Source organism: Electrophorus electricus, chromosome 3, assembly GCF_013358815.1.
Source record: "Electrophorus electricus isolate fEleEle1 chromosome 3, fEleEle1.pri, whole genome shotgun sequence".
NCBI lineage: Eukaryota > Metazoa > Chordata > Actinopteri > Gymnotiformes > Gymnotidae > Electrophorus > Electrophorus electricus.
Window position 1 is genome coordinate 26,219,750 of NC_049537.1, and position 71,290 is coordinate 26,291,039.

Below are 71,290 nucleotides of genomic sequence, written 5' to 3' on the forward strand. Positions count from 1 at the left end.
TAAAGGGGCTTGATATTTGCTAACGATACGTCTAATGACAGGACGCCACCTAACCCACTACCCAACAGGCAACATTACCCTACTAGGTCTATCATTTTTAAATTACCCAGGTCATAAAGTTCTTACTGGCTCGGATAAAACCTGCGACGGTACTGAAAACACGGACAAGCTCCAGCCCCATTATCAAAGACTTGGAAGTCGACACCAGCGCTCCAGCAGAGGACCAGCCCATTAGCAGCAGTCCCTCCTGGGACAAAACCATAACAAAACTTCCAGCATCACCGTACGCATCCTCATGAAACATTCACAATGCATGAAGCCACAAGAAACCGACGCATCCCATTGGTAGGCACACAGTCAGCCGAGCCGCAGTGGGCCACCGCCATTGGCTGCTTCCTCCCGGGCCCATCTTGACTGGAAGGGAGGGGTTCCTGTATCGATCTGCCAGTTCCTCACCTCTGGCAGCATGAAGGTTAAGCGGGTCTGCTTACACGGCCTGATTGTTTGAAAAAATGAAGCCCGGGACAGGTTGTTCCCCCTACACGTACGAGCGTTTTCTTTTTCTTGATGCAGCAGCAAATAAGGGATTCCGTGCCCAAACGGCTAGAAGGTTCTCTTCCCATTCAGATCACTGGTGAGGTTGAGATGATAGCGGAGAGAGCTGGAGCAAGACTCCAGAGCACCCAGTGTAGTGACTAACCAGCGGTGAGATGGCGGTGTCTTAATACCACTAAATACCAGAGCACAATAGTTTTCTTGAGCATATTGTTATAAAATGCTTTAATAAATAGTTTGATTTATTTCTAAGAACAAACATAAATTCCACTAAATGAACCAAAACTTGCAGAGCAATTCTTCTGTACAAAAAAAGAAAAAAAAAAAGAAAAAAAAGAAATTACATTTTTTTTTTTTTTTTTTAAGTTTCTCTGACCCCATTCCTTCCCCACAATGCACATCCAGCTTTAGGTATTATTTTGTTTTACCAACTGTTCAGATTAATTCAGGATAATATTCAAATTCTTTTATTTTTGCATCCTCTCCGATATGGAGGTCAGGAGCCATCCATGAAAACCAAAAATGATAGTTGAGCCACTTCTGAGGTAATCCATTTATGTTCAGAGTTGGTACCTCGAAAACAAATGCTTTACAACTAAAATTGTTCCCTTCATGAAGCCTTGACCAGAAAAGCAGGACAGAGCAGCTAGAACATGGTTTCACGTCACGAGACCCATGTCCTAACCAGTGAGGCACGTGTGGCCCAGTGGGCGGAGACGCACCTCGGGAGCTTCCACAGGTTTCCAGAACATTCTATGACAGTAAGGAAGGACAGACGTCGTAAAGGGGCAATTTCTCTCCTTTTTATGGAGGCAAAACACACGCCATGATGCACCACACAATCTTAAAGAACTACTCGCCTTTTAAAGTGAAAAGCAAACAAAAATAGGATGACCGTTGATTACTGTTCTGTCTGCGGGACGCTGTATACTTATAAAACCTGCCCATGTCAACTGGCATAAATAAAAGGAATGGCGTTGTAAACAAAAAAAAGAAAAATATATTTCAGTCATAATTATAATAGTAATAAAAAAGTGACTTGTCTTAATTTACTAAATTCACATATACACAGCGACTCCTTTACTATATACATATATTTACAGACTTCTTGTCTTTCTTTGATCAAATACCTCGGTGGAGAAGCGGGAGTTGCTCGGATTCGAACCCTCCCTTGTTTGTAGTGATCTATCGTGATCGACCTCGGCAGCGAGACAGAAACATACGGCTCGTCAGAAGGCACTTGCTACCAACTCAAAATACTGCAATCCTTTTTCCACCCCCCGTGTCATTTTTTTCGTTTTGCTTTTTAAAGAGCGTTCAGCCAAGACAACAGACACGGCAGGAAACACTCCGTGGACCCTGACCCGCGAGCTCGGTAAGGCAGATATGGAGGGAGAAACGCGGAGACATTTCCGACTTGTGCCCACGGTGCCAGGGCACCTCGCTGGCTGCCCCATCCGACGTCTGGACCAAACGCAGGCCACTCGCCACAAAACAAAACCACAATCTGTAAACAAACATCTTTATACAGTTTAGATTTTTCTTCTACTGAGTGTTTCTTCCCCGCCATTAAAAATAAAAGAAAACAACATGGGCCATCTTTGCCTTTTCTTAAAAACTAAAACAAATCTGCTTCATATGTACATAAAAAAATAATGCATCATTAGGGGGGAAAACAAAAATTGTCCACTTTACTGTCCAGATTTGCAACATCTCTGCATGGGAAATACAAAGCGATGAAACAAAAACAAAAACAAATACAAAAACAGAGTGGGGACCAAATGAACGTTGTCAGTCTCTCTCTCGAACTCGAAAGCCTGTGTGTCTTCGACAGAGCCTGTCTCTGCGCGCCCCGGCCTGGCAGCGTCTATACACACAGCTCTTTGGGGTCTTGGCCAGCAGGGGTGCTGTTGATGTTCTTACAGCGGTTGTCCTTGGGACTGGTGGGCGTCCGGTGGGGCGCTTTGAGCGGCACGCCGCTGCGCGTGGTGCAGACGCGCTCGCTGCTCACCCGCACCGTCGCCTTCGAGTACTTCTGCACGGGCCGCTTGCCGCCCTCGGCCAGCTCCAGCTCCTCTTCCTCCTCCTCCTCCTCCTCACCGTCGGCGGCATCGCGGGCACGCTCGGCCGGGCCCATGAGCTTGGCGCGCTCGTACTCTGCGTGGCGGTTGTTCTTGTGCTGCGGCCGCGCGACGATGCGGAGGGGCTCCCACTGGTTGTTGACGCTCTCTTCCGCCGACACGCGCTCCTGCCTCTCCCGCTCTTTTCGCCGCTTGCGCGTCCACCACACGCAGACGATCACGCAGAAGAACCAGAGGGCGGAGAAGAGCACGCAGAGCAGCGTCACCAGGTAACCTAAGCAGCCAACACAGCGAAAGCTCCCGTTAGACCTCCGACCACGTGCGCGTTGGGAAGGTTTTTACTGCTGTTTCACAGCGCGGCCGTTTAGCGGAAACATGCCAGGAAGTGACACACGCCACAGTAAATGAAGGCGTGTCATTTCCAGGACACCCAGTTTCCAAGACAAGGTCTCCATGTGAGGAAATGACCACCAGAAGGCCATGAGACCTTGCCATTTAGGGCTCTTTAGGAGTCATAAATGACTGGAAGGGTGCAGACAGTTTAGTCATGCTCTTCTCATTCAGTACCATTTCGAGTGAACAAAAAAGATGATGAGTCACGCTGGGCCTCAGGGCCCCCCAAGCTGCTCGGATAAGCACGGCGGGGATTGGGGGGGGGGGTCTGACGTGTCGCCGTACTCACCGACGGACTGGGGCATGACCCGCGTCTCCACTTTGACCTCGATGACGGCCAGCAGGACTGTGCTGTTGTGGCGCTTGGACAGCGCGCCGACGATGGTGCTCGCCGCCTCCTGGATGCGGCTGTGGTCCGGCTGCTCGTGCTGTTGGAGCGACTGTGGAGAGCCAACGGCAGCCATGTTACGAGAGTGTGTGCGTGTGGGAGAGAGAGAGAGAGAGAGAGAGAGAGAGAGAGAGAGAGAGAGAGAGAGAGAGAGAGAGAGAGAGAGAGAGAGAGAGAGAGAGAGAGAGAGAGAGAGAGAGAGAGAGAGAGAGAGAGAGAGAGAGAGAGAGAGAGAGAGAGAGAGAGAGGACACTGAGGGAAAGCATGTCTAGCAACCACTCGCTGCGTTACTAGCAAACAGGCACCTTCGCGCGGGGGAAGCCGGTGAAATGGAGCAGGGCAACAGAGCTGGCTAACGGACCTTCCACTGTTTCTACCCCCATCATGAAAACCATCCCACCGGATACAGTCGCACTCTGACACGCGAGAGCCTGCGGCCGGGCGTGTCGGGGCTTACAGCAGTCGGGAAGCTCGTTCCGATGCCGGCTAAGGATTTGCGTCACATTGTAAAAGTGGCTGTACTTACAATCTAACATAAGCCACAGTGACTCACACAAGCTGAAAATCTACTGCCAACAAGGCAAAGCGGATTACATCTCGCAAATGTAAACTTGTCCGACATAAGCTTACTGTTAGGAGCTGGGACTGAACGGGAACGGTCACACACTCTCCTCTCTGCCGCACGACGGGACATGACCTGGTTGGGCGCTAGCACAGCGGTGAGGGGTGTGAACAGCGTGACGAAGGATGCAGGACAGGTCGGGCGGGACTAGCACTCGGCCATTCAACAGACTTCTTTAATAGCACAGCTCGGAAGCCCGGAAAAAGCTGACGGACGGACTTACGATGGCCACCTCGACCGCGTCCTGGCTGGTGTAGGAGAGGTCACACAGGACCAGCAGGGCGTCGTCTCTGGCGAGGTTGCGCATGGCGGACAGGTACCTCAGCTCGGAGCAGACGACCTGGACCGTCGTGCCCTGGGAGGAGAAACGAGGGTACTGAACTTAAAAGCCCGCTCACCTCACGGCCCAGGGCCCCGCAGGCCTGGAATGCGCGTGACGTTTATCTGAAGACGAGAGAAGGGCTAAAGTACAGGGCCGCGGTCCGGATCCGGCCCGAGGGCCGGCTGCAACGGCTCCCAATCAACCTGACCTACCGTGGGCAGCTTCTCCCGGCTGAAGATGAGAGTGATGCGGGCACAGCTGTTGTCTAGGTAACCCGTGTTGGGCTCGCACTTGGTGTGGACGGCCGGGACGGTTTCGGGGCTCGAGCAGAAGCCCCAGTGGTGGCAGGGTGGGGAGAGGCATGTGAGGAAGTCGTGGCTCAGACACTCGCGACCCCCGGGGCAGGGGTAGTGCTCTCGCCCCGGGGCTCCCGGCAGCAGGCACGGCCGCCGACCACACACCACCTGTGCGAGAGAGAGAGAGAGAGAGAGGGGGGGGGTCAGAGGTCACATGCATGCACTCCCACTCCTACAGTGCGTGTATGGTCGTAGAGGCAGGCGTAGCCGTGCAACACGGCACCGGATCGCGAGACCTCACCTTGGTGCACTCCACTTTGCCGTTGGCGCACTGGCAGCTGTTGCAGTCCTCATCCCAACGGCTGCCGTGAGGGAACTGCAGGCCGTTGTAGTGACACACCTTCCCGATGCCTATGACTGCAGACGGAGAGGGAGACCGTCAGTTAGGCGCATCGCTTGGCGGGCGTACGGCCGGGCACGGGCCCGCGGGAGCCGAGGGTTACTCACACTCCTGGCATCGAGGTCCGGAGCGGCCGAGCGGACAGATGCAGCGGAAGCCGTTGATCTCATCCACGCACGTGGCGCCGTACGCGCAGGGCGACGACTGGCACTCGTCGATGTCTGCGGGGGAGAGAGAAAACTCATTTTTCATCTAAAAAACAAACAAACAGCGTTTGGGACGCTGGGGCGGGGCTGGGACGCAGTTCCTCCGATAACCATGCTGAGGAGATGCACGGAATCCCTAAAGCCTGGAAGAGGCATCAGCAGTCAGACTAGACAAAGAATCGGCTCCTGTAGAGGGGCGAGGAATTTAAGGTTTTTGTTTTTTTTTTTGCTGCCGCCTGAATAATTCATCTGTAAGCAAGTCCTGACCCCTGTCCCCCGAAGAGGTCAAAGGGCACGGGACGCTAAGCAACCTGGCATTTCAAATGCCCTATCGGGGCAGCCGCCAGTCCCGCTAGTCCCAGGGATACTCACTGATGCGGCAGTCGGGCCCGGCGAAGCCTGGGGCGCACTCACACCGGAACCAGTTCACGCCGTCCACGCAGATCCCGCCGTTGTAGCTGCAGAGAGGAAGACGAGTGAACTCAAAAGTTTAAAAGGGGGGGGGGGGGGGGGTCAAGCCGCCCTTCCCGCGGAGGATGGAGAGATGAAAGGGCGCCGGGAAGAAAGAAAGGGAGACGGAGACACAGAGAGGGCTACAAAGGCCTCGTCCCGTTCAGCAACGCCACACTTTTCAGATGCTAATCCCTGCTGCCCCTCACCACTCCCCCTGTTCGCAGGTCAGCGGGACAGAATGGCGGGAGGGCGGCGAGAGAAAGGAGTGGCCTGGACCCCCTTCCCACTCCCTCTACCCCTCACCGCTGGGGGCACCCTTTAAGGACCGTCGGCTCCATTGTGCACCCCATTAAAACCGGCCCGGGGTCTCCCAGCCTGTCGGATTCAGGGGGTGATTTAAGGACATCTTCCCCTGTCCTTAACAACTCCCCACGTCCCGCTTCGCCACCGACCCAGCAGCCCCCCCCCCCCCCCCCAATACCCGAGGCCTCGTATCCGCTCGGAGAGAAAGGAGGGGTGGAACTGGGCAGAAAGCCGGCGTGAGGGGGGGCTATTCACAGCCGGCGGTGTTGTACAGGGAAGGAGAGGAACAGACAGTAGGAACAACAGCCACCAGCAGGAGACCAACACAGACTCACTTACCAAGGGTGAGGGTTGCAGTCGTTGATGTCTGCAAGGAACAAAACGAGAGAGAGAGAGAGAGAGGGAGGGAGAGAGAGGGAGAGAGGGAGAGAGAGGGAGAGAGGGAGAGAGAGAGAGAGGGAGAGAGAGGGAGAGAGAGAGAGGGAGAGAGAGGGAGAGAGAGAGAGAGAGAGGGAGAGAGAGAGAGAGAGAGGGAGAGAGAGAGAGAGAGAGGGAGAGAGGGGGAGGGAGGGAGAGAGGGAGGGAGAGAGGGAGGGAGGAGATGAACCGCTCAGTCACAGCACTGCTAATGAACGCAAGTTCAGTTTGAAGACTTGGGAGTACTGAGAACGAATGAAGGACTGCCAGCAGGTACTCACTCTGGGCACAGACGGGTCCCTCCCAGCCGTCTTTACAGATGCAGGTGAACGCGTCCCCGCCGCCCACGCACGTCCCCCCGTTAGCGCAGGGGCCGGAGGCGCAGGTGCTGTTCCGCGCTGCGACACAGAAAGACAGAGGCGGCGTCAACATTAGGCTCTGCTCCGATCCCAGAGCACCGGCCCACGCGGGCCCCCAAGGGCCCTCTGTTGCGCGTGGGAGACCTCACCCGTGTTGCAGGTGTTGCCGGCCCAGCCGGGCGGGCAGGCGCAGCGGAAGGCGTCGCCGTGGTCGTAGCAGGTGCCGCCGTTGGCGCACGTGCCGGCGTCACACTGGCTTTCACGCGAGTGGCACGTCTTTCCTTTCCAGCCGTCGGTGCACTCGCAGTAGAAGTCGTTGACCAGGTCGTGGCAGTGGCCGCCGTTCTTGCAGGGGTTCCTGCTGCACTCGTTAACGTCTGGGGGGGGGGCGAGATGGGAGAGGGATGAGTGTGTACACAGTGAGGAGGAGGAGGAGGAGTTAGAGGAAGGAGGCAGGACTCACTGAGATCACAGAGGTTGCCCTCCCAGCCGTCGGGACAGAAGCACTGGAAGGAGGTGACGCCGTCGATGCAGGTGCCGGCGTTCCGACACGGGCTGCTCACGCAATCGTTCACGTCTGGGGGAGGGAAAGGGGAACAGGGGGAGGGGTAAGGCCAGCGGGGTGCGAGCGCGGGGACGCTGCCCGGATCGGCGGGGCACTCACTCTCGTGGCAGTAGGCGCCCGTGTAGCCGGCGTCGCAGGTGCAGGTGAAGTTGCCGGTGGGCTGGCTGACGCAGTGACCGTGGGGGCCGCACACGTTGGACGAGATGCGCCTCACCGCGCCGTCCGAGTCGTTAGTCGCCACGGCAATTGTGCAGCTGTCAATCACTGTCAGAGGGAGGGAGGATAAAACAAATCCGTTCTTTAGATGTCCTGGTACATCAGTGCAGTGTCTAGAGAGATGTCAGTAAGCAGATCAGCTTTACCAGAAACTGAAACCCGAGTAAAGGAGGGTAGAGCTGGTGAAACCAGGCGCGGCTGGCGCCTCTTACCTTGGCACGGGGCCGTCCTGCAGTGGTCCTTGCGGTCGGCGCAGGTCTTGCCCTCAAAGTCTTCAGGACAGGCACAGTAGAAGTCGCCCAGCAGGCTGTGACAGGACGCCTCGTTCTTGCACGGGTTGGGTTCACAAGGGTTCGACTTTGAGACACTTTGCACCTGTATACACACATATGAGAGCGAGAAACAAAGATGGTAGAAGTTTTAAAAAGGGAAACAGCGAAGACAAAGGGGAAACAGAGGAGAAGTACAGAAAAGGAGCCAGCAAGCGAGGCTTTCATTAACTCGTTGCGTCAGTTCTTTAAGCCCGATCTTAAACCGTGGAGATAAACAGAGCAGCGTGCGCTGTGGAAGTCTGCCAGGAGCCGAACGGCCACAACCAAACGCCGGGATAAACCTGGCCTTCCTTCCTCTCCTCTCGGGCACATTCAGCAGGGACGTGAAACACTTTCACACACTCAAAGATTCCCCTTCTTCAGCCGCGACTTTGGTCTCGCCAACGTTCTAGGCCGCAGAGGCGCAGGCCGGGAGATCGTGCGCGTCCCATAATATTTCCGTATTCGAAGCAGCCAAGTGTTGCGGGTATAAATCAGCCCCTCGTGCTGTCTGGTGCGCACGGGGGCCGCGACAGGCCTCTCAACGCCAGCCGTGTCTGGCCCCACCGTTCCGTCGCACGGCCTCCGGGAGAGCCCGGCTTGCCGGGAATTTAAACAAGGCTCCGAGGGGAAGACGCCTCGCGGCGGGTCGCCATTTACGGTGTTTCGCCGGGTCGCGGAGCTGGACGGGGGCCCTACGTCCACACCGCTCTGCTCACGCGCTCTGTTTATTTTACGAGGAACGTGCAGTGTATACAGTGGAGGGCTGCGGAACCACTCGCACGGCTCCTCCGCAGCGTGGCGTCGTGTGTCCAGACGGGCCTCCGGTCACCGGGGGCCCCCGCTCGTACCGGAAACGTGCGGGTCCAGGGCCGGGCTGTCGTCAGCCTTGGCTTCTGGGCTCTAAAAGTAGGCTCACGTACACGAGCGCTCGCGAATCAAAACGTTCGCCCTGTAAGGCCTGCGAGGCCTGACACCGTGCCAGGCGTGAATCGAACGTTGCTTTTAAAAATAAACAAACAAACAAATGCAAAAGAAACCCCAAGGACTTCTCGCTCATGGGCTACGGCGCAGGCAGCTTGCCAGGCAGCCCTAATAAGAGTTGCCTCATTCACTACGGCCTTTATTTTTAGCCTGTACAGTGAGCCAGGGTTGGCCGCAGACCAGCTCCGCGCACCTCTGTAAAGATCCGCTTCAGGCCCTCTGCAGGGTGGTGACTGGCCCCAAACCAGACTATTCTGCCAGGCCGTCCAACAACGAGGGCAGAGTGGCGGGCCTGAGGGGTCTGCTCCGGTTCCCCGGGTCACACTTGCGCGGGACCGGCAGTGGCGGTCTGCCAGGAGGCCTCCCGATTTAGCCCGGCGGCACAGGACGGGAGGGGGCGGGGCCGAGGAGAGCGCAGCACGCGAGAACGGCGCAAAGGCGGCAGGATGATGCAACGGCGACCGCGGCCAGCTTCTCTCCATCGTAACGGATTGCAAACGTCTCACCGCACGATCCACAGATGCGCCCATTGCATCATCCAGCAAGATCGCCGAGAGGAGTGTAGGGTGACCTTCAGGAGACCAGGTAGCCACTCACCTCGCAAAGCAGCCCGGCGTAGATGGACGGGCACTCGCACACAAAGCCGTCCAGCACCGTGTGGCACCGGCCGCCGTTCCGGCACGGGCTGCTGGCGCATTTGTCCCTCTGCATCTCGCAGTGGGCGCCGACGAAGCCTGGCGCGCACTGGCAGTGGTACGCTCCCCGTGGCCCTTCCTACGGAGGAATAACCGTGTCATTAGCGGCAGCGTGCTGAACTCTAACCTACCGTGCTGGCTGAGGGTGCATTCTATGAGAACATGACGAAGCGCTTTTGTAGGTCACTATGGATACGAGCATCTGCTAAATGCCGTAAATGTAATGAAACGGTCAGGACCTTCAGGAGCCAGCTGACCTGTAACGAGACGGGTCGTACCTTGCACGTTGCGCCGTTCTGGCACTGTCCGTGGCAGCCATTTACGTCTGTGAGGATGGGGGAGGAGAGGAGAATGAGGAGAGTCAACGAAACAGCGAGAAAAGCTCTCGTGGCAAAACAAAATGAGGTAAAGGTCATTAATAATGAGCATGTAGTTCGGAGGAAGGAGGTGGAGCTTGGGGGTTAGTAAGTCAGACACGGGAACGTTAGCGCAAGCCAATCGGCGCAGGCCAACGGGCCAGTCAAGAGGAAGCTCCCACCCAGCATGCAACAGGAGCCGAAGCCCACGATGCCCTGTGTGGTGTGCGTGTCCCCGCGGAGTATCAGGTGCCTAGAGAGGAAACCCTTGGAGAGGACACCAGGACAGCCTACTCCACAGCACGTAGGGTCGTGCGGACGTGCGTGCGCGAGCGTGTGTGTATTCCGTGACAGACGGAAGGAAAAAAAGGAGTCGCCAGTAAAAGAGTGAGACCCGAGGGCCCGCAGCAGGGTTAGGGAAAGGAACACGGTGTGGAGATACTGACTGATGTCACAGTTTTGTCCGGCCCATCCTTCAAAGCAGTCACAGTGATATCCACCAATCATGTTTTTGCAAGAGTAAGCATTTATGCAAGGCTTCCCCAAACACTCATTCACATCTGTGGATTAAGGGAGAGAGAGAGAGAGAGCGACGGATGAGGAACACGTGTCCGAAATAACCAGGAAACAGAGGGAGAAGGTGGGTGGGGGGGATGAGAGAGAGAGAGAGAGAAAAATCAAAAGGTCTCCTTTTTTAGCCCCACCACCATTAAGCACTCTGCAGCATCTCTTAGTCTGTAACCCTGCACCAGCTTGCAGACTGGCATGACTCCGGCTATTAGACTCCACGCTGACATTAGGTCCATCCATCTACTGCTCCTAATTTTATCCTCTTCCTCTCCAGTCTCCTGCCTAAGCCAATGCTCTCCGCTGCTTTCAGAATGGAACCGAGGAAGATCTGGCGCCGTGACCCACACAGCCGTGCCGTGAAAGAGCTCGGGCGTATCGGGCAGTTAAATATTCAGCAGGATCAGCTGGCGAGGCGCGCGCCGCTCCCTTGGGCTCCTGTCCCGCGGGACACCTGAGCCGGGGAGGCGACTCGGGCCGTGCCTTTTTGGAGGCGAAACGCGAGCCACGAGCTAAGGTTCAGCCCGTAAAGCAAGCATGCCGGCTCAGGTGTCCCCCTGTGTGCTTGTTTACAGGTCATAATCCGTTTCCTCCCTCACTTCCTGTGCTTCCTCCGACGGAGGACAAAAAGTATCCAGTCGCCGCAGGGCCCGTGCGGAGCTACTTCAGAGCTGAGCTTGCAGTGGCGGGCGCCCCAGGTCCACCCCCAGTTTCCCCCCCACCCCAAAAAAAAACACAAACCAACCTCCAGCAAAACAGTGATGCTGCACTGCTCATCACACACCATGCACGCAACTCAAACAGTTGACCATGCTCATGTTCGCCAAGGCCAGATCAACACTCGCATGCGTCGACGGCCATGTTTGTCAACAGAGGTACAGCGATGGAATTGTAATTAATGCGATTAATGGGATGCATCACAGATCTAGATGCAAAATTGATTTCCTTTTTCAGTTCAGTCTTAAACACATCTCAGAGTGCCATTTAATATTTATTTTCACAGACATATTCTGATGTAACAGAAAAGAACCAAAGAAAACGGGCCAGCACTTTCACAAACTTGAATATAGGGACCGCAGCCCGGCGCTTTTTCAAGGTCGATTTTGTCAGGAGTGGCCAACACATTCTAACGATTAAGCTAGTTTTACTATTCTATTAACTTTACGTTCCCAACATCCCTACAAGACCTTTTATTATTCAGATTTTAAGTAGGTCGGATCCTTCCGTACTAAGCAGTCTGAGACCAACCTCTATTCAATTAATGGCCAAGCAATACAGTGTGAAGGACAAAAAAAAAAAAAAAAAAAAAGACTTCTAAGGTTATCTTCTGTATGCGGACACATGAGAGGATCAAAACGTTTAAAAGCAACCGCATGGCCCCATCTTACCGATTTTGCAGGTCTTCCCCGCCCACTGTGGAGGGCAGAGGCACTCGAAACCATTCTCCAGGTCTATACACGTCCCACCCTGGGCACAAGGGCTCGAGGCACATTCGTCCAGGTCTGCAACACAAAAAACGAGCGTGGTCAGGGGGCAGGGGCTGACCAGCGAACGGCTACGGAGATGGGAGGGAGAATGACAGAATGTGTGTGCGTGTCCTGCGTTCAGTCTAATCCAGAGGAGAATTAGCCACTTCTGACAGTGGCACAAAAGCACAGGGCCCAGGTGCAGGGTGCTTAAGACCTGAACAAGCGTGCGTCTTCCTCTGAGCTGCCCTCACGTTCCCTTACCACACGTTTACTCTCCAGCATAAATAAGGGCCTGTATAGGGGTGCAACGGGGCTAAGCGTTAGCGTGGCCGCGAGGGCCGGATAGGGGGTGGGGCTGGTAGCATGGGCTGCAAAGAGGGAGAATGCCAAATTCCAGTAGGCAACCTCTTGTTGCTACGGTAATGGCAACAGAGGCCTGCACGTGACTTGGGGGATATGGCAGTCACTGGGGAAGGGAAGATCACCAGAGAGAGAGAGAGAGAGAGAGAGAGAGGGGGGGGGGGGGGGGGAGTCATGCCAAATCAAGAGGAAAAAGGCAGCACTGTAGAAAGGTGGAGCCAGTGTGGAATGTGGGGGGTAGACAAGGTAAGAAAGGGGCAGAAAGCTGCATGCTGCGTTCCCGATTTGCAGATCCAAAAGCGGGTCACTTCAAACGAAGGCAGATTATGCAAATCCCCCCTGTCCCGGCGATGAGCATCGCTGTGCCCTAATCCAGGCCCCAACAGGCGCTCAGCTGGGCTCAGCAGACACAGGAACCCCACTGGGAGGGCCCTGCTTCAGCCTGGGCTACCGCTGGCCACGGCATCTGCACAAGTGTGCATGAGAGAGAGTGTACGTACGCATGAGTGGGGGGTTTGGGGGGGGGGGGGGGGATTGACAGAGTGAGAGGCAGGAAAGAGCAAGGATACAAGGTTGAACAGTACACACACACACACACCCACCCACCTTTAGCACAGGTGGGGCCCTCCCAGCCTGGTGGACACTGGCACTCGAAGCCGGAAGAAACTTCGTGACAGGTGCCACCGTTGGCACACGGGTTGGACACACAGGCATGCTCAGCTGCAAAGGACAATTCCACACCCAGTTAACTCGACGCACATATACAGCAGCTCGGCATTGTTCTCCAGCCCAGCAGGGGAGCGGCGCCTGGCGCTGCCATGCCCGCAGGGATAACGTCACGCCACCCGATCCACGGCGCACCGTCACACTCACCTATCTCGCAATTTTTGCCGGAGTAGCCCTCGGGACAGGCGCAGTTGTACTCGTTGGGCTCCGAGTTCATGCAGGTGCCCCCGTTCACACAGGGGTGGTGGGTACCACAGTAGTTCAGATCTGCACACAGAACGACACGCCTGACTCCTCAGCCAGAGATCGGGAACGGGCGGCGGAACTCGCTCGGAATCAAACAAAACAAACAAAAACAAAAAAACAAACAAACGAACCCGGGCTGTTCTCACGTGGGGCAGGTGGCGTGCGGAAGGGCGGGTAAATAAATAAGGGCAGCGGGGAGGGGGGGGGGAGGGTGACCTCAAGGGCACCTGGTCTTTAACAGCTCCTTCCAGGCTTGGGGTCCGCCAGGGTGTTGGGTGTCCCAGAGGCACTCCGAGCGCGACACCGATACGCAGCGGGCGGCGCGAGCCCTCCGTCACGTGACCGCCGGCCACACACGCACGGCTGTGAAGTGAAACGGCTCGGCGTACGTGACGGAAATTCTTACGCACGGTTCGGATTCGGCGGCCGAGAGCACGCCTCTCGAGTGGTTATGTTAGCTCTGGATGAGTGAGATTCCTACCCCCCCACCCCCAGGGTCACGTGCACGCCTCTGATCACGTGGCTCCTTACCTTTATCGCACAGCAGGCCGCCCCAGTTCTTCTCGCAGTTGCACTGCCACGGCACGTCGCAGGTCCCGTGCACGCAGCCTGGGTAGGGCAGGCACTCGTCACAGAACTGCCCCTGCCAGCCATAATTGCACCTGTGAACCACAAGAGCCGCCAGCGTCAGCAACCGATGGCAAAATGAGAAGAGGCCGGCGGACTCAGGTTCGGGATGAAGCTAATCTCTGCTTTACGGCAGGAATCCACCACAGCAATGCCAGTGGTTTTCTAACCCTCCGCCTCAGCTGTCTTGTCATTTCTGAGCAGGCTATTTTAAGACGCCTGTCCTGTGTGACGAGCACAGACAAACGCCTTTTTTAAAAACCTTTTTTTTTTTTTTTTTTGTCGTCCAAAAGAGAGAGAACTTCTTCCCCCGCAAAGCCCACCGGAGAAGCAGGCCTCCCATCAGAAGCCTTGCAGGAAAGAGGGCCTCCATCACCTCTGGAGTCCGGCAGCAGTTACTCTGCGGCAGCCTGTGGTGGGCCAGATCGAGATAATCTCGACTGTTCGTCGTGTCAGACTGTTGAGATTTCACAATCATTTTTCCATTGCGAAAAACGATTGGAACTGAGCGCATTGACATCAGCTGGCTCGGGGCAAAGCTACCGGAACGCAGGCCCCTGCTGCCTGAGCCGTACCCGCAGCACCTGGGCCAGCCGAGTTTTCAGACCATATTTCTCAGACCACCCTAATATGTGACTGACCCTGACGCAACTCTGTAGCTTTCCTTTAAGGGTGGGAACAGCGCACGTGTTTGACAGCTTGTAGGAAATTTGCAGAGAGACCTCAAACTTTATTTCAGTATGTTTATATCTAGGATAAAACTGTTGCTCATTACAAACACCTTGTTTGTTGTGCATTATCCTCCATAATTTTCCGCAACATTAAGGAAGCATCGCCAAATTAGGTCCATTACGTGTTTATATAAATGTGTGCAAAAGAAAACATGGTCTGAGATTTCCAGTAGTATCTTCAAACTCTTTGTGCATTTTAGTAATTAGCTTAGTATTGTTATCAATGACAACTGCCTATTTTTTGATAAAGTACACAGAAAAGTTTCACTTATTGTAACAGAGCAACATAAATATGGATGGATGAGCACAAAAAAAAAGAAAAAAAAAAAAAAAGACAGCGAATCATTATTTGCAAATATTTGCGTGACAGTAAATCAACAGCTAAGATTTCACAGGACAGGACTAGTCTTCCCTACGGGACGCGCCCAGTCCTGCACTGCCTAGATCCCACCTCGCTAGCGGCGTGTAGGCTGGCCAGGGCGCGCGGAGAGGAGCGGCAGCTCGGAGGCGCTCGCTGTTGCTAAGCGCAGCCGAACGTGAGCTTGCGCGCTCCGACTGAGATGAAGAAAAAGGGAAAAGAAGAAGAAGAAAAAAAAAAAGGAGCAACTTGGCACGTGACGGCGTACGTGCAAAGACAAGTCGACGATCGTCCCGAACAAGCTTCCCAAGCCCATCCGTCAGTACTCGCATTCCCACCGTGTGCCAGGCGGAATGCTGGAATACACATTCCTCTGTTGTTTTCTATTTGCCGCTAGCGTGGCACGAACAACCCCCCCCCTCAAAAAAAAAACAAAAAAAACCCTGCTGTGACATCGGTGGCCACGCCACGAGACTCCTTCCGTCCGTTGTTCACGGGTACCGAACCCTCGGCTCGGCCGAGGTCTCGGGGTCTACACGGCACGTTGCGATCCCCCCGGCCTCGCGTCGCACGGAACTCCTCAACTGGTCCCTCGGCGAAACCCTTCCCCTGGGCTGCAGGAGGCTGGGCTCTTCCTGTGGATTAGGAAGTGCGGCGGTCCAGGCGTTAAGCCCGAGTCAGGAAGAGGCGAAGGGGATGGTTGCGGCAGAGGAGCGCGGAGGAAGCCCGGCTGCTTCCTGAGCTCCGGCGCGCCTGCGTAACACGCACCAGGAGGGTTAGGAGGTGAGGAGGGTAAAAACACTTATCTGTGATCCAGGGAGCACTGGGAAATTCCACAGCCAAACCTTACACCCGCTTATTCTTAAATAGCAAAGCACTTTAGATATTTAGAATTTTTCAGACAGAAAACACCCGATGATTACTGGTTCAAAACCGCATGATGTAGATCGAGTGTTATCATATTTAACTCCACACGACATTTGCCTCGGTGCCTCGAGGTGGGAGCCAGTTCAGGTACTACATGCTTTATATGCGGGTCCTGTAATCCACACCCATGAATCATTTCTGGGAATCCGGATCGGAAGATGAGCGGGCAGGAGGCCTGTGCAGAACCCATCCGGGGGCGAGCGCTCCTCAGACCTCCTACAAAGACTACAGCTCTTTTCTTCTCCTGACAGTTCCGCATGGGCAACACCCAGAGCAAAACGCCGCAGCGCAACGCAAACCGCAGAGAGCACCACAATTTTCCAGAGGCCTGTCCCAATTACTGCTGGCCTCTGGAGGACGGCAATTCAGCCCCAAACAACACACAGGAGGCCCAAACGCAGGCGTAGGTGCGCTCGTTAATTAATGGTACAGTAAATAGGTCAGACCCCCCCCCAGATCAGAAGGCATGCATATGGTCTGATGAACTTGAGGAAACAGGTCGACTTCACTAAGTGAGCGTGAAAGCGCACTCAAGACACTTACGTGCACTCGCCAGGCTTGGAGCAGCCTCCGTGAATCAGATTACAGCCCTGCTTGCAGATCGCTAGAGAGAGAGAGAGAGAGAGAGAGAGAGAGAGAGAGAGAGAGAGAGAGAGAGAGAGAGAGAGAGAGAGAGAGAGAGAGAGAGAGGAGAGAGAATGATGGGGGGCAGAAAGAAATGGGAGAAGAAAAAACACGAGTCAGCCTTGTTTGTTTGCACTGACCCATTACAGGCACGAGTAGAGGGGAGGATTCATGGAACACAAAGACAAGATTTACGGCCCAGCGTAGGGCTACGTAACGCACCACCCACCGGCTTCTCAGAGCCTGGTCACTTAGGTCAGCCTGGTGATTTAGTGCATAACGCCCTCCTGCCACCTCACATCCAACGCACACACACACGCACGCACGGGAGCGCACATATGCGTGCACACACACCAAAACAACCGGCTCGCAAATTGTTTATATGACGACACGGTGTAAGATGTCAACACTTCCCACATGCACCGAGCTAATTCACCCAGTGGAAAGTGTGACTGCAGGTCGGCAGAGGTGTCGTTTACACACACACACCTCACCTTAGACTAAGGAATAAAGTTTACTGGCCTGTGAAGCCACTGATGGCAGGTGGCCATTACTTGGTGCTAAAGGTCACAATTTAATAGGCCTCAGGGGCCCAAAACACCCAGGACACTTCCATGCAAAACGCAGCTGTAGTAGCCAGCTCCAGTTATACCGGTGGCAAGCTGGACTCTGATCTACCGGGACGGACAAGCCACATTTGGTTGGTAAGCATCGGCAGTCCATAGCACGCATGATTGTTGGCGCAGGCCAGCTCGCGGTACACTGCTACCAGCGTCTCAGCGTTACTGGGTGTGCTGGGAGCTACACCCACGTATACACGGATGGTGGTGAACCTCACCAGTCCGGCAGTCCTGCCCCATCCAGCCCTCCAGGCAGACGACGTTCCCGGAGGGATCGCAGCGGTAGTGGCCGAAGTAGTCGTCGCGCGGCCGGCACTGCTTGTTGCACTTGCTGCCGTAGTAGTTCTCGTCGCACCTGACCCGGATGCGGTACTCGAAGCGCGCGGTGGCGCCAGGGTGCGAGAAGACCTGCCAGTGATCCCCGGGGCTCGTTATGCCTGTGTGGGCGTGGCGCTCGATCAGCAGATCCTCACCTGGGGAGAGAGAGCAGAGGGCGTTAGGAGCGCCGTTAACGATTCCCTCCTTCGCCCCCCGGCGCCTGGGGGGTGCGAGGAGAGACGTCTGCTGCCGGCGGCGCTGGAAATTTTAACAAGCACTCGGAGGAATAGAAATCACTCCATGTCCTTCCCATCCACTCCCACACAGGCTCAGCGAGAGGAGAGATACAGGCGCCGCACACACGCCAGAGCAAGGGCGCGCGCGCGCACACAAAAAAAGAGTATGCAAGCACAAGAGCACGCATGCACACCAGCATGCGAGTGCGCACCCACACACGCCTGCACAACAGCACACGCGCAAGGGCATGCACGCACGCTCACGAGCATGAAGTGGCAACAGCGTGCGCACACGCTTACACAGGCAAAACAGCATGTGTGCACACATGCACAAGAGAATGCAGGCATAACAGCATGCTAAAAGCAGCATGCTCACACACACACACACACACACACACACAAAAGCATGCATGCACCACAGACCACCATGCAGAACTCAAACCGGGGCAGAGCCCTGGTAGAACACGATGCGGCCCACCACTCAGGCTTTCCTGCCTGGCAAAGCCGTGCACTGGTACCCCTTGAACAACCCGTACTCATGGAAACTGGAGAGACTGAGCAGAGCGACAGGACGGGCAGCCTCCTCTCCAGAGCGAAGGAAAGGCCCGACTTTCCCACCCTGGGCCGTAATGAATCCTCACACACACACACCACCCCGCCTTTGGCACCACGGCCCAAGCCTGATGGAGAGATGCGCCTGTTCCCTTTTAACGATGCCGGCTCTGCCAGGCTTCACCCCGACACCTCCGCCAACGCGGAAAGCAGGCTTTATCGCAGTGGGATCAGAGACAGCACACAAGCACAGTGGAAGTAGGGGTCTGCAGTTTCCTCCTTACCACCGTCTCTCACACACACACACACACACACACACACACACACACACACACACACACACACACACACACACACACACACACACACACACACACACACACACACACAGAACAAGACGCCCCTTCCTCCGCATCCACCGACAACGTCAGACGAATTAAGCAACAAAAACAGAAATAGCCCAGCTGCTTCCAGATAAAGAACAATAGGTCCAGCTCTGCGCTGCTCTGCCCAGTGTCTAAACACTGGCCCAAGCAAAGCTCTTCCTGTCATGTAAACACAATGCGACGGGACTTTTCCTGAGGCTCTCGGGGTCCCAGAACACACGCACGCACGCACGCACGCAAGCGCAGAAGGACCGGCAGACACACGCAAAACATTCCAGCATGCGGTCACGCATCCCGTCAACGTCGGAACAGCGCAGCGGTTCACCCGCGATCCCCGCGCCCGTCGCAGAGCTGCGACTAGCGAGAGCCTCATCCACGCAGAGCGGGCACGGGCAGGGAACCACGGCACGGAGGCCGCCGCCGCTCTCGACGACAACAGCGCGGTTGGAACGGAGCTACACCTCTGAGAAGGAGCTTCTGTATGACCGACTACGGCTTTAACCGATACGAATGACCTTAAACTAAGCGACCTTATTCTTCCAAAAGAGGCATCGTGGACGGCTCTAGTTCAACTACACAGCAGCTGCTAGAAAGCAAATGCCTCTAACTGGGACACCTGCTTGGCGGCCATATCGAGTGCACAGTCTAGTGAGCCTCACGCCCCGCTCAAACAAAAACGTCCCCGGGCCATCCCCACAGAGGTCGGGGTGTCCCACAGAGGTCGGGGTGAGGACGGGAGACGGGACCTGACGGCTTAGCGTCGGCCGCGTTTTTCCAGAGGCCGTCATCCTACCGATCACATCCGCACATCAAAAGCCCCCACTTGGCCCCTCTCGCCGGACGGTGGCCCCGCCTTCTCTGGCGTTGGTTAGATTCCTGCGCTCGAGCACATTCTTACCGACAATTCCTCAAGCCAGACAAAGGCAGCGGGAACGGCGAGGCAAAACAGGATACAGCTGCAGCCTGATGGCGCGGCGGTCCACTCCCCTAGAGCATCACCGCATCGGCCTGCGCCATGGAGCCCGGGAGACGTCCCGCTCCACGGCCCACCGGCAATCAAGACACCCATAAACCAATACTTGGGGCCATAAATTTGATGTTTGCAAAATTTACTCTCATTAAATGAGCATGTTTAAGATTAGGACAAATGTCATTATAAAAAAAACAACGCGCGTTGAGCTTTATAAGTACAAAGGTTACAAAATAGTAACAAAAACAAGTGACCTTTAAATAGTAATCTGTCAAGTAATCTTTAAATAGATAAAACTAAAATTAAAAGCTCCCTTAAAATGAACAACAACAAAAAGCTTCACAAATCACAACAGGAATGACAGCAACTGTCTCCACTACTCTCAGAGGCTGGTCACTTTACAGCCTCACCACGGTAGTCCGCGTGTACAGAGACACAATGAAAACTACTCCCACAGTGACAACCGGAATGGGGACGAGCGTTACGGAAGCCTACTCCTGTGGGAAGGATATTAAAATATCTGTTAACTCGGTAATGGTGCCTGCGATTTCCCTGCATGTTTTAATCTAAAACATCTGAGCTGAACTTTTCTTTGAAAAGTTCAAAAAGCTTAATACAGTTCTTTAATATTTGAATTAATTAAAAAAACAAAAACAAAAACAAACAAAAAAAAAAAACTACTCTAGACCTTAGCCAAGGTTTTGTCTTAATGCTGTTAAATGGCTGACTTTGGTTTCTATGGTTACTTACATTTTTCCACACCCATTTAACACTCACACAACACAGGAATCACGTGAAAATAACATTCTGATAAATAGCAACAAAGTTAGAGAATTTTGTTTGTAGTGTCTGACATTCCAGGCCTTGACCCACCAAAAACCCTTGACTATCCATGTCTGGAATAGACTTTAAAATTCCATGACATTCCAGAAATTTCATGACCAGTGAGATCCCTGCAGATTGCATGATGCAGCAAGAACGCGATGTTGTAGGGTTTCCAGGTAGAAAGCGCTGGGGGCAAACTCTGGTGTGCAGAAACCTCACTCTCACCAAACACACGCATCAGCAGGGCTCATGCCGCTTGCACCGGTCGCGTTTGTTTAGCGTACTAATGCATCGGAAAGTAAACTGATGACAGTCGTCATCTCAAGGTGTGTGTGCGCGCGCGTGGGAGAGTGAGTGAGTGAAATTACATGACCAAATGCATTGTGCTTTTCGCGAACTCCGTTGATCAACCTTGACGTTTTCTTACCTTTCCTGTCGCTATGGACGCGAACGCAGGCTCTGCGCCATTCCCACAGGACAGAGACAGACTACAAAAGTGTTGGTTGTTGGTATTACCGGTCCCAGAGTGCTGGGGGGGAGCAGTGTGTGTGAGTGTGTGTGTTCTACTTGATGCATCATTCAAGCAATACAATGATGTTCCGGGCAGGACACAGGGCCAGACAACAGAGGCGGATTCTGTTGTTGTTAAACACATTTATCAGCAAGGTTTAAGTGCCACTTCTGATAATCGGGTAAACGCAGAATAACGGCTCCAAATATCGGTCAGGCCCCCAAATCAATCGGTCAACCCCTAACCAGGACACAGCAGTCTTATGGGTTAATCACGCCATGAGAGTGAGCACCGGGCAGTTACTCCAAGCGGACGCTCCACCAGGGCTCCACCTGTGTGCGCAAACGTTGGTGCAACGTGTGCGGGATGTCGGTCTGTGCATGCCTGCAGTCTGCCTACGGCTTCTCCCTGAGGAACGTTCTGGCTGGCCAGCTCATCTCATCAGCTCACCCATCCTATTGCATTTGCCCCAGCGTCATTCATCTACGACCCTCCGACACCGTTTCTCCACGAGCCGCTGGCACGGAACTGGGCCGTCCCACTCGAGACGCACGTGCGCGGCTCGGAGCCGAAGGCACGGCCCTCAGAGATTCCTGTTAATGACTCATCCCGTGTTTTTTTGTTTTTTTTTAATAGCGGGCTTCTTTGCAGCGATTTCCGCTTTTGGCACGCGTCTCAGCCCTTCAGCTGGAGAGACAACATCTCATCGTCGTCTCATCTCCTCAAGATGAGTCAAAAAACATTACGTCAGCACCATCCATTACAGAGCCAAGGAGAAGCAGGCGGTCACTGAAGCCTCCAAACAATGGCTGACACGTTCAGCTGAACAGTACAGAAGGTGATACTCACTGTGCTGCGTGCCGTTGTCCCAGTCCCAAGCTTCCACTATAAGTGTGTAAGACCGCTGTAGGAGAGGGGGAAACACACACACACAAAAAAAAAATCAGCACCACATAGGGGTATGAAACAGAACAGGAAATGCTTTTCAGAAACAAAGAGGGAGAAGTAAAAGCACCAACTCTCAAACGAGAGACACACACACAAAATACTCAACCATCCCGCTTAATACAGGAAGGCACCATCAGAACAGAATCAGGAGACACACACACACACACACAGCAAGGAGATACAGGCATGAATGAGACTCTTAATAGCAGTGGTTCTTTCACTTTTCTCATTTCATCAGAAAGTGCTCCTCACTAACGAGAGCATCTCAGAGGAACATGTCTGAAAACTTCACAGAGCCTGTTTTTTCAAGCACACTACAGGAAACAAAAGACGACGACGACGCAAGAGCTACGTTACGCACACGCAAAACACAACTACAGGAGGTCACTGAGCCAAGGGGATCGCGTCTACTGTTGGGTGCACTTTATGCTGTTCCTTTCCCCAAACTCCACGCAGCCGTGCCTGAACTAGCAGAGCTGGAGAGGTAGTTACTCCACTCCAAGCACAGGGACGTCAGCCGGCGTCAGGGTGGACCGCAGGTTGCACGGCAGGCGCCCGACACATGATCGTGTCGCCGCAGTAATATCAGCTCGACGGGCAGGCAACAAGTCAGTCCGTTCTAGATCAGTGAGTCTTCGTTCTGTCCGGCCGCCGAGCGAACTCGCGAACGACGCGACATTCTCCCGCCCTTCCCCAGCTGAGCTCGGAGCCGAGAAATCTTAAAGTGGGCGGGGCCACTGCGGGGAAAACAACTGCCATTTTGTCACCTTTAAAAGGCAAGCGGCCACAATGGTGCGACGCAGCGCGTAAGCCGACACCGTTAGCCGGGTAGTGAATTATTCAGCCTCCGAGGCCGCACGCCCCGAGCGTGCCGTGGCCTCTGTCCACTTCCTATGGCAAAGCCACCGTCTCCAGACCGCTCACATTTCCCTGGAAACAGTATTCAAAGGACTCGCTCGTTAACAGAAACTGAACGCCGCGTAAACAAATGAGGTAAGGCCGGGCGGCTTGGGTACGTCACGGCAGAGAGGCCCCGCAGCCAAAACCACTGCTTCGCCATCATTTACCGGCAACGAGAACACACCGTCACTCAGCTGACCCCTGCCGACCTCCGTGCTGGTGAACGGTGACAAAGACCCGTTTGGACTTACACGTGTGCCGTTCTCATCTCCGGAGGTGAAGAGAGGCTTTGCGACACAAATAAAAGTCAGACTGTGTGTGTTTGTGTGTCTGTGTGTGTTTTGGAGCTGTGCGCTGGGGCATGGGTGGTGTATTATGGGATTACTGTCTGGAAGCGAGGAGGCCCCAGCCACGCAGCCGTGAGGACACACAAGAGATTACTTCACACCAGCCGTGGATCATCGCGGCACACGGCGGGGCTTCTGACCTCGCAGCCCATCCCCCGGGTCGCGGGGTGGCACCCCCGTCTGTGTGCGGGTCTGTGTGCGAGAAGGCATTCGTGCGGCCTTGCTCGAGTGAGCACCGGTCAACGCGCAGGACTCGGCACCCAAGTACCTATCTCCTCGGCAGGGTGCCAGGGTGGGCTGTCCCTGCTATTGACCACGGAAAGGTGGCAGGGTCAGACACGGAGTGTGTGTGTGTGTGTGTGTGTGTGTATCAGTAGCACAGGGCATGGTCCTGTTCCCACACACCCTGGCTCTGATTAGCTGGATTAAATGGTTGGATGAAGATAAAGGCTGTGGGGGAGGTGTGCACTGAACGAAGCCCCCACCCAAAGCCCACTCCTGAGACAGGCCATCCAGCTGCGTTCCCTGACTCTCCAGGAACATCTCTCTAGCAACACACACACACACACACACACCTCCCTAGCAACTCACTCTCTCCGTCTCACTCGCACACAAACACACCCCAGAAATAGGCATCCGTGCAGACGGATGTCACCACTCACCGTTTTACAGAGAGCAGTTTCTGAAAGTCAGCCTACTTGATCAGACTCCTGATTAGAAAGTCTGAGAACGAGGATATGTATTATATATGCGCGCTAAGGAGGACTGACTGGTTCAGGCCCGTGTGACCTCATCTGCCACTCCATCCCCCAGGCTCCAAGCTCTCCTTCCCTGCCGGGCTTACGGTAAAGACCGCCACATCAACCACCAGCTGATCTGTAATGGAAGCGTTTTCTTGGACCGTGTGTGGCGTTTGACGCAGGCAGGGGGCGGAGGGCCTGCTGGCAGTGAACCCCCTGCTGCCACGAGAAGAGCAGCCACCTGCCCCACCCTGAAACCTTCCCGTGCTTAGACAGAGAGGCGAGGAAAGGTCGCGTCGTCACTGGGCCGTGCGCGCGGGGGATGGGGTGGGCTGAGCCGTAGGTGCAGCTTCCCACGGTGGGGACCTGAGTGGGGAGGGGGTTGAAATTAGAGGGTGCTGCAGTGAGAGAAGTTGCCGCTGACCCCGAGGACCTCTCATCAGGGATCTCATGGGCTTCAAAAGCCTCCCAAGATGCACTGCTAACCTGCGCACCCACACACCCACACACACACCCACACCCACACCCACACCCACACCCACACACACACACACACACACGGCCTCCTTGGTTACATAAACCGCACACCTTTATCAGAAGAGTGTGATTAAAAGCACTACAAAGCCACTCAGTACCTGGACCTAACGGAGGCATGGAGGCATGGAGGCATGGAGGCATGGAGGCATGGAGGCAGGGTGCCCCCCCCCCCCCCACAAACACAGCTGTCACTACCAAGTGACATCCGATTGAGCGCTCCTCACCATGGCGACGGCGTAAAGGTCATTCAGGCTTCGCTGGGCAGTAGGTGAATCGCGCATTCACACGCCTCGGACGCCGCAGGGAGCAGCAGGAGATTCAGCCTTTGTCGCCTGACCACCCGAGCCCGACCAGAGGAAGAGGGCTCGGTCAGGGGGTAGAAACGCACGTCTCCGTCCCTCAGGAACCTTTAACCGGTCAGCAGGAGGACAGGAAGTGTGGTTCACCTCGCACGCTTACTCACGGTACTCTGGGTATTCAGGCCTACTCCACTACCTTCTGCCTGAGACTAGCGTATCAGCTAGACCATCCAATCAGTGGCGAGACCGGCTGGATGCGCTGTCCAACGTCAAGCCCCGCTAGATACCACCAGGCCATTTACAAGCCAATGAAGGTTTTATTTTCCATGCAATGAAAAATAAGAGCATTCCTTGGTCCTCAGCCCTTCAGCAGACAAAATCCTCACAAACACGTCCGTGCGGCGGTCGGAAATTCTTCAGGCTCGCTCCAAAGCTCGTGAAACTCCCATGGTGCGCTGGACAGGAGCCAGGCTCCAAGGGTAGCATTCTCAGGTGCGCAGCAGAATGCCGGAGGGCATGTCCACCTGGCGGGCTAAATCTCAGCTTAACCGGGATCAGAGACGCTGCCCGCCAAAACCCATTCGAAGGCGCAGCAGACCCGGTGTCCGAGCGCGCCGCGGTTCGAAACCCTCGACCCTCAGAGAGGAGGCGTAAATCAACAAGGTCCTCTGAGCCCTGGCGAGCACGGTTCATTGGACGCGTTGAGGGCGGCACGCCCATCTCTTTTGAGCTGTCCTTCAGCGGGGATTTATGGGATTCGGATCCCGCCGTCTCTGCGTCCTCCCCGGGGACGAGCAGAAGGAGCCAGCGTGCTAATGAGAGCACTCCGTCTTCAGCGAAGGTCCTGGAGGGGGCGTGCCAGCTCAACAAGGTCTTGCTTGTGTCACTGCCGTCTAGACTCCTCGTCAGAGTGGCGTGGGGGGGTGGGGGAGGGGGGGTGTATGTGTGTGGTTGGGGTCGTCGGGGTGAGTGGGTGGTAGGTTAGCTAAACAGCAGCGACATGGCGATGAAGAAAAGAGATGGCTGTAATCAATCACCAGGCCGAGAAGTGCCTTCTCCTCCCGCCCACGCTCGGAGGTCCCCATGGTGCCCCCAGCCAGTGGGGTGGACAGGCTGCCCTGAAATTCATCTTGGAATGGCTGGAGAGAAACAGAGGGGCTAGCCTCTTGACTAGCATCTCTTCGGCCTTCCAATCAGTCTCTCTCCGTCTCTCTTACACAAGCGTGCACACACACACACACACACACACACACACACACACACACCCTTCAATTCCCTTCTATTCCGCCTTGCCACATTAGCAGTCGCTGCATCCTTTCAGAGCAACAGCTTCAAACCAGAGTGGCCTAATTTGTGTGTCTGCTTCAGAGGGCTCCTGCAGGTAATAACAGGCCGGAGGGGCAGGGCGTCATCAAAGTAAACAGCTCGGGCCCATCCTCTGGGAACCGGTGCCGTCTGGAGGTCTGAAGCGCGGGAGGTCTACAAGCCCGCACTGGCTTCGCTGGGCCTTCACTCGCGGGCTACGGGAAAAGCCGCGTCCGGTCCCCGACCTTTGATCCTGCAGTGGTTCCCCATGAAGGCGGCCGCGGCCGGATGCGGGCTCCGTCCCGGCAAGGCTGCGCCGACCTGCTGGCGGATGAGGTCGTTTGCCGCGACTCCTGTTCTGACTGACGTTTTCCACGAGGCTTCCAGTAACAAAGCTGTCATTTGGCTTTGTGCAAGGGGCACTGTAGGCCCAGGATGCAGGAAGCTGCAGCCCGACACGCTGTGCGGGCCCTGTGGCTGCTAAATGATATTCTGCTGCAGGAAGCCTCCCTTCTTTCAGCGCCGGGCTCGGGTTCCTCCGGGAACAATACGGGGCCCCGGCGGGAGCCCTCGGTGCGTTTTGTTGAGCTGGCGTGTGACGGAAGCCTGAAAACACGGCTGACGGAAAGTGACCCGCGGACAAGTGCAGGGCCCGGAGCCACCTGGGTGTCGCTCGCCCGCACCGCGTGCTGCGTGTACACGGCCGGGCCCAACCTCCGGCCAACGGGAGCGGGGCCCTGAGGCCCCACGGTGCAGCCAACCTACACCAGCTCCACATGCGCCCACACACACACACACACGCGCGCCCACACACACACACACACGCGCGCGCCCACACACACACACACGCGCGCCCACACACACACACACGCGCGCCCACACCCATCAACATTAATCATGTCTCTGGAATTACATTAACCCTGAAAGCCAGCAACAAACTAACGTCAGAACGCACCTGCCACTCTGTCCCCAAGTTGCCGCGGCGCTGCCGCCATTTCGATGCCCTTCATAACTAGACCATCACCACCAAGTTTTCTGAAAAATCAGGTGGTTGAATAGCCTCAATACAGCAGTCTGAGGTTTTTTTTTTAATGCATTTAATTTTTCTGCATGATTAACCTAGTTTCTGCTTTTCCGACTAACCCAGAAGTGCCATTTCTCCAACAGACACGTATAGCGCTTTACTGACTAAGCCAGCCTAGTTACAGCAGCGCTGAGAAGCCTGGTAACTGCCCCTCTGACGCCAGCTAAAGCCCCATTTACCACCATTAACATTTCCAGCAGGTTCAGGGGTCAAGTGGGAATTAAAGTGGCCGTGCGCTAACGCGCTTTAATTACAGCGGCACACCTGCTCACCCTTCTCATCCCCGCTGAAAGAGTCACACGCACAACACCAGTCGCACGCAGCCCCGGCCGGGGGGAGGGGACCGAGCAGCGGCCAGGTAAGGGCTGGCCGAACGCAAGCTGGGAAAAGGCTGTCCGGCTCTCCGATTCCCTCCCCGTTTCCTCACTGACGGCGGCATTTTTTTTCCCTTTTAAACGTCTCTCAAGCGACGCGGTACGTGCCCGGAGCGTTCCGGGCCTATACCGTGACATGGTAAAAGAGGCCAAAGCAACGACTGTCAGCACTCAGCCCTGCACGGGAGCGCAGGGTGGCCAGACACCTCCGCTAGGCGAGCACAACCAGCGGTAAGGCTGCAGATGCCTGCGAGTCACTGGCTTCAGACGCCACTCTGGAGCAAGATGTCCTCCCCTGACCCTCACCATCCAGCAGCTACCTTCCACCAGGCCGAGAGCTTCCTCCAATCCTTGTGTGTCGCCGCCCCCCGACCCAAACGTGACGTACACCGGAGCCTAAATCCAGAGAAAAGCCACTTAATCAATCGATAGCGCTTTGGCAGGGGCCGGGAGAGTGTCCTGCCAAAGACGGTCTCTAAAAGGAGCGCTGCCTTTGTTTTAAAAGCAAGCACCATGTAGGAGTTGCAGAGTGGGAGGTGGCTGGCCTGAGCTTCTGCAAACCGTTCGGACTTGCTCGTTTTTTCTGCCGCTCAAACAACCGCTCGAGCGCAGGAGCGAGTCCGGAAAAACCGACCAAATTGCCCGGGGACGGCTGAAGCACCACAGTGGGCTTTACTGTCAGCACACGAGAAGAGGCAACAGAGGGCAGGAGATATCCCTCTCCCCCGCCCAGACAGAGGAGTAACGCTGTGGGGGGGTTAGAAGAACGCAGAGTTCTTCTAACGCAAGTCAGGCTCGGGCAAATCGCCTACTAACTCGCCCAGTCTTTCAGCTCCTAAAAATATCTCCCCCATGACTGAAGCATTCTGGGGCATGAAAAAATGCTGCTCTATAAAGAGGTCTTCCCTCCATTACACAGGAAGACACAAAGGCAGCACTGCCCCTGGTCACGAGAGAGAGAAAATATTTATTGAGGTGGCAGAACACAAAGCCATTTTGTTCTGGTTAAAGAGAGGAAGAGGATGGAAAAGACAAGACCAAAAAAAAAAAAAAAAGCAAAAGTGCCTCAGATTGAGTTCACGACTCCCACTGAGCACATTCAAGAGTAAAAATAAAAACTTAGGACGCTTCACGACGTGAAGACAGGCAGCTGGGGGAAAAGCAACACTCCAGCTCTGCTTGTGTAATACGACAGGCGGCCTGGATATACATGAATTAACACGCCACTTACCGCCTTTGTTTTAATGGCCTCTTCTTTTGGCATTTACTGCATTAAGCCTGAATTTGAAATGCCTCTCACCACAAGTTCTGAAGAAGCTTCATGCATGGCACTATGCTGCTTCCACAGCAACAAATGACTCACAGGAAGAATACTAATAAATTTTATATATATATATATAAATAAAATTACACACCCCCACACCCACACACACCCCCACACATTTACATACATTATCCATTACACACCCACACACAAAAACGTGGACTCTAAGGCTGAAACGATTTTACTAAAGCTTTGATTACTGAAGCTTCTTTTTATCCATATAACTACATCCACTACATTCACACACCACATCAGGCTTTACAAAATATGTGCAAAACATCCATTAGGTCGAAAACAGATTGGGTAGCTGAACTCTAACGCGGTTTTGCTACGTTGCCAGTTTTGTTGTTGGTGAGATTAAAGGCAGGTGGCACTGTATTAAATGCTACCATAGGAGGGAGGATTACATGAAGTCAAAAGTGACTTTTTGAAGCATTTTTGCACGTGTTCTTGAATCACTGGCAAGCGACGGAGAGTCTACGGACACGGAGAGTCTTCACAGCAGAGAGGTCGAGCGGCTTCTGGCAAAAATGGTCGACGAACATGTTTACTAAAAAGCGGACATCGACTCCAGCCAGAGTCTGAACATCACGCTTGGGTCGTCACCTCAGACACAGGAGAGGTTCGCACAGCGGGATGACGGGGCATGACCAGGAAGGTCATGCAGTCATGCCACTCCAGATTTACGGAAGGTTCACTAGGTTAGCTACGCGATATTGCTGAATTTTACCGGAGCCATTTCTCATATTTATTGCCAGAGATGTCAAATTTGACACATTTGCATCTATGCAGTAGACATTATTGTAAAGAGACGAGTAAGATGTTACATTTGAATGAAGGAACTGTATGAATGAAGGAACTGTATGAATGAAGGAATTCTGTTAGGGAATCACCTTTCCTGCACTAGGGATCTGCTATATTTTGAGAAATCCAGCTATGGTTTTCAAAAACCATTTCTACATTCACACAAATGTTGAGGCCTGCTGAGTGCACTGTAAAGGTTAGGGGAAGTAGCAAAAGGCAAAATGAGTTTTACCTGGTTTATTTTTTATTTGTGTAAACCAGACTATTTTATGTTTGCCATATCAGCAGTCATTTAGCATAACTACACCAACTTCACCAACAATCAAAAATAACGTTTAACAACTACTGTTCCGTTCGCCGACGAATGCGCTGCACATATCTTGAACACGTGAAAAAGGCCACGTGAAAAATATCAGATACCTTTTTAAAAAAATGTTTATTCCTTTTTTTATTTACCTATTTGTTTTTGCATTTCAGAAAATGTTTTATTTGAAACTCAGGATGTAGTAGGGCACTAAATTAGGCTACGGTATGCAATTTAAATTCTATCGCCACAGCGCTAGTGGACACGGCCAAGTGGGTGATCTCTAAGCCTCACCAGACCCACAATTCACAGTCAGCCTCCATCATCAAGCACCTGCTCTAATGCTGAACTGGACAATTACTGCTTTTTGTTGGCCGGAGATTTAGCCAGCTGTGACGGGCTAATTACACAGTCAATAGTGTAATCAGTGATGCGGCTCAAGCCCTTTCCCAGGTGAGGCCCGAACAAGCGGCTGTGCTGCAAGCCTGGCTAAGGGGGAAGGGAGCTCGAAGCGCAACGGATAATTGTTTACTGAAGGCCCGTGCCGGCGTCTCCTAGCAACCGCCCGGCAAGCTCCCAATCAGGTGTAGCCGACGCCGCTGCGTAGCCTTGAAGCGCGGCAGCCCCTTAGCTTTGACGGACGGTCGCAGCTGCTGCTCCACCTTCAAGGCGGGTTCTCCGCCGGGGGGAGCAGAGAGGGAGCGGCCCCTCCCGCCTCCATGCTGTCGGCCGTAACGGGGGAAAGTTACTGCGGACCAACGTCCCTGCGACACAGCTGGTGGGTGGTGACCAGTGAGAAGGTTTTAACCCACAGGCTGACAGTAACTAGGCACTGGAAGCAGCATAAGAAACACGCACGGTAAGAACCGTGCGTGCACACGCACCCACACACAAGCCCACACACAGTCTCACACCTCCAAGGTAAAAAGAGCTTCTTGCATATACGGTTACAAGGTCCTCTGGAAAATGATAGCTGTCCATTAAAGAAATGAGATGCTATCTTGCCATCAAAAGCAACAGACCTACAAACAGACCCACCAGAGACCAGCCTCTGGCGCCTCAAGAAGCCAAGAGTAAACGCACGCAGCAGGAACAAATCATCCCCTCCGACAGGTGGCAGACTCGCCGCTCCGGGCTGTGGAGCGGTGCTCCGGATCTCTTTACCATACAGAGATGCGGTTACACTCTGCGCACATCGAATGGCTTTGGGGATGCGGCAGCACCAGAGGACACGTGCAGTTTCATTAGGAACTGCAGATGCAGCACGGCTAGCCTGCCTACGGAGAACGGGCTCCAAGACAGGACTCAAAAATCATGGACATAGTCAGTAGTCATGCCACTAAACCAGTGTGGAGATAATGAGTAAATAGGACATTAGTTAACGAAGGTTATCCAATCAAATCAGCTGTGACAGAACCACATAAAGACAGGTGGTTTGATAATGAGTTATACATTAACTTCTATGGGTAGGGGCCATAACAAACGGGGCAGGTGTGGTAAAGGAACGGTGTTTGGAGCTCTAAAACAGACTGATTAAGGGAGTGCTGGAAGGCACAGCTGAGTGATTCCAGGCGAGCTCAGTATGTCTGGGCTCCTGTCCAGAGCTGACAGTCAATACTACACAACATCTTTTTTGTTGTTTGAAGGTGCGACACACAACACCCACGTCATCCGACACCTGATATCAGCATCAGTGATGCATCCTACCATGTACCTACAAGGAAGTGTTTCAGATATCTGACAAAACACTGATATGCAAGCACCAGGGACATGACGTAGTCTGTACTTGGAGCATATATCTTTTTTTTAAAAAGGTAATAAAAATGTCAAAATGTAGTTTAAGAGTCTGTGCTTCAGCAGAATATGGCTGATCGATATACACCCAGGAGGGCAGGAAACAGAAAGTACAGGCACTCACACATGGTACCTGCAGTGACGACCATCTCTCAACCACCAACACTTGACGTTCGAGGGGGCAGAGGGCTTTGGGTGGGGGACAGCAGTCACCTTATGTGCACTGTCCAGCAAGGACCAGGAGTAGGCTGTGCCTCCTCAAACACGCAAACACAGAGGGTGAGCGATTCTTAAAATGTGCGCCAAACGTTGCGAATTCGCGGAATTTGGAGCAACGCAAGGCTTTCATTCATCCTCGGCATGGCTTGCTCCCAAAACATTCACACGGATGTCTCCGCGAGGAGATGCACGGAGCGGCGTAGGGAGGCTCAGCACCGCACGGTCCACGACCCAAAAAGCGTCGGGGTTCTCCAAAAATCACCACCAGTCATCACCGTTACTGCATCCATCTCAACTTCCTAAACCTCGCATGCTGCCGGCAGCTTAAAAGCCCGGCACAGCCAACGCACTCCCAGAAATTGTGCCGTTAGACCTCACGGAGGAAATGCACTTACCGGCCATGCGAACTGAAAGGGTATCACGATCTTCCCAACGTCGCTGACTTTGTTGGGGTTCGCCTTTGCGCTTTTAAAAGAGAATATATTTCCACCAAGGACGCCGGTAGATCCAGCACCGAAACTGCACTGGCCGGCGGTCGTGATTTCAGTCTGGTACTCCTTGAGGCAGACTTTGAAGTAAGTATCGCACTCGTCCCGGGTGCAGCGCTGATCCTGAGAGTTCCGCGCGCCGTCGCAGCAATCCCCGTCGTACAGTTCGCCGTTAATGTTCTCTACGGTTAAGAGCTGCAGCTCGAAATAGCCGGAGGACCGGGACACCTACAAATAACATTAAAAATGGAAGAAATTTTTTTTTACAAATTACCCCGCTAAAGAAAGGCCTTCCAAAGACAAACACGCTATGTGCATAACACGTTCGGGTCTCTTCTCGGTGCAACTGCACTAAATGAAATGAAATGAAATGAAATGAAATTAGAGGACGCGTTTGGCGTTAGAAGCCGCCTCGTGCGTTCGGCTCGAGGTTCCGTAAATTTGAGATCACTAAGCGCAAGCTAATTGTTGCAAGGAATCAATGTGCAATTGTTTTGCCACCCCTCCCCTCCTTCAGTGACTGAAAGAGCATCGTAATTCAACAAACTGTTCAAATCTGGCATAAAATCAGCATACATTTTTTTCTCGAAGCGATGGCAAGAAATCGGCGATGCCAGTTATCTTAAATTTAAAACATCTGATTCCTGACAATCAAATTGCGTGATCACATGCTCTTAACCGACGGCTGCGTAAATCAATTATCGATTGCCATCAGCGAAATTCATCTTTATTTGAACGGCTGACCAAATGATCAACCTATGCATGTCAACTTTTAACTCTGGATTACTTCGGTCATCCCTGAATTCATGAGAAATATTACTGAAAACCAGCAAGGCTCTCACCTTCGTCCATATCGTTAACACAAGGCACGCAACCGAAAGCCAATTCGTTATCCGTGCGCAATTCCACATGCCTCCGATTAATCTGGAATAACCAAAGAGAGACAAAGGATGGGAAACAGCCGATGACCGGCGACAGGATCCTGCGCTCCTGACATGCAAAACTGGCAAGCGTAGCGTCGGTCCCCTACTATGCCTGCTCCCTCCGTCCGCTCCCTCCACGGCAAATGAGACGTTTCCCAGCTACCGCACGCCTGAGGATGTCTCGGCTGATTGACAGTTGAGTAAACCACTCACAGGTCCGGCTTTCGACATTATGGTGAACACCGCCTGTAGGCCAACCACCGGTCGCGGGGGCGGGCGGTCTTCGTAATCTTCCAATAAATAAATAAATAAATAGATAAATAAATAAGTAAGTAAATAAACAAACAGGTTGCATTTGCCACTACAAAGGTGTAATATTTCACAATCATTCAGTCGATGGTAAATGTATATTTTATTATGTATGCAGTGTGATAAGTCAATGTTAAGTCAAATAGGATATAACTACAATGACAAATTATTTCTATATTTCCATAGTGGGCTTAATAAATTGGTAGGTGTCGCACCTCAACTTTTTTTCGCAATTGTCTATTTCTTCTCACAGCGCAGAACGTAAGCGGTTTAGTATTTACATAAGTATGTGAGCTGTAAGTAGGACTATCAGAACTATTTACTATCTCACTTTTGAATTTAAAGCCAAGCGTGAAGACGAAATCACAAAGATTATGAAAGAAAGTTCTTCAAGACTGAAAGACTGGATGACCAATATTAACGCGTTATTTATATATATATATATATAAGCACTTTGTTTGCACAGCTGACGATGGACCTCTGCCCGTAACGCCTTGTTTCTCTCAAACCTTGTGTACCTCACTACAATTTGAATATCTACATGTCTTGCTGCAGGACACTGCAGTTGCTCACCTGCAATATATATATATATATATAACTGACAAGGCAAGTATTGTAAACTCGCTTTCAGTCCAGCGGCGCGGCGGGATTTGGCACAGTTCAGAGCGCCCTCTTTCGCACGTTTAAGCTTTACCTGCAGCACAGCAACCAGTGTTCCCAGATTAGAGCCGCAGTGTTACTGGGCACGCTTGCTTCACAGGATGCTTTCTTAATGTGATTGATTGATTGATTGATTGATTGATTGATTGATAGAAAAAAGAAAGAATGAATGCTTGACATTTGCCGTTGGATGAACCAGCAAGAAAAACTCCATTTCTGCATTTTTGCTATGGTACATCTCCCAGATATTTTTTCTCCTCTTGTATCTAACGTACCATTAACACTTAGGTTAAAAGGAATCTAACCTGGTCTGTCTTAAGAATGGCTTCTTTCCAGCGATAAACTCTGCGGTTAGCTTCAGCGGGCAGCGCACACACGAGCGAGGGCATCAGCCTTTTGCGTGCGTTGGGAAAGGCATTCGCATTAAAGGAAATGAAAAGTAATCCAGAGCGCAAGTGGTGCGGCTGAACAGGTTCCCCTTCGCTTGGCGGCATGACATCTTGACACTCAGCGTCTACACACAGCCCAAGTGAGCAGATGTAAGAGTGTGGCTGGAGCAGGCAACACGCTTGCTCCAGTCACCCAAACTTCACATGAAGGACAGTGAAGAGTAGTGGCTGCAATGGTAGCAACAAGGCGGATGTGGATGGGGGTGGGATGGAGTTGATGGACAACAAAGAGGAGCCCCCCCCCCCCAAGACCGTTCACATACACGTACAGGTGGCGGCATTACCCCCTGTTATCTGTAATAATCCCCTTGACCCACTTTAAAGCCTCTTTCGCGGTGCCCATATCTATCACCAATGCGAAATGGTCAGGGACAGCAGAGGCAGGTATTTAAAAGATGCTAGGATTAACCTGGAAGCATTATGCTAAAAGCATATGGTGTATGATAGCACCTCAGACTTATTGACAGCTTGTTAGTGAATCTGAGAATCATTTGGCCTGTGTATACTGCTTCATGTCACCAGTATTTGGTGCAGGGGAGCTTCGTTTCCATAGTGATGGGCTGTGATTATCTCCACTGTAAACGACTCTTGCAGAAAAAAAAATTAAAATGAGGAGGCTTCCAAACTGTGAAGATTTATTAATGCAGATATCAAATATGGGCACTCCTCCTGTATATATGATCCATCTATTTGTCTCTCCTTACCTTTCCAAATCAAAATCGATCTCGAAACATCCATAATCATTCTTTACTGCTGGGATGTTCAGGCTTTCTGTGGCTCTATTACAAGTCACTGTAAACTTGCATTGTACTGTGAAAATGAGCAGGTCAAGGTGCTGAGCCGTTACAGTGATGATTCACATGTCATTGGTCAGTTCACAGCTGACTCAGCACGTTGAGGAATTTACTCTAACAGAAAGATACAAATCCAGTTCAGCTCCCTGGCTCCCAGCCTGGGGTGTTTCACACACCACCACTGCGATTGACAGTCACATTCAAAAGATGCAGTCACTTTCACGGGTGTAAAGCACTTCACTGTGCATCACGACGGCATTAATCTTCAGGTTCACTTTGAGTTCCCCATGGGTTTCCATATTACAGACCCATCATGATGGGCTATTACATAAAATGTTAGGTAGGAAGGTTATAAAAATATAAATATTTATAAAATATATATTTATAAAACAAAAGACCAAGTCCATTTCCTCCATTGTGAAATAAATCAAAGCTAGAATTGCACATTTGAGCCTCTCCCCCTTTGGACTGGTGTACCAGGTTTATTACTTTGAAAATGTGATGGTACGGCATGATCAGAGTCGAAATGCAAAAGAGTGACTCTCCAATACAGCCTACAGCTTATGGAGGACTCTAGAGGTCCTCCATAAGAACACAAGGCTGCATATTTGCAGTGGAGCAGAACATGAGGGTCTCTGGCACCTGACTGAGCTGCCACACCTCCAACCCTCATCTCCATCGGTGTCTCCATATCTCTGCAGAACCATGGCTCCTCGGGCCCGTGTTCACACTGGATAAATTCACTCAGGAAAGGACTGTTTCTGTTCTGACTGTGCACCTGTGTCATATGTCAGAGCACCCATGAGGAAACCCTGAAATTCATTGGAGCACTCCACTTTCAGTCTGGTTTGAGCTGGAACTGGTTCAAGAGATGGAACTGCTGTGGTGACAGTTTATTTATTTAAGTTTTTCAGTGATGTGCGAATGTTTTAAGAAAGTAAAGGTAAAATTACAATTTCACTTTATATCAAAGCCATCATATATAAACAGAAAAGGTGTGTGTGTGTGTGTGTGTGTGTGTGTGTGTGTGTGTACTGAGGGGAGTCAATATTGCAGTGGTAATAGATAATATACCTCAATTAATTGAGAATATCACTGAGACCGATCCCATCCTCCTTCATGAAGGAATGGGCTGAAGTGCAGTTTAGTTGTCCTGGAATACAAACCAAAGGTGTAGATGAGCTGTGAGTGTGTGTGTGCGTGTGGACAGCCAGGGCAGGTTAAGCTGCACTGGTTCACAGTCAGGCGGCACCCGTGCGCGCTACCACACCCCTGGCCAATCGCTTCCACTCTCCCTACACAGGAGCAGGTGCATGCAGCTCCGCACAATCATCTTTACAATTAGGGCTTTTTACAACAGGCCCAATCAACCTTGACACCAGTGCCAAGAAAAGACCATTCGAGGTTCAGAGCTGTCTGGCTAGAAGTTTGGGTGCAGTACAACAACACATCAAAGCAAGATGATGCTAAATATATGTCAGAATAATCTGACATGAGACGTTAGACGATCATAATCGTTTCGTATAAACTTTTTTAAAAGTGTCAAGGATCATGGCCTTTGGGGCTGCTCTATACTGTTTTTATGTCAATAATGTCAGTTTTACTATGCCACAGTAATGTGATTATTTCTCAATGAATGTTTTCATAAATGTGAATAAATTATTATGCTAATGATTTGTCTGATTGTATTTCAAAATCCTAATTGATGCTAATGCATTGCTTTGGGAACGTATTCACAAATACTGCCATGGCACATTTAATGAGAAGCAGAAGTAATTGTATAATGTAAATAAATTGTGCTGGTAATGTGTAATTGGTTCCACTTGAAAATGTTGATGAGCTGTACTTCACCAGAAGAGGTACGTTGCTTCCATTTCACGTAGCTCTGTGAAGAGGAGGAGTGCAGAAACATGCCTGTACTATTGTGTGTCAATAATGAACACAACTGATGAGCCTCTTATTAATATTACATTAATTCAAGAGAGATTTAGCACAGGGCCTATTAGACAATTAATAGAGATGTGATTTGGTTATGGTGAATGTCATTCTCCTTTTTCTATTTCCAGACAACCTCTCTTTGTATGTTCGGCAATTGTCTGAAATCTGAAGTGTTTGTGCAGAAAGATAATCTGACAGGAGATACAAAGTACAAAGGACTCATGAGATAATACAATGAGAATTGACAAAATAAACAAAATGAAGCTTTGTGGGCTTAACTTTTTACTAGCATCATCTCTGGGTAATCTTTTGTCTGCAAAAGTGCTAGTATGCGCACACACACACATACACAAATACACAGGACTGCTAGTACACAAACATGCAAAAAAAAAAAAAAAAATCTCATAAAATATACACTTCACAAGATTTAAACATGTCTGAGGATGTCTGTCCTGTGAATGACATCACACTCTGGCCTGGAGTAGCGACCGCATCTGAAGCGTGATTATCAAAGCTCATGTTTTGCCTGCCTCAGAAACGGCCACTCATCCAGGATATCCTGCAGCAGCCAGGATAGCGGCTCCGCTCTTCTCCTCAGTGCAGAGGTTCACGCAGGGTTCACAGAGTCAAAGGGACGGGTTCGGCGCCCTCGCCGCTCTTAAGCCGCCGCGCTAAAACGAAGGCAAGGGAGAGCCGTGGCCCCTCCGCGACGTTTAGGGAAACCTCATAAATATTTGCAGGCTCTGCAGATAAGTGAGGAGAGCCTGCGTCCTCTCAGCAGGTCCTTCGTCCCACTCCACATCAAGGCCTGGATAATCCCCCTCGGCCTGCTAAGCACTACAAGCACGGCAGAGCCAGAGTTATCAAAGAACCCAAGCTGGGCCAAGAATCTTCTTCAGTGGTTTCAGATGTTTGCATTTTCGTGCCCATCAGCATTTCGGCCGACGGAAACCAGCAACTGATATGTGCATCGTCCGATAAATACGGGCGCGTATTTGGGAAGACGATTAAGAAGGTAGCCGGCGTAATCACTTGATGAAACGGGCGGCAGCTTTGAGTTCACTACCGGATCACCACATAAGAAGCAGTTGCACATGGAGCGTATCCCAGCACATCCCAGCTTGTATTCACCACCTAACTGTGATTAGTAGACCCCTCGACCCCCGACTTGCATTGACCCATAGTACTGTGTCGAAAGACCCGGGAGACAGCGAGTGGGCGGCCCGGCTGGGGTTGCTCCGCCCCCCGTGCGGCAACCCTGCTCTCATTTGCATACAGATGGACAGTGTGGTGGAATCATATTAGATGTCCTCCCTGTCTTTTCTTTTGTATTGTCTGCGGGTCACAGCTCCAGCGGTGGGCACAATGCCAAGCGCACTTCAAAGCGCCGGTCACACCTGGGAGTGCGGGTAGAAAGAGGGCGGCCACCCGCGGCCGGCCGCACAGATGGTCTCTCCCGCTGAAGCACAATGCGCGAGCTGGAAGTGGTCCGCCCGGGGCTCGGGTTACACATGAAAGCGCATGGCAAACCTCCGCCCAAGCTCGCGGGCCACGGCGCATCAGCCTGCCTCATCACTATTTCATCATCAACGTTTCGTTTGGGTGGGGTGGGGGGGACATATCAGGTGATATACAAGTGTGTGAATGTGTGTGTAAGCGTGTCGGGGGATGGGTGGGCGTGTAAGATCCTGCCTGTCTGTGATATAGCCCTTCGCTTTAAGGACCGGAGAGTGTTAGCACTTGCTCACTATGCTAAAATTAATTAAAGTTCATTGAAACAAAAGATATGCAGGCTTATATAAGAAAACATGGATAGCTGCTTGGAGAACAAAGCCTTCGTTCTGGAGGTTGCCGGAGGTTAGCAGATGCTTTCACTGACACAGAGGCCGCCGTGCAGACGCGCATCTCGTTGAACAGCAGTGCCGTGAGGGGGTGTGCCGTGACCTGTTGCTCTGGCGTTCCTTGGCAACAAGTCCTCGGAGCAGCAACGTTTGCGCTATAGAATTTTTTGAGGAATGCAGTAGGTGGAAAGGAGTCGACGCGCATTAAATCACCCTCTTCCGAAGAACCGTCTCACTGGACGTGGAGGAATAACGGCTCCCTGGAACATCCCTGGAGCATTGCATCTCCATCCCCCATGACCTGATCACCTGGCTCTCAGGCGAGCGCTCTCCACCGCAAGGATCTGGCATCCCGGCAGAAGGAAAGCCGCAGAGCGAGGTCAGCGGGAGCGCTGAGGCGCGGGCGATTGCCGGCCACGGCACCGAAGCAGGTCCTCCTCTGAGACGCTTACAACACACGAGCCATGCCATGAGGATCCTGAACTGCGGGTCAAGGTTCGGAAGACGCTAAACGACCACTTCCACGTCACACCCGGAGGTCTGTGCCTACAGTTCCCAGCATCTCCAGTGTCCTACACAAAGGAGAGACCAAACCCATTTTCATGCAGCCACTGTTCAAGTCTCTACCTGCTTAATGTGGACGAGACAGAACGGAGGTAAAGTAGCAAAAGAAATGAATCCTTCTGATTGAATTTACAAGAATCAAACAAAAATGAATCAGTCGTTAGGAAAACACCATAAAACTGCCCAGGGACTGACGAATCTTAATCCTCTGTCTATAAAAAGACTGGAGACTGATGTGACGGTACAGGCAAAGTTTGAATGGTTAGAACTGGGAGAAAATAATAAGCCGGTATAGCCATCCCTCGACACTTGTGGTGTCACAGCGCACGCTTTCCAAGGATCCCGCTCTGGCGGTGTGCCGTGACTCCGCTGTCAGAATTCGCTTTTGCTGGAAAACCCTCCCTTCTTCTCACAGCTTTCACATCTCTTTGCCTACTGCAAGCCGCCTTCCATATCTACGCACATGTTCTAGATGTCATTTACTTCCAATTAGCAAGGGAATTTTAGCTCAGCTGGACTGGAGGTGCACTCTTAGTTTCAAACTAGCCAGGACTAACTTAAAGAACCACGCATGCGACAGCGAGGCAGACGCAGTGAGTAACTCAGCAGTTTCAAGCCAAGATGGCTCTATAACGGGGCAAACCCTAGGTCAACGACCTCTTTAGGTTTGCTACACACGTACGGCCAGCTTCAGGGAGAGCACTCAGAAGCACTGGCAGCCAGAACCCATAATTACCATCCTCATAAAGCACTGAATCCCCTAACAACTGTTCTACACTAAGGAGCAGTAAAGACGTGAACCAAATGATAGGAAAAGGACCAAAACAGAAGGCCAGGCTCCTCCTACTGAGGGGGTGTAACTCCCCCTGGATGTCTGCTGATTCTGTTGGAAGTTCGACATTTCCAACAAACAGGCTGCGTTACTTAGCCTCCTGGCTGTCACACAACAAGACAAAAGGCATTCCTGGTCCTTGTTTCACCTTTTCTGCATGTGAAGCAGAGCCAAGCACACAGGCTGAGCTGCTGAAATGCACTCCTGTTCCCCTAATACGGATAAATATATTATCCAAATCCAGGAATAGTATTTTCTTGCTATCCACAAGCCACTGTAGCCGTGAGCGAGCTTGGACAGATCAAACTAATAGTAGGCTAACGCAGACCAGCATTTCTGGAGGATTCTAGAATATGGAAACCAGCTCCAGTGAAGCATAGGCACAGAGCAGGGTGTAGAGTTGCGCAACACTTCTACTGTGGGGTGATGGTCCGAATGGAGCCATAGGGCTGGAAGGCTTCTATGGCTGTGATAAGGAGACATAGTTACCAGATGACAGAAGGCTTAGCTAACATATCTGGTTGTCTTATATAAAAAAAATTAAAAAAAAATAAAAAATAAATTAAAAAAAAAGTCAAACTTTACCTTATCCAACATGGAATTGTTCTAAATATATTAAATATTGAAAGTATTAATGACTAGTGTATACTGTTAAGCACATAAAAATCTTAAAGTCCATACTCATTTTTAAAATACATTGTACATCATACATGGAAATCATTCTAAATAAGCAATGCTGGAATGGTAATGACATCTATTTATATATTTAAATAAAACTTGTACACAAAAAAATACCAGTGTAGCTAATGTTTAAAGATCTCAAGGATACTTAGCCAACTGGGTAATGGATCAAGCAGGCGTAGACATGATTAAGAACCACAACCTCCAGTTTTCTCTTGCCCTCCCTGATGCACACTCATTGTGTGCCTTGTTGTGCACCGTGCGGTTGCTATAGCAAAGCTGTGGTAGTTGCACTTAGTTACTCGATACTATTATTTGCGCCCCTTCTCCCCAACCACCTGTCCCACCCCCACAATCCTTTGCTCTGGACATCCGTCAGTAACACTGTCTAATGATTACCGCTGCAACTAATAGGAAAGTGGTGAACACAAACATTGCCTTGACAACTCCCTCTCTTTCACGGGTCCTACAGAGACAGTTCAGTGGCTTGGAGCTTTTTCTAACCCCCAGGGTAGCTCCGGAGGAAGCAGACAGGGACCTGACAAGTGATCCATTCCCAAATGAAGAAAAGCGCCATATCCACAGGCCTTTTAAAGAGTACCGCGCAGACCACGGGCCAGGAATCTAAGAGGTTATTAAACCTCGGCAAATATTCACTTTCCCTTAGCCGAGGCGCAGTAGTGAAACGCTACTCACGTCAGACAAGCTTTTGCAAGACTTTGAGAAGGGGTGACTGCGTAAAGGCGAAGTTGCATACGACCCATAATTCATTAAAGCTGTTAATAAAAGGGTGTGCAAATGCTGAGCTGAGGCTTCACTGTAATGAAAGCAGCCCCACGGCGGCAATGCAAGCAATCAGCAATCATGGGGAGTCAACCCACCAGCATGGGCGTCTTCCTTTACTGACAGTGAATCAAGGCCAATTTAATACAGATAGCACACATGCAGACTTCATATCCTGATCAAATTAGATATAATTATCTATTTTTAAATTTAGATATTTGCATCTAGTGCAGATGCATAAAATAAACAAGGACATTAAAAAGTATGAAATCAAAAACAAATATACAAAAGAGAAATATCAAGTCCAAGCAGCACTGGTGTACATTATTAACAGGATTTTATTTTATCCTCTTAAACAAACAAAAGTTTAAATGGGACATAAACATAGAAAAATACTCCCAACAAGAGCTTGGTAGCAACTGCGAGTTTCATCACAGGCTTGAGAATATACCTCTGTGCATTTCAGCACATCCAGAACAGCTGATGTTTTCGTATGCATATCCGCTCAGTGTTTAACATACAATATTGTGTCAACTATATGCAGTAACAATCAACGTTAAAACAAGGAAAGTTTAAACGGTCACAAATAACAATGCTATACAGAAGGTGTATTAAAGGTATACTATGCATACTTGTATTTTGCATTTTTATCCTGAAAATTTAACATCATTTATTGCTATGACAACTCAAAGGGGGGGGGGGGGGGGGGGTTAAAAAAAAAAAATAAAAATAAATCAATGAATGAATCTCAGTGGGATTTGGCCGGTGTAACGCACCTTCAGTGCACATGGTCATGTGAAACCAAGGTCTTTTACAGGACCAACCATGGTGTCCGACCCAGACACTGGTATTCTGAGTTTTAAAGGCATATCTGGAGCATGGCTGTAACAGGAAACATGTTTTTCATTCAGTCAGCCCACTCATTTTTTTCATAGCATTATAAACATTCTTCAATGCTCACAACCTAAATCTTACATAGTATATCTTTAAATGACAAAGTTAAAGCAGGAATGTACATGTTTTCCTTTCAATCAGTTTATTTCACAGAAAAAGAGAACTTATAGCCTTAAAAAAAAAAAAAAAAAAAAAAAGCACACACACCAGCAGCTCAATGGGGGAAAAAAAAGTGTATAATTATTATATTGGTTTTCCTGCAGGGTTGTGCTCGCTATAAGCAAAACCAGAAGTTGACAAGTAAAATTTAACACTCATTTTTAATAAACAAGAGAAGCTGAACAAAGCTGACCAGGCAGTAACTGATGGGTCATGACATCAGCATGTATATTTCCTACATCTTCCAAATATTGGCTAGAGTACAGTTTGATATAAACAGTACAATTAAAGGACAAGAGCATACACAAATATGCACGTTCTAACGTGCAAATATCAGTCCAGCAGAGAAACCACAACAATATCATGTGCAAAATACATCAACACTATGCATGACCCTCAAATGTTAGTTTTAAGGTAAAGAGATTCACTACTGAAGGAGAGCCAGTGTTTACATCAAATTAGTTTTGGAGAATTAACATCATGTTGTGGCATCATAATTCTTTTAAATTTGCTTTACATGTTTGATTTTAAAAATACAAGCTCTATAGGCAGGCACAGTCACTCCTAGTGGATTCTGGGAAGTCAGCACGGACAGGGGGGGGGGGGAAGCCAAGGATTTGACAGGATTTTGGCAAAGTTGCTTTCTAACTGTAGACAAGAGAATGGTCAAGGAGTTCAAGATGGTACTATATATGGTACTACAGCATCAAACGCAAATTTTCCTTAAAAGGAGCTACAGTACTTGTAAGAGTTGAAATTACATTCTGTTACTGCTTCAAGATCTGCAGTAGCCAACAATAAATGTGATTGTGTCAGAGCAAAGCGTGTCTAATCTGGCTCAGAAGTCGTAGTTGACCCAGCGTTCACACCAACACTGAAGAAAGGAGTGCCCACCGAAGCATCCACCTGGAAATATTCTGCTAATATTATCAGATAAGTGCCATTTGTTTTGTTTTTCTTTCATATAGCTCCTTTAAAGAGATGCTATCTTTGTGTTAGGAATAGATAAAGAACATTGCTTTTGACCCTGAATGTCCTAAAGTCTATGCTGGACCTGAGATGTCTATTCTATGGTTAACTAAAAAACAGCCCTGTTATTAACTGTGGTGGGTTATCTTGCACTTAGTTGGGTAGCTGCCTAAAACCAAACACAATGCTAAGCAATCACATTGCTTATTGTGGCAATATCTTGCCTTTTTTTTTTGTCAAAGTTGGGCTGCAAAAATTGTGGGGAAATGGCTGAAACCTCACTTGTCCCATCTCTGCTTAAACTCTGACGATCTGAGTTTATCCCCACCTCCCGACGTAAGGCGATACCCACACCTTATGCTCACCTTTCCCCTTCATCTCTTGAAGCTGGAGAGAAGAGGCTGCCATTATGGTCTTTGAGGGCCATGGTGAGATTGTCAAAAGAGTAGCCAGCTAAAATGTCTGACTTGTTCAAAGCAAAGCATTCCATTTCACACAACAAACCCACAATGACCCTGTTTAGTTCTATGGCAACCTATTAGGCCTCGTCCGCTACCAAGGAAAGAGGATAGCTTGCAGTTTGCTAGAAGTCGTAAGAAGAATAGGGGAAAAAACAAATAAGAACAGTCACTGACCAGCTTAAATAATAATCAAGGGGGGGTTGGGGGACTATAAGGGGTAGGAACTGCAGTAGTCGTTACACATTGGTGGAGATCTTGTATTTGGGTGACATACTGCTGTGGAACCAGATGAAGCTGAAAATGACACCCATGGTTTTTGGGATGCTCTCGTCATAGGCGAAAGTCATGGCCTCGTGCAGGGGCACTTTGACCACCTCGATCAGCTCGCCCTCCTGAGGTTTCCCGCCCCCCTCGCTGACACGGTCCTCGTCTGACACCTCGGCGTAGAACATGGTTTGCTTGGCTCCAGTGACCCCTACCCCCGACCTGTAGGGCACAGAAAAGGTCGAGGTGATTGCCAAACGTCATCAGCCGCTCTCTTCGCGGACAAACAAAGGCAAAAGGATGCAGAAGTAGAAGGAACAGAGCTGGCTTCATGGGCTCATTTGCGTAACGTCAATTGCATAATGGCGGTCTTGCGTAACGTCACGGACGCTGCGCTCCAGCAGGAGGCAGGGGAGACCTCAGCTGGAAGTCTTACAGTTCGCTCTCCAACGCCTGGAGGCAGAGCTAGCGCGGCGCTACGGTTATGACGCAAATGGGTCTGGAGCTCCTGCAGTGGGGATCCTGAAGGCTACAGCTGCCAGCAGCTGGAGGGTGGAGGATCGCAACACCCCATGTTATGATGGACGTGGGGTTCTTCCGAGTTGGACCTTTCGGGTACTCAAGCATGTATTTAAGACCACCAGTGGTGTTACTGCAGGAAGCATTGCTGCAAATATTGTTTAATATGCAGTACGATGGCAATAAAGAAATCCGGTCACTTGCCTCACCTGAGACACCGTCAAGGAGACATCGCCACGGTGATCTCCCACTGGGAGAAAGGGGGTGACTGCAAATCTTCCTTAATGCTTACTTTTCCTGAGGCGGTATCCAAAACTGCATTTGGGATATGAGCTCACAGAAAATGGAGGAGAATTTGAAAATCACAAATTTCTCCTCAGTAACAAAGAACGGGATGACAGAATTACACTTTGACGTGAGGACCGGGGCTTCTTACACAAGCAGGCCGTGTGGGTTGGGGCTGCAAAATACAACACTGAATTTATTAGCATTTCCGTGGTATTTCACGGCTTGCTTTAGAGTTGCCTGGAGCGGCCAATCAGGGGACTGCAAAACGAGACAGAAAACCTACTGCCCACATTCACTTTTCTAAACATCTCTACAATGGAATTTGAGCAATGTTGTGGTAATACTGGAGATAGCCAGTATTTAAGGAATATTCCAGAATCAAGGCTTGAACCAAACAGGGCAGGCGTGTAAGAGCCTGTAGCTGTGAAGGCCCATAATATTATCACATACGTACACAGTTTAAAAGTATATACTGGGTACTATTACGTAGGGGTATGGGAGGTATGACATCACCCACCTATCTAGAATCCGTAAGGAGCCGTTTTTTGTTTGTTTGTTTTTTAACATTAAACCCTTTTTTTTGCACTGAACCTTAAATGTGAACTTCAGGTCAAATTAGGAAGCAGGTGAGAAATGAACGAGCACGTTGAAGTGGCAGTGAAAACGTTGCCAAGGTGCCTGAGCAGGATGTGCTATAAAAAGCAGCTAGTCGAGCAGCACTTTCATTCACACACCAACTAGGCCACTAAATGCTTGTGCAAATTGAATGCGGATGGAAATTGGTCTTTGAACTCTGGCCACACGAACACACGTTAATGAACCATGACGGTTTAGGAGCCTTGTGGCACGACACAGACCTCAAAATCTCACAACGGCAGCACGGCGGATAAGACCGATACCAACTACTCTATGATTAAAACAAACAAACAAAATGAGATAGAAACAGCAGCAACAAAAACAACGAACAGTCTGATAATCCACTTCTAACATTTTCTATTTATCTGAAATGTAATAACAAGGTATACCTTAATGAGCACTGCTAAAAATAATCTCATAATTAAATGTAATGATGATCTAATTTAAACAATACTCCATTTCCATGAAATTGTTCTTAATCACTGATAATCTTTCTCCTTGGGCATAAAATCCACTTCAGTTGAAAAACAAATTGGCAAATCCTTTAGCAAAACAAAGGTGCAGACACAGGTGCATGGTGGGACTCCCAGAGCCGGTCACATGCAAACCCTGCGTTCCCATATCGACTTGCGCTGCAGCGATAGAACCCAGCATCCCAGCATAACCTGCAGAGCCCCTAAACACAGACGGCAGGTGGAAGAGCGCACCGGCAGGTGCTTGTGGCTGCACAAACAGCAGGTGTTTAGCTCGGCGTGTGTGTGAGTGTGAGAATGTGTGCGTGCATATGAACAAGGTCTAAGGGTGTGTTTGTGACTCCGTGTAATGATTAGGAGCGGAGCCATCAGCAACAATAAGCAGGTGCATCCGCTCCCCTACACACACACACACACACACACACACACACACACACACACACACACACACACACACACACACACACACACACACACACACACACACACACACACACACACACACACACACACACACCCGAGAGATGGTAACGGTTTATGACCGTCTCCTCACCCAGGCTGATAAGAACTCTGACTTGGCCTCCTGTTCTAGTCTTAGGAGAGGAGGCGTTTAGGGCCACACTTCAGCTGCGTACCCACACGCCGAGTTTGTGGACTGGTAACGCTGCAGGATTCCTGAACTGATTAAGGTTTAGCTTTAGAACCTAATTTAGCCCAAGAGTGCTGGAGTATGTAAGGGTGTGTGTGGACGCTACATGGAATCCATTCATTCTCAATCACTGATTCAGGTTCAGTGATTATATAGTGAACTCTGGTAATCTGTAGCAGGTGAAGGGTAACTGTTTATGCTGAAGAATGGGTTCTCTGACTCACAGCTCTCTCAAATGTACATACGCACACATCCGAGAGTTTCCATACCGCTCGAACTGATTGTTTTCCTTTTTTCCAAGTTTTGTTGTTCATTTTTGATCAGATTTACAAACCTTAATGGAACGTGGTACTAAAGTACAGTTAAGACGTGTCAACGATAACGGTGGTACTGTAGAGCTCTGTTAACATTCGCATGTGCTGAGAGCACGTCTGCACCTGTAGGATGTGATCCTCCTCAGCCTGGCAACAGGAACGTCATAGCCGCACTCCTCCAGGACTTCCTGCCTGGCGATCTCCTCCAGCGAAAGGTGGGGCTTGTCCACCAGCCCAGCGCACAGCTCGAAGGTCACGCCGGCCGAGGCCGGGGGCTGTTCGGGCTGGCCGGCCGCCCCTTCGCTCTCCTGCCCCTCCCCAGATGTCGCAGGTTCATCTGGGGCAGGAGCGGGGCAGCCCTCGGACCCCTCCTGCGACCCCTCCGGATGGGGAGGTGTGGGCATGCTTTTCTCCCACTCACACATGTACACAGCTGCAGGGCAAAGCAGGCAAGAGTCAGTCACTCATAGAGCGCACACAGACAGACACACAGACAGACACACAGACAGACACACAGACAGACACACAGACAGAAACGGAAGGAAGAGCTATGAATAGAAAGCAGGGAGTTTGGTCCGCGGTCCTAACCGGCCCAACCCTCAAAAGAGGCGTGACCACAGGACGGACTTGAGCACCACAGTGCACAGTGTCGGATCAGGATCTACAAGGTGGAGGTGTTCGCGCCGTTCTGTATGGTCTCCTTCGGAGTAAAACGGAGGTGCTGAGGTCACGTTTTAAACCTCTTTGATCCTCTCATTAAACCATTCGTAACCTCATTGAACAGACAGTGGTAAGGGTGCACTGCGGCAACCCGAGCTGTGTGGAGACGCGAGCGGACGGCGGCGAGGGGGACCCCCGCTAAAGCGCCAGTCCCGCCCGGGAGGCTTTGTTCCAGCGCCATTACCTCACACAAAGCTCTGCCTCCTCTGCGAGCATTGTTCGAGAGTTGAGGAGAAATCCCTTTCAATACACGGCCTTCCTTCCATTCTGAGGAGCAGGGCGCCGTCCCTGGCTAGCGCGCGGCGAACAATAGCAGGGCGGCACAGCGCGGGGCCACAGGCTCACGCAGGGCCGCGCGAGCCACCTACTCGCGCCACAAAAAATGTTCCATTAGGAGAGAGCCATTGTTTGCAAAGGGCTGGCAACAGGGCAGAGAGATGTGAACACACACACACACACACACACACACACACACACACACACACACACACAACATGAAGAACATATAGTGTGAGGTCACCCCTTTGTATTGAAAAACGAAAATCAGGAAACAAATGAAAATAACTGAAAGAAGTGCTTTCTTTATAAACCTGAAAAAAGGGACCGTGTTGGGGAGGAAATGTAGAGGAAGCACGAATCCTTTGGATGGTTATTGGTAGGTCCTAATTTTGGCACTTGGCAATATCTTCTGCAAGTTTCAAAATGGCATCTGATGTCATGTGCCTGGGTAAGGAAAACGTTGGTGTTTTCAGTCTCATTATCGCAATCACTGTTGCAGAAATGACAAAGTCCTCATTTATTTTCAGAGTCGGGACTTAGTCGAGGAGGTAGGAAGCGGGCATGTGTGTAGTTAAGAATGTCACAAAAAGTGCAGACACTAAGCTGTCAAAGATACTGTTTTACAAAGCTCTAGGTTGTAAGTAAGAGAAGGCTGGCCCCATGGATGGAGGGTGTACGGAGATTACAGCCGAACAGCTCTGGACACCTGGGGCCCTACTGGGGGCCTTCATGTGGGCATGGCAGACCTCGTCGCGGGCCCGACCCAATTCACTGTCCCCCTAGGGTGAAGAGTGCACCCATGATGACTAATGGCTCCTCAAATACCCTAACGCTAAAGTGCTCTTCCACAGTTAGCCTTACGCTACTCCTTATACTGTATTTTACATGCAAATACATGGCTCTACAAATGAAACACATTTAAATACATTAAATATATGAAGCGGAATAATTAGAGGCAGGGCTTCTTTTCTGCTTGTTCATACTGCAATTGCTTTTTTACCTGGGCGGAACTGCTTGACCAGGATGAAACAGTGAGAGGTGGTGTTGAAGATCAGCACAGAGACACTGGAGAGAGAGAGAGAGAGTGGGGGGGGGGGGGGAAGGGAGAGATAAATAAGAGACCAGCTCGTAAAACGGCTTGTGGGTGAACAACAATCACAATCACAAACAGCAAGAAGCAAATGACCAGTCTTCCTGCAAACCCCGCCGACCTGGAAGCAAAGAAAAAGCACTGGTATAGAAACATATGGCTGCTAGCTCACGGCAAAAGTATTTTGAGTGCAACGCTCCTATCGACCTCTCTCATAACCAAAGTACATGCCAAGGACGAACCTACGGACACGTGAGAGAGCTCAGCACATGGGAATGGCTAGGCGTAGCATGCAAAGCCCTTTGGTCTTAGAGTTAAGGTTCTATCGTCTGGTGTGAAATGATGGGGCGAAGGAGGACTAAACCATCTCCGAGAATCGGTCCTCTGAAGCAGTCCGTTCCCCCCGGAGATGGTGCTTACCGCTCAGCGCCTCTAAAAGGGAGAGAAAACCAAAACGCAGAGCCTACGCTAAACCTGCAAAAGGTCAAAATAGCACGAACGGGTACTGATAAGTTTGCTGACGACCGCGGGGGTTTGGGCATGATGGGAGGTGGAGAGACTAGGTGCGCTGGTCTCGTTCCGCCAAGCTCACACATTCACCCGGGATTAGCAGCGTGGTCTTTGTCGTGGCTCATCACTTCGGTTCCTAGACGAAGGCTAATACCTTGGGAAGGAGAGAATAAATACCTGCATCTTAACACTCTCTGGATAATAGGATTTCACGAGGCTAAGAAAGGAAATCCCCCCAAAGCATGCTGGGATAGCCCGACCTTTGTTGGTGGACCGAGAGCAAGCTAATCACTCCATGGAGCGAGAGGTCAAGCAGTGTGTCCAGAGCCTCGACTCTCCCACAAGCGCCTTTCGCTCCCCTCCTCCACACACCCGGGGAGAATGGGTCTGAGAGCCACTCGTCTTTGGCCCAAGACTGTTGTCGAGCTAGGTGATCCATGGCTGACTGTGTTGCACTCGTACGTGCGTGCGTGCGTGTGTGTGTGTGGTTGCGGGTGGAGGGGTGGTGAGTGTGTGTGATTGTTTGGAAGGTAGTGGAGACTGAGTCCTGTGCACTGTTGGGAAACCGGATGAGTCTGTTGGGACAGGAAGCCCTACCCTGTCTTTCCCAGGGTGAAAGCGTTATGGTGGAGATTACCATTCAGCCTGGTTGCTCTGAGGACAGACACATTAACACAAAGAGGCAGACACTTGCCCTGAATACACAGGCATATACTCTCTGAACACTAATAGCAATCCCCCACCCCACCCCCCAGTGTAGGGAAGGGAGACCCAATACCTGGAGAGCCCATGATTCACTTGTCTGTACTCATGATCACAAATGTCTGGCTAAACGTTTAAGAGCCTCCATTTCACCATAGCTGTCTCATCCCTTTCCGTCCCTTCCTATCCAAGTCGTTCTTCGGCAGGAAGAGCCGCTGTACCCATCCCTGGTCGAGGGAATCCAGGCCCCGCCGGCCGAGCACCTGACCGCTCCGCCGGGTCACCGGTGAGACGCTGCTCTCCTCAGCGTCGGCAAGGAAAAGCGCCCCAGAGGCGTGCCAAAGATTTCACACGTCGTCGAGTCTGTCGTGGATTTACGGCCCTTTCTCTTGCATCGCGAGAGCGTCACACCGGAGCGGGCCGAGTGGCGGAAGGGAAGAAGAGGAAGAGAGAGAGAGAGCAAGCACCAAAGAGAGAAACACAAGGCGTGAGCCCAATACCCCTTTGCGGAGTCACCTGAATCCACTAGTGGCCTTTCGCTGACATGCTCAAGCAGAGGTGAAGCGCCTCATTCTCACTCTCCTTCTCTCTTAGCCGCAAGGCTCAAGCCCTGTTCATAAAAGACAATTGACACCAATTCTCTGAGCTTCTTCCTTCCAAAGAACCAGCAGAGTGCTCACAAAGGACCACAGCAGTGGCACTAATGACCTGAACAGATGCTCCTCTTAATGGCTTTTTCCTCTCAACTGTAGCACCCCAACCCCCTCCATCTCTCTCTCTCTCTCTCTTTCTCTCTCTCTCTCTCTCTCTCTCTCTAACAAACACCCACCAAAATAAACTCATGCATCAACAACACAAACAGTGGAACCAAATGCATCAGACACCCAAATGGCCAAGCGAAACATTTTAATTTATGACAATTGACTGCACCAGATTCATTAGCATTGCTATTTACACTCGCTATAAGTTACAACGGCCGGTAAGCCACAATATCCGTGCGAATGCCATTGACCCAACTCCTACAGGCATAATTATACAGTTGCGCTTTGGTTGATTCTGCTTTTTCTCTCTGAAGATTTTTTCTCTTGATTCCTCTCCGAAGACACAGGGCAACCAAGAAACTTGTATTCATATGTGACAAAGCAATAAGTCTCTTTCTAGGGTTAGTTGGCTTCTATTCTCAAATGCTTTTCGTTTCACCAGTTTAGTGAACAAGGATCAAATCTCTAGACAGCCTCTTGTAAAAATAAGTGACATACGTCAGCGCTGATGTGCAGTGTCTACAGAGGGCCTTAACCTCCTCGCCAGCTCCTGAGAAGCCTAAGTGAACCCAGTATCAGAGGTCAGCCATGGTCATGGAAATTAAGCAAAACATTCTAGAAGTGCTAAAAGGCTCCTCTTAAGTGCAGTCACCCAGGGGCCACTTTGGGTACACTTCAAGTGTGCTGGTTTTTTGTTTGTTTTTTTTTTACTTTTTTTTTTTAAAAGAACCAGGATTTCAGTTTTACTGCCTTAGGACACGTCGCTGAGAAGCTTAGCCTGTCTGGAGGACTTGGTGGTGGCTCTACACTAGCTGGCTTCCTTCTCTAGCACAGAGGTTAGAGATTCCAGGCTTACTGGCTCTTATCTTTCTAGGTTTTATAACCTTTGGGTTCCATAGTTGACTTGATTTATGCTTCCAACAGCACAGGAAATGGCTTTATAAAACGGCCACACAGGATCGCAGAGCTCACTCAAACCCTCCTTCTCCTCTGGCGAGAACCAGGCTCATCACATACTGGAGGCCTTAAGCGCAGGCTGTGTGCACCAAACCGTCTGTCTAAGCCACGATAACTCGCTGTTCTCTCTCTAATGCAAAATGCAAGCTCACCTCTTCAGAGAGCCAATGTGACATGTGCTTCTGGTGCATGACGTGAACACTGCAGGGATGGACAGAGCAGGAGAAAGAGGGAGTCCGCCCGCACAGCTGAGCCCGGCTTGCATTCGTTCAACCGCAAGTTCGGGAGCTGACGTACACGGTCGGACATAAACGTTCTGTGCGACAGGCACCGGGTGCTTCAGCCTGTTCCTCTCCTTCAACCCTGAAGCTGAAGTCGGTCTCATAAAAGACAACCAACACTAAAGCGCAGTTCTCTCCAAAGCCATAGTTCCTTTGGGAGAGACGAGCACTAATATCTAGAGTGGAGAGTGTCGCGTTCTATTGGTGCGCAAGAGAAAAACCATCAGCAAGCAGCTTCGTTAGTGCCCAGCAAGGCCTCATCTGCTCGCCACTGAACACTACTGTCCATGCCACATGCCTTCGCTGGTAATGGGCGCGAGCCTAAAGGCTAGCGCCAACGAGCAGGCCGCCATCGCCAAGAGCAACTTTCTCTGCCCTAGTGCCTGAAAAATCAGCCATGTGAAGCACGATTCATGGGCTAGTCAAAAAACACACGGGGGGATCCATCGCTCCGTGCCGACGAACCTTTCAGTGCAGGATTGAAGGTAATGAAGTGAGACAGTAATGTGTTCCCGGGCTGGAACAACAAATAAAAGCTGTAAATCACCTCGAGTGCTGTATTCGGCAAAATGACGTCCAAGGGGAAAACTCACCTGTCGTGGGTTCGCATGAAGTCCCATGATTTCTTTGTTCCATTCTGTAAAGAAACAAAACAACAACAACAAAACAAGCAACTGTGAGTCTACTTGGAAACAATTTTTAAGAGTGTAAAACTCAATTACTGTGCATGTTTTTGACAGAGGAATGACTATAAATCAATTTCCCCAGGTAACGGTTTATGACAAAGAAAACAGAGAACAAAAATATATTTACACCGATGTTATGATGCAAAGAATCAAGAACCACAGCATGTAGAAATATATTCAACATCAAAACCAGGATTTTACCCAGGAGACCCTTGGATCTCCACCAGAATGAGACACACTTGGGGGACCTTTATGTTCTCTCAGCAGACTGTTCAGTTTCACGAAAGCTACAACTAAATGTTTCCGACGCATTACACTCGAGAAAGACAACTACTGTGTGCAACGCTCAAATGAAAACATGTCTTCGTTGGCTGGGCGAGCCATTTGGGCCGAGCAAGAGCGGCCGCCCGGGTCCGGTTCAGATGACGCAGCGACTGCGTGGGACAATGTGGAAACGTTTACCAACATTGCTGAAAGAACACGCATCCCCTGGAGAAGGCAATCAAACGTGAACTCTCGCTTTCCGTCTCACGCAGCCAACGCGCTTGGTGTGTTTGATTGCTTCAGCGCTCTGCGATAAGGTTTCTGCAATACATGCAAGAGCAGGCACGCAAGGAAAGGCCTTTAGCTGCAGCTCAGGGCAGACGGCTTCGGGTTTGTGTCTGCGAGATGCTCTGGTTCTTGAGAGTTCAGGAGTGTATTTGTAAGATTTGCGAGATTTGCGAGACATGTACGCAGTCTTTACGTGAACACACCTTAGACCTAATGTGGAGGTAAAACAACACGGTGGCATCAAACTGCATCACACAGCCAAAATCGGAAGCACAAGATCGAGCAAGATCGTGACCCAAGTTAAGCATGTTGTTCTGTGTTTAATATGCAGTCAATTAAGAAAACAGTGAACAAAAAGAAGCATGCTGATGATAAATCAGTCTGACGTGACCTAGAAAGAGGATGGAAGACTTCTAGGCTGAAAATACATCATATTTGTTAATCGAAGTCTTTGTTTGTAATCCTTATTTCATAGTGTTCTACATGGTTAAATGCTGTACCTGCATCGTATGGGCCAGCTAAGCTGTGCTGGGTAGACTGATGTTAGCACAGAAAGCTGGCCAAGACCTTTGTGTGTGTGTGTGCTGCTGTTTTATTACAGGCCACAATTATAGATGTGTCTGTCATAATCAGACACAACAAGTCATAATTAATACACGTTCTGTTTTCACCAAGTAATGGACAATGGTTGCCCTCTACAATTCCTCATTCTTCAGTCCTTAAGGGTGAAAATGGCTGAGGCTGAGCTACAAGTCAGCAGAGCAACAAACACAAAACGAGGGCAACCACCGAGACCTCACGGTCTCCATACCAACGGATGCTTTGTTGTGCAGCACCTCATTCCGGCCCAGGTGAGCCGTGGGTGCGCTCAGTTAATAAACAGCGAGCTCCCCAGTCAGTCTAAATGCATAACCTGAGGCGCTGGAATAGAACAGCAGTGCCGGGCGAGCGGGTCTGCATGTGGCTCCGGCCGCCTGAGGGCCCCGGGAGCAGGGTCACGGGCCATGAGGCTTGCGCGCCCCTGCTCCCGGGCGATGCTCGCGCCTCTGGGCTGCAAAGCATGGCAGGTTTTTTGTTGTTGTTTTTTTTTACTTTGCTGAGCTGGAGGGGAAGGGACTGAGGAGGCGGGGCCTCACACATCAGCAAGACGTCAGCATGTCATGTCAGTAAGCATGACTAAGGACTAAGGACTAAGGACTAAGCAGAGATGCCCTGCAGAGCCTCCAGAGGGTAAGAGAACCTGCTGAAAAGGGGCGGTTGGAGAATTAAAGTTACTTCAAAGAGATCCACAAACAAAGATCCTTTTCTCTCTTTACTAAAGCACACACATCTCGCCATGACCTGATGATTGCAGTGTTTGCCACTTTATGAAAAAAGTGTGAAGCAGTCATTCGTTAAGAAAGGTGTTTGTCTAAAAGAAAGTCTAACTGTAAAAATAGCGCACGGCTTTGCGCTTAATTTATGTCAGCATTACAAAAGCGTTGCTGTTTTCGCCATGCACCTCAGAGAGCGCACTGCATAGAATCAAAAAGCATAACAAAAGTATCTTCTAACGCATGCTAGGGCAGAGGCGTGCACCCTGTTCCTCAATAACTTCAAAGTGATCTGAACATTTTTGTGTAGGAGTGAAATCCATCATTTTCTCCCATGGGGCAAGAAGACAGGGGAGTAAAAAGGGCCTTTTGGTGGCAAGTGCGTACTTGAGCGCATAGTTGTGGAGGTGGAACTGGGCATGTTTAGGTAGGGGAGTGAGACGCCTGGGACACTTCCAAGCGGACACCCCAAAGCTCCCGGGTTCACGTGAGCCTGCCTCCGTATCCCAAGCAAACAGGGAGACCACCCGTTGCGCAACTGCCGTGCATTCACATATCCGTTACCTTCTCGGTCAGCTCGGTGATTGTGGCACCTCCGCAGCCCGTTCTGCAATTTGGATTCCACAGGTGGGGAGCCGAGGCTTGGGGGCAGCGTGTCGGAAGACGACCCGCCGCCCGCCCGTCAGCTGCAGCTGCCGTGACAGATGGCCAAAGGGAAGCCACGCCGGTGGGGGGGGGGGTGATTTGGGGGGGGGGGGGGGGGTTGGGGGGGGGGGCTATGCAAGTTCGTGCAGAGCAGACACACGAGCGGCGGCGAGGGCGTTGACACAACAAGTCCTGAAAGTGCAAGTGCTGCAGAGGCCGTAGCCCGCGTGCATGCCGGTACAGGACCGGGCCGGGCCACATGGGGCCTTGGGGCTGCGTGCTACTGGCTTTTAACGCAGCGCGAGCATCGTGAGCGGCCCGCTGGCGCGCACACGCCACAAATGTCAGTTCTGCTGCAGTCCTCTGTAATTACCGCCATCAGTATCGTGCAGCATCATCAAACAAGGGCAGTGTCAGATGAGAACTCCTGCCTCGGGGCCACACCGCCCCAGCTCTCTGGGCTGGAAGCGGCACAGGCATTACTGCACTAAGCACGCATTCATGACAGGCTCATCAAGACTGAAGCCTCCCCTTCTCTAGCTGGGTCGTAAAAGAGTTACGAGATGAGGACACCTGGTACCACGCTCGTTTCCAAACACGGCGCCGTGCAGCTCAGCATTGCAGGAGGGGCCTCTCTCCCCCTCCCCACCATAAGCGAGAGCAGACCGCAAAGAAAGGAATTCCATATAATGCCTTTAATGGAAAGCAAAGGCATTTGATTTGTTTACAGGTTTGTTTACTTGGCATGGGGCTGCTGGCAGACTGAAGTTGGCTGCAAATATTGCGCAGCATGTAGGAATTCAGGGCCTCTCCAGAGAGGCGTTTTGACTGGAAGTTTCCTGTCTTCGTTTTCACCGCAGAAGCTGTGAAAGGGAAATGACAGACAGCTACAATGAAGTTCCAATCACCTTCGGCAGAACTATTTTCAGCAGTATTATATTCGTAAATAAGAACAGAGCAAATGCAGTCATGCAGGGTTTCACCTCCTGAAAATAGCTGCGCCTGGGCATATACCTCGGTGCCACTCAGCAGGTGTAAACAGTTGAACTGATTCAAAAGATAGCAAAAATATCACCTGATAAAAATCAAACGCCTTACGCCAAATTCCACTCTCTATCCAGTTAACAGGCCTAAAGTTGTTTGCTAACATTCTGGCATCACGGCATCCTCAACATGAGCCATCAAAAATTTGTCTCTTGTTCATATTACATAAAGATTGAAATTTATAACTGTTAGGCCTGCAGTGTTCACTTACTGGACTAAACATCTCAAAAATGTTTTAACAGACCATTACATTTACAATAAATATGTTAGTGGAGGCAAGGTTAGAAAAATGAAAAAATTTATTACAACAAGCACAGACTAGCCTAAAGGCATAAAAATCCTTTAACTCTGTTGTCAAGCCGAAGTTTGCTGCCCGTGGAGTTTCTGTTTGCCACGTATGCGATGGCTGCATAATAGCAAAGTCGCAGCAATATAGCAGGGAGCTTACTTCGCAGGAAGTTTGCCAAAGTTGACTTCACATTAACACTAAAACAACCACGTTCTTTTGAAGTGACTTAGCAGCACTCACGGCTCACTGCCGTAACGCTCATTAACAAGCAAAATCACCTATAGCTCATTAAAGAGGCTGTCGAGCGCAATGTACGGTATGGCCCAAAATAAGATCTCCCAAAAACAGCTCGACTCTAGCCTCCAAGTTAGTCGTGGAGGAGCGTGTCTGAGAACTGTGCCGGGAGCTAGGGAGAGTGTGGACAGATGGCAGGATCTCCTCATTAACACGGGAACGCACTGGGTCAGCGGGAAAATCCCTCTGGGACCCTGGGAATCACCGGCGACACGGATTACGATACAGATTACAGGGGCCAGGGGTGGGGGTGGAGGGTGCTTCAAGGACCTCGAAATTAATGTTCTCCCCTGGTCCCCGCATACAATAAAGGCCCCGGGCTGAATGGGGATGGTGAGGCGGTCCTTGTTCTTTTGGGTGCTTAAAGTCTAATTACCGACGGCTCCCGGTTTATAACGCGGCAACCCCGGCAGCTGTCGGGAATTCAATTGCCGTCACGCTGTCGTTTACAATCGGGGCCCTTTAATTCCCACCATGTGCTGCACAACGTCCTGGGATTTAACGCCCTCGTCGCGCTCCGTCCCCAGCGGGCGGCCGCGTTCGGCCCGCCTCGCTAATGCGCATTCATGGCCGGTGAGCGATGCTTGCTGGGCGTGTGGCTCGGGAGGGCAGGTGGCGATTAAACCCCCGCGGAGGCCACAGACAGAGGGGGGCGGGCGAGATGGGCCCGGCGCACGCCAGCGAGGTCGCTGCTGGACTGATGTGGAGTCTGAAGCGCCGGTCCTTAGATCTGAAGTGCACCCGGAATGGACGCGGTCCAGGAGCCAAACGCCAGGCTCAACAAAGAACAGTGTTTACGTGGACACAGAGAGGGAGGGAGAGAGAGAGAGAGAGAGAGAGAGAGAGAGAGAGAGGGGGGAAAAAAAACAAAAAACGCAAATATACCTTTGTATATACTGTGCTTTGGCCTCATGGAGGGTAATTTCATACTTCCACTTGTCACACAAACAAAGGCACACACCCACGCTTGTGTAGACTGGTTAATAGAGTTCTCAGCACTACTTCAGTATAAACAATCTGGATCACTAAGGTAAATAATAAGACTGTAATTACATCAAGTAGCAACCACTGTAACCGTACCCAGCAGGCATCAAACAAAGCCCTCGCTGTGTAAACAGGCAGAGGTTGCTCCCTGACGGAGCACCTCATTCGGGGTGGAGGTCCAGGAGCACAGGAGCACCAACTGCTCAGGATGGTATTGACCAAAAATAAATATCAATACACATCAATTTAGAGGTACTTCTATTGCAGCGCAATTCAACCTTCGCGAGCATTTGTGTGTCAGTGGAGGCCTGGAAGATGCTGGAAGATTTTGGGTGTGAACGGGCTCCCCACCTCCACAATCCCTTTTCTCACCCTCTTTGTCTCCATCTGCTGTGTCTGCCTCCAGCCACTCTCTCCACCCCCCAACCACCACCGCTACAGGTGGAGATACTCAAATTAGCCCGGGGGGGCCTCAGTGCGCAGCGCTGCGCGGGGCGGAAGTGGAGTGGCCCTGGGCCACCCGACCCAGCCCTGCCGGGATCCCACAGCTGCCCCCGCTGCAGTCAAACGTCTCAGAAGCTCGATTACACAACGGCCTGACAGACGGGAACACAAAGCCCATCACTCTTTTGATGTGGCAGTCTAATATATCACTGGCCTCTCAGAAGCCACCGTAACGTTCTATTTCGGGGCCGTTTTTTGTTCGCTGCCGCGCTCGCCTTCAGCTTGGGAAAAAGCCGCCTCTCCGAGAGCGCCGCCAGCGAAGGGGTAGACAACACTGTACTTTATATTGCCGCGGGAGTGATTTATGAAGCTTCTCGCAGCCCCAAACATCATTGTTCCCACGAACAATCCACAATCTCACAGGGAAGTGATACACAGGACGCAAATACAATGACCTGAATGGCGGCTCCAGACCCCTAGCCGCAGGCCCGAGGCTGCTCCGCGCAGTGGGAAAGTGTTCTCGCCCCGAGCTCTCACCATTATGGGGCTTGCGGAGCTCAGCCCAGGCCAAGGAAGTGGTTTGAGGTTAGCACCAAAGCAGAGGGCTGTACAATGTTGGGAAAGAGACAGAGCTCCGGCACTCCCTGGCTCCCGTCGGACGGGTGGCAGCGCCGCTGTACCAGCGGTGCGCTCGTGCTGAGAGTCCCACGGGACAAACGGAGTAGAAATGGGCCCGGGAGGGGCTGCGAGGGAGACGCACCGGGCGACGGGGAACGACTTCCCTGCAGCCGAGGAGCGGGGCCTCAATAAACGGTGCACGCCCTACATCCAGAAGAGGTCAAGGGTCGCCGGCAACCCCACCGGCCGCCTGTCCGTCGGCTAGCCGGGGCGACTTAACGAGGCTCGGCAGAGCAGCGATCCAAGAGCCGAAAGCACCAGCCGCGGAGGTAACCGGGCCGAGTCCGACCGAAGCGCCTTGCGCGTTTGCCCTCAGACTCGCGCGACGTTAGCGAGGCCCTGCGCAGGTGCCTTCCACGGAGCGCCGGATTCTGATGCATTCATCACCTCTGTCCCCGCTCCAGCACATCTGCCTTCGCGCAAATCCCATTTCCTGTGCCTATTGAGCGCGCCCGGCAGCCTGGAGCTGGTCCGGCAGACGCCACACGTTTCCCATGGCCTCCTCACCCCTGCGCTTGCTCCAGACGGCCTCCCTCCATTGTCTCTCATCTGTTCTTGCCCACCCGATGCGCACCGTTATCCACCCACTGGCCCCTGCCCTAATCCAGCCCCACCCCCAGGGAACTCTCCTTTGATACCCCTCCCGCCTGGCTCGGAACCCCTGCGGCTGAAGCAGCAGCCGGGCAGCCGGAGCAGTTGACCGTGTTGGCTCAGTCGCCGGCTCATGGGACACGCGAACCCATCGGAGAGCTCGGAGTTGTCCCCGAAACCCGTTAACCATCCAGTCAACTGACGGTGGATTAATCCATAACAGGACCCGGTCGGTCAGCGTTTGATAAGTACTGTACCTGAGGTACAGCTGGTCTGTTATTGTGTGCATATACATTTCCTAATGTGCTCTCACAATCAGTTCAGGAATAGGGTGCGGGGTTTAGAAAGAAGACACAGAAATGATGCTCGGAGGTGGATCTTTGCTGCGGCTGTAAACGGCGGAGGGCGTGGTGCGCCGCGCACACCAGATGAGGAGTGTGCACGGCTGTGCTAGTGTGGGGAGGTACAGGTGGCCGGGCAGCTCCTGATATAGAATGCCAGCGGGGATGTGTGGGCACAACAATGCAGTGACTCAGTGATGTGGCGGCTGATGCTGCAACCCCAGCAGGGGGAGGAGAGTCACAGACGCCACTTATCTACCGCAGCTTCAGAAAAGACTTACCAGCAAATATTTATATACACTTATACATACACACACATACACACACACATACATACGACATCCACATTACTACAATAATTTATTCATTGGAAACACCCGGTAGGCATAGAGTTAGATACTAAAACCTCTCTGTTGCCATGCACGGTTTGTGCTAGTCTGCCTCGTGATCGCTGGTTAGATTCAGAACTCAAGCTCCATCATTGGCTGGACAGTTTTGGGTGGAGGACCACTTTCTACCCAGCACTGACACCAACACATGCCGAAACCTGAACAATGCTGGGGCTGATTCACTCATACCACCCACTTCACGTCCTATGTCAGGATGCTGAGAATTGCCTGCCTTCCAAATAACACACAGGCAGCAGTGGTCTTGTGGTTGAAACCTGGACCAGTGGTGAATGGGGTAGAGGGTGGCCAGCAAACGGTAGATGTCTAATACAATGTGAGATATAATATAATATATATATATATATATATATATATATATATATATATATATATATATATATATATATATATATATATATATATATATATATATAAAAAAATAAATGAAAGAGAGAGAGAGAGAGAGACAGAGATATTCCAAATGTATTCCACATTGCAGTGAAGTACACAAAGTTTCAGAGAAACAGGACGTACCAGACAGAGGTCCTTCATCAGCTGTGCTAGCAAAGTGCTTCTGAATTATTAAGAGGGCTACTAATATATTAGTTGATATATTTCTCTCTCTCACTCACACACACACACTTGCTTGCTTCGGAGCAAAATCAATACTTGGTAGCATGGATAGCACCGTTTATTCTATAGGAAACTTGCATTTTATTTTGGGCCAAACCAATGATCACAAACAAAGAAATAAGGGGTGAAATTCAGACAGATGTAGCTAAAGAAGGGCCAAACAATCAGAACTACATAACCATGAAAGAAACGAGAAACTGGATAAATGCAAAACCTACAACAAAGGCTCGGAACTTGACAAGCAATAGAAGGGACATGATGAAACTTTGCAATAAAATCTAAATATAAACAACAGGGCTAAATAGTTTTTTCTGCTTTTGCTGTTTTAAAATCGGATAAAGACTTGTCAAATTTCACCGGTACTAGTATCAACTTCCAAACTTTTGGCATCCTGACAACTCTACAACACACAGCACGGCTTATTCAATTCGGTAAATGCTTTGAACAATCAAGGTGTGAACGCAATATAAGTAACCAAAACAGCTGCCGATCAGTCCTGAACTGGTGTATTCCTCTAAACAGTTTCAGTTCATTTTTATTCAGATTTTGGGAGCATTTCAACATGACACCATCTTCTGTCTGTGCCACACCATTAATGACTTAATCCTGTGCTTTGGAATACTGTCACACTACATGATCAGACCTCTTTTGAATTTTAGCTCACAGACAGGCGTCCTGAATTGTGCTGTAGAACTACTTCTACAGCTGGGCATTTAACGGTCTCTCGGCGACTGAGAGACATCCGAGTCGTGAGGTGGCGAAGCAGCTCCACCATTATTCACAGTCAGAATGAGGTTGTGATGTTTGGTGCCATGCAGTGTTTTATACACTGGTAGTCCAACTAGAATTATGTGCAAACACTAACCTTTGTCTCATCTATCAACAAAACACAGGACCAGTAATGCAAAACATCGTGGAGGTCTTTAGCAAACTTGAGATGGGCAGCTCTGGTTTTCTCTGTGGAAGCCTTGCGTTAACGTTTGTCATGGTAGAGGCCCCCCACCACAGGCACAGAAGCAACGGCCTGACTGTGAACCGAAGACCCAAAGCCTTGAAGAAATTATGGTTTAACCCCTTGTAGTCTTTTAGCTGGACTCCTCAAACCATTCGGGATCATACCGAACCCTGGAGCAATATTCTGTTGTGAAGAGCAAGAGGCTAAAAATCCGTGGGTTTGTGTGTTTGTTTGTTTGTTTTGTTTGACAGGGCGGGTCAAAGCCACACCTGAAGTGACCAGAACACCTGACTCCAATTACCCTCGTTTCCCTTTTGTTAAAAAGGGACACGATCCCTCAAATTACCTTGTTGGAATCAGTAGAATTATAGCAAATAAATGTGTAGTGTGTTTAACTACTTTTATTTATATTCATGACTTAGATCACCAAGTCATATTGTCACACACTTTTTCCATGTAGCTGTATTTATAGGGCCAGTGGCTGAAAACAATAAAAGTGACAAAGCTTTCCGATTAATTGAAAATCTAATTATTTATTTTAAAAATGAACTATACATTTGCCACAGTTCTGGGAGAACCACTCAGCCTCATCAACCATCATGTTAGTCAACTTGAGCACTAGTGAAACTCAGTAAGGGCAACTCTCCATTACAACATGTAAAAACAGTTCTGTTTTAAACAGCTACCATCATTAAGAATGTGAATAGGCTGGGGAAATGGCTTTCTTTTCTACAGTGGAAGCAGAAGAATCAAGTTTCCTTCCTGTTCTAATGCTGCAGATGTCATTTGGCCAGCCCTGACATGTCCAGCCCTGAGTCAGTAATATATAATACGCAAATGAATGTCACACTATTAAACCTTCCCAGAATTGTCGTGCTTTTATAGACGTGCACTTACAACAGCATCCGTAGAGCAACCAAACACTTTCCAGCACTGCATATCCTGAATATTGAGAAAGCTGAGCTAATGACCTCGGGCTGCAAACTGAGCGCCTTCCCAGTAGGATCCACGTGAGTTTAGAGTGGCCCGAGTGTGATTTGATAGTGCATCACCTTGGCAACCCTGCATTACGACAGTGAGTGACAACCCCACGAGCATCTGGCGTGATTGCACCATGCATTCCACCCATACCAGCGCCGAGCAGCGGATGTGCATGACTCAGACATCTCGTGAGGAACAATGGGGTCCAGGACCGAGGGCTGCGACTTTAACGTGCGCGAGAGAAATCACTCTCTGCATGCAGAAAAACAAAACAAAAAACAAAAACAAATAGAAAAAAAAAATGAAAAAATGAACATCCCGCCACGCGCACATGCAGAAGTACGACCAGAGAGGAAACACCCCCGTGTGCACCCCCGAGAAGACAAAGGTCTTGATGCATGGGCAGGACAACAGAAGGGAAAATGACCTTAGCGAGCTCAGGAAATGTTTATGAATTTGCTGAAGTGCTTTCCACAGAAGAGGGGGATAATTAAATGTTAACAATAAGGTATTTATAACAAAGGTGATGAACGCATGCTGGCATGCGGGACGTCAACAGAAACCCTATAAAGCCTTTTTCGATGGCCACAATGAAAAGCAAACTCACGTCGCCTCTAATTAAACCCAACGACCGCATGCAGCTAGCTAGATAGCGAGCCAACACTTCTTTATGAGGCACGGAAGGACAAGCCCATGGTAAGCTAGTCCTCCCATTACCAGATCAGCCAGTGTAACGGTGCGAGCACCGGGCTGCCCGGACTCAGACAGCCCGACAGCTAACGAGAAGCATCCCCTATACAGCATTTCCACCATTAGCCAGTCTAACGCTTCGCTATCAGCGGAAAAGCTACCTAATTTAACCTTTACCAAACCATAGTGCAAATAATAATAATAATCATCATCATTGTCGTCGTCGTCGTCGTCGTCTTTGTCGGGAAATTCACAAAGCCCGAGCCACTGTGTTTCGCAACGCCAGCGATGACACGACGAATGGGGGTTGGGCTAGCAGCCAAAGCGCGCTAGGACCCGGGCCGGACCCACTCACCTGGCTATAGCGCACCGTGAACGCTTTCAGGTAGTCCGAGCTGGCGCACGGAACCACCTGGAGGTTACTGATCTGCTCCATGGTTCGGAAATGGCCCACCGGTGCTGCTCGCAGCAGAGCTCCGCCGCACAAACGCCAGCCTACGGTGGACGAGTGCAAGGTCTACGGAAGCCCGAGAAGGGCATAAGGAAAACGTCTCTTAGGCATGTGTTTTTAAAGGGAAATGGGTAGAAAATACTGAGGTCACAAGTTGCTATAAAAGAAGAAGAAAAAAAACATACCAAAAACCGTTAATCTTCCGCCTAGCACACAAACGCAGGTGGGAATGACTTATACTATACTGCTGATCCGGAATCATTGTAGAAAAATGAGCCCGCTGCACAATGTAGTCATATAATCTTGAGTTATTAATCAAAGTATGTGCACTTGTGTATGCTGAGAGCAATGCAGCTAACCAAACCAACAGTTGTGTTTGATTTTTATTTAAAGTTCTTATTTAAAGTCCCAACTGGAAATAAAACATTATTTCATTAATATAATTACTTTTTCATGTATGTCTTAATACATTTTTCATGTATGTCTTAATGCATTCTAATTTTGAATATATATTTTATAGTATAAACCATTTTAATGTAGTTAAATTCTTTTTAAGTAAGACTAATTTATTGCTAAAGATTGTGGGCCTATGAATTTCAGGAGTGCAACATTTTCCAAGCATTTCTTTCTGTGTTTTATAAAATTCTGTGTCAATGCTGTTATTTCTATGAAGTTAGAAAGGTGCTTGATATCCACTGCAGTGATCCTGCTGATGAATTAATTGGTGAAGCTGAATACATTAGCCTAGTAAAAGGTGTTTTTCCACTACAATTACTCAATAGCACTTAACATCTGGGTTTGAAAGGTGTTCAAAACTGAATGTCACTTATACTCAGACTGCCTAAGTTACTCTTTTCCTGTTAAAGAAATAATTTGTGGTGTCACAGTCTCCCACATTTCAATATCTGGAGCGCTTTTCATTAACATAACTTCCCACACACTATCCCTCAAGTTTGTTGCTAATCTGTTTAGGGGATATAAATATGATTCACACTGCTGGACAACAAAGCAATGCCTGTATGAAATTTATACAGAGGGGAAATCTGTGAATGAACATTGGAAAAAAAACAACACTCATGAAAGCAGCTGGCAAATCTATTAAAAGAAGATGTTATCTGTTGGTTTCCAGTGCTATGCACCACCTCTGACAGCCATCAGAGATAAAAGGGAGTCTTCCAGATGTATCTGGGGTAATATGATTAACACGTATTTTGTGTGTGATTTAGGATAGCATTATAACATACTTATTTAGGCCAGTGCTCAGTTTGTTTATGGGCATTAACTGCAGGGATAGGCTGCGTGTGAATTGTTACCTCGGCTACTCTACGTTAAAACTAGCTGAAGAAGCTTAGTCTCTCTGTCTTAAACTATGCTTCCTGCGCAGTCTGTAATTCATTCACCACTTGCATTCTCTCTCTCTCTCACTCTCTCATTCTCCACACAATGAACATCTTACTAGACACTTATTTTGGGGTCCCCATGTAGTAAAGCACAGCTTCCGTTATCCCACCCATGTGGCTTGGTTTCGTTGCACTGCAGCACATGGTGGCTCAATGTGCAAAGAAATTAATTTAGCTGTCACCAACACACTTTGTGCTCTAGTGCCTCTGAGGGATAGCTGAAAATAGGCTTAAAATGGCCCACTTTTTTGCCTGGGAACATTCAAGGTAGAAATCCCAATAAAATGAATGAAGCATTCGGTCTCTTGCCCAGAGGTAAAACTGTATGAAGCTCTATCTGATATGAGCTCCTTATAAGTGCAAATATAAAACATGGGATGAGGTTGACACACTTTGCCTTATATTTTAATAAAATCTTGAAACAAAGAGCTGGAATGCTTAGTCTTCTCAGAAGGGTGGTGTTTGACAGGTTCAGTGTATCTCGTTTGATGGAGGATGGTTAACATGGTTTCAGGAAGTGGGGCAACAGCTAATTGCTCTGTGAGGACATAGCTTAGGGACCTTTTTGACTGTGGGGTCAAGGTCATAGTCACAGGCAGCATGTAATTGGCCCATGGTCCCCAGAGGTAATATAAGAAAACGCATCTCTTTCACTGGATGTGTGCACGCTTTTTATATCAATGCCATTCTTTGGTTGGTTGTTACAATCACAAATGTTTTATGTAACTATAAATACATACCATTATTACTATCACCAAATTATTACCATTTCGACATATAAACTTTATCTCTCTCTTTGTTTATCTGTTTGTGACTGATTCTCTGCTTAAATGTTTCTCAAATTTGCCATTTTTTAAAAATGTTTAATAGCTCTGTTTAGTACATCAGGTTCTGAGTCACTACAGGGTATCTGTTCAAACGCTAAATGCTCTATCCATTATCGTCCACACCCTGCTCCCTCATCATGGCCAGCTCCCACTTCCAGCTCTGAGGATTTCTTTCCCACACAATCCGTTTCCACCCAACCTCCGACGGCCTATAACATTCCCGATGCTAATCGAGTTCTTGTTTAATCCAACTGAGCCTTTTTGATGAAGCAGCTTGATAAAGCAACAAAGAAACGAAGCTGCTCCAGACCCCTGGGCGTGCCGCCTTTTATGGATCTCAGGGCTGACCTGGTACTGTGTGGCACAAATGTTCTCCTATGTTCGCCTATGACAATACTAATCGCTGCAGTCACAACACTGAACAGACCGGGGCTAGGGCCTGGAGGTGTTGGGAGTGGGGGGGGGGGGGTGTCTTTGCTTCACGGCTTGGGGGGGGGGAGGATGATGTCACCCGGCCGCGAGCTTTCCCCGGATCGCAATCTTCTTGCGCCAGCTTCCTCTTCGTGAGCGCGGGCCCCCACCCTTCATACACAGGCAGGATGTAACACTTTTGCTCACTGATTTACATCTAAATAAACACACCCAGATGAAACATTGTGCCTTTATCCTCCACCCCGCCGATTGATATTGGCCCGATCAGCCCGGGCTGGGCACTCCGATAAGAAAATGTAGGAGGGGAGCGCTGGTCCTGAAGTCTGGATAGCGCCGGAGACTTGGAGAGGTGTCTCCCAGCTGGGGAAGAAGTTCTCCTGGAGGTCGAGGCGGCCGCAGGGAGAACGGCGGGAGACGTCAGAATGATGGCGCCCAGTGGCACTGACTTCTGGAAGGTCGGGGCGGCGCTAAGCAGGGAGCGTACTGCCGTGCTTGGGCACCGCGCTGTAGATAAGGGACATACCTGTCAGAAATACCTGGAGTATGCAGGCTGTTTTGCTAGCGTTCGTTAGGACTTATAGCGTGTGGTTTGAATTGCCTGTGTGTTGCATGTCTTTGGGTTAAGCTGTGCTTCTGTTACTGCATGAGAACATTTTAAGGAGCACAAGCTTGCGTACGTTTGAAAGCACAGGATGATTGATGATGTGGCACAAGCTAACACACTCTTAGAGGGCCAGTTTGCCTTTTAAAGGAGAATGAAAAATAGACTTGATGTCCTCATCAGCCCAATCAATGACAGGCTGCACCATCAGGCCCCCGTGTATCTTATCTGGCTCTCCGTTTGGCTTTGGGAGTCAGCAGAGGGCTAAGCCTGGACCCCTGTGAGCGGCTCAGGGCGATACCACCGCCGACCCCTCCTGTCATTCCGAATTAGCCTCCACGTAGCTACAACACAAGCCAGGCCCCACCAAGCTTTTTCACATCACAGGGTCATCGAGACCAATTCCTCCCCACCACACCCCCCACACACATATACTTTTATTTCAACGGTTCGGTCTGTTTCCCTGCAGCGGTACGCTCAGTCTGGCATTATCAGCCGGGGTCAAGCAGGGATTTGGCCACTGGCATGCATAAGAGGCCTCTGGGAATGCACTTAGCCAAGGTGCCTGCTACGTTTATGTTAGTGCTCACACAGTGTCCACCGTAACGCAGCGCCTCCCGCAGGCCAAGGCCCTGACGGCCCGTCACCGTTAGGTGACGAAAGGAGTTTCCACCTTTCTGGTTTTAATTTTTAGTTTTTAATGTCTTAGCTCGTGCATCGTGCATATTTGTCCTGTTTCCTTTGAAGCACTGAACTAATTTTTCATTCATTCTGAGCTCAGGTCTTAGTTAGTTATAGTTAGACTTAGTCTTAGTTATAGTTTCAACACTTGAACTTAACCTGCATATTGTATGCAGTTGTTATTTGCATTGGAAAACCTAGTTTACCAAAATCACTACAATAATTTATGACAAATAATTTTAATTAGTCAAGAAGATTATACTGACAAGTGAAGAGCCAGAATAAACATATGACAGCTCAAGTAAGTCAAGACCTTTTTTTATAACTACATAATTTCTTTTAAACTATATAAATAGAAACTTAATGAATCGAAATTTGTGTGCAAACCTCAATGCTATTTCTCCAGCTGATAAAGCACAGCGCCTGCTCATTAGACTGTGGTACAGTGGGCGAAGGCAGCAAGGTAGCATGGAGATTGGGGAATTATTGGCACTACGGGAGTGCAGTACATGCTCAGCATGCGCAGTGAGCATTACGAGTGTTTCATTTGGGGGGTGGCGGAGTGGGAGCGCTCGCGAGGGTTCGTGTACCTGATAGCGTGTGGGCAGGTGTGGGCCATGCAGCAGGGGCGGGATAAGAATGCCAATCGCCTGTCACATCAAACACAGTCCCATCCCTCCTCTGTTTCCAGGTAAGGCCTTAATAAAGGCAACCCGATCTGTGTGGAACCCGCCTCTTATGAATAGGCCTTCAAAGTAGCAGGCCTGCTGTCCGTCCATGGCCTTTGTAATGGAAACCTCTGCTGTTATTTTGCCCCTCGCGCTTTCAGGCAGAGCTATTATTGTTCTCCCGGCCCCGGATGTGTTACCCAGACAAGGCCAGAAATTCCCACTTTGGGCCCTTTATTTTGTGCAAGAATGGTCGCCACCCCACCCTGGGTCCATTCTGTCCCAAGGTACTGATGCCCATTCATCTTAGCAAGTCAGGAATAGAAGTTAAGATGGAGCACGGCCAGGGCCACGGGAGTGGTGCACGTCTCCAGCGCCACGGGGGCAGCAGGGGGATATTCCTGGTGAGGAGTGGAATCAGACAGTGATGGCAGTCTGTGGGGACTCAGAGGGCCACTGAAGTCTAATCTCTCAATCTCTTCGACAGCTGCCCCCTTTTCTCTCTCGCAGAGACGCGCCATTCGGACCGCAACAAAACTGGCATCTCGTAGCTTGTGCACGGGGCCCCGCATGCAGGCATGACTGCTCAAAGTGCCAAGGAAGCCAGGCTGGGGCTTAAACGAAGGGTCATGCTTTACGCTTTCCAAAGTGTGTTTGTGTGTGCGCGCGCGCGCGTGTGTGAGTGCTTGTGCGACGGCTTGTGTCCTGCATCGCCATGGGAATGCATGCTCCCTTGCTAATCACTCGCTTGAACGATCCTGCAGAGACACTGTTAATGGCACGTAACTCAATCTCCAAAACCTGAGCTGTTCTACCGAGGGCGTAACCCACATGCATGGTAGAGCGGGGAGGGGGGCTATAGGGGGTGTAGAGAGGAGGAAGAGGAGGACGAGGACGAGGAGCTGGAGTGGAAAAAGTCACCTGAGAGAGAAACGCACGGAGGCGACATTTGTGACGCACTAAACCGACCGTAGAGGTGGCCGTAGAGGCATGACAGGAGCATGTCAGCTCTGTCTGTAATTCCAGAGGCCTTTATGTGGCCCAGCTGGGGTGGGCTAGTGCAGTTGTATGGGGGAGAGCAGCGCTGTGTATGAACAAGCCAAGGACAGAGAAAAGAGCTCCTGCAGCTGGGGTCATTAACTGCAGCCTTAGAATAATAATTACTGCTTTTGTCACGGCAGTGGTATGTTAATGACACGCTCTACCGCTGCCACCTGATTGGCTGTGGTGGGAGAGCCCAGAGACATGCTCCAGCACGGTGCCATAGGGCCTTGCAGCACGGGCTGCAGGAAAAACCCAGCAGCCTTGGGACAGGACGTCCTACGGCCCAGCCGGGGCAGGCTCCCATCGCGCCGGTGCCGGCTGTGGCTGTTAACGGCAGCCCTCCAACCCCTTACACGCACGCTGCCGATTCTCCACTAGGAAGCAGCAGCACCCCCAGACTGTTGTGTTCATTAATGAAGTGAGTGTAGAACCCGCGCGGGGCTAATCCGGCCTGACAGATCCACCGTGAATCACGAAGGGGTTGGCTTCGTTAGCGGTGCAAAGAAACAGGTTCACACCCTTGCCGATCCACCAG

The 71,290-nt window shown here is 50.5% G+C and overlaps 2 protein-coding genes across 3 annotated transcripts; both read right to left on the reverse strand.

Annotated features, from left to right (window-relative positions):
• Window positions 1-763: 763 nt before the first annotated feature.
• jag2b (jagged canonical Notch ligand 2b) lies at window positions 764-33,499 on the reverse strand. Of its 2 annotated transcripts, XM_035524323.1 has the most exons (25): window positions 33,285-33,499; window positions 32,350-32,670; window positions 21,825-21,879; window positions 17,396-17,650; window positions 16,477-16,537; window positions 13,822-13,952; window positions 13,192-13,311; window positions 12,925-13,038; window positions 11,878-11,991; window positions 10,369-10,482; window positions 9,845-9,891; window positions 9,469-9,645; window positions 7,789-7,951; window positions 7,460-7,624; window positions 7,259-7,372; window positions 6,945-7,172; window positions 6,718-6,834; window positions 6,359-6,386; window positions 5,636-5,721; window positions 5,165-5,278; window positions 4,959-5,074; window positions 4,574-4,825; window positions 4,263-4,394; window positions 3,319-3,469; window positions 764-2,910 (listed from the first exon to the last, which is right to left on the reverse strand). In XM_035524323.1, exons 1-25 carry the CDS (start codon window positions 33,351-33,353, stop codon window positions 2,423-2,425), a joined length of 3,732 nt encoding a protein of 1,243 aa, XP_035380216.1. In that variant the 5' UTR covers window positions 33,354-33,499; the 3' UTR covers window positions 764-2,422. The 2 variants fall into 2 exon arrangements, with proteins under 2 accessions (XP_035380216.1, XP_035380217.1); XM_035524324.1 differs by lacking the exon at window positions 10,369-10,482.
• Window positions 33,500-43,411: 9,912 nt separating this feature from the next.
• On the reverse strand, window positions 43,412-65,175 carry nudt14 (nudix (nucleoside diphosphate linked moiety X)-type motif 14). The gene is made up of 5 exons (XM_035524453.1): window positions 65,007-65,175; window positions 53,736-53,779; window positions 49,842-49,906; window positions 47,966-48,275; window positions 43,412-45,185 (listed from the first exon to the last, which is right to left on the reverse strand). Exons 1-5 carry the CDS (start codon window positions 65,085-65,087, stop codon window positions 44,936-44,938), a joined length of 750 nt encoding a protein of 249 aa, XP_035380346.1. The 5' UTR covers window positions 65,088-65,175; the 3' UTR covers window positions 43,412-44,935.
• Window positions 65,176-71,290: the final 6,115 nt, after the last annotated feature.

Bases quoted from the DNA above. Each gene is read 5' to 3' on its own strand.
- nudt14 (XM_035524453.1), bottom strand. From the start codon at position 65,087: ATGGAGCAGATCAGTAACCTCCAGGTGGTTCCGTGCGCCAGCTCGGAC. The intron at 53,780-65,006 runs GTGAGTGGGTCC...GTTTCTTTACAG, and splicing joins TCACGGTGCGCTATAGCCAG to AATGGAACAAAGAAATCATG. The intron at 49,907-53,735 runs GTGAGTTTTCCC...CTCTCTCTCCAG, and splicing joins TTCATGCGAACCCACGACAG to TGTCTCTGTGCTGATCTTCA.
- jag2b (XM_035524323.1), bottom strand. From the start codon at position 33,353: ATGTGGAATTGCGCACGGATAACGAATTGGCTTTCGGTTGCGTGCCTT. The intron at 32,671-33,284 runs GTGAGAGCCTTG...TGTTATTTGTAG, and splicing joins TGTTAACGATATGGACGAAG to GTGTCCCGGTCCTCCGGCTA. The intron at 13,953-16,476 runs GTAAGTGTCTTG...TGTGGTTCACAG, and splicing joins TCCAAGCCTGGCGAGTGCAC to GTGCAATTATGGCTGGCAGG.